General features: G+C 43.8%; 1 protein-coding gene across 4 annotated transcripts; it reads left to right on the top strand.

Moving 5' to 3' along the window:
- Positions 1 to 34,342: 34,342 nt before the first annotated feature.
- ELF3 (E74 like ETS transcription factor 3) lies at positions 34,343 to 50,974 on the top strand. 4 transcript variants are annotated; one of them, XM_086923120.1, is made up of 9 exons: positions 34,343 to 34,530; positions 40,610 to 40,750; positions 41,030 to 41,260; positions 41,982 to 42,065; positions 42,748 to 42,873; positions 43,405 to 43,494; positions 46,347 to 46,460; positions 48,018 to 48,213; positions 49,746 to 50,974. In XM_086923120.1, exons 2-9 carry the CDS (start codon positions 40,618 to 40,620, stop codon positions 49,858 to 49,860), a joined length of 1,089 nt encoding a protein of 362 aa, XP_086779246.1. In that variant the 5' UTR covers positions 34,343 to 34,530; positions 40,610 to 40,617; the 3' UTR covers positions 49,861 to 50,974. The 4 variants fall into 4 exon arrangements, with proteins under 4 accessions (XP_086779246.1, XP_086779245.1, XP_086779244.1 ...); XM_086923119.1 differs by having other exon boundaries at positions 34,362 to 34,530; positions 41,033 to 41,260; positions 41,970 to 42,065; XM_086923118.1 differs by having other exon boundaries at positions 34,371 to 34,530; positions 41,970 to 42,065.
- The last annotated feature ends 21,115 nt before the right edge of the window (positions 50,975 to 72,089 follow it).

Here is a 72,089-nt window from a genome sequence, read left to right on the forward strand (position 1 = left end):
CACGCCCCCAGGACAGCGAGATAACTTCTCCCGGCACCCGCTTCGCGGGTGCCACTCGCAACTCGTCAGTGTTTCCTGAAGACTCTTTGCTGCTACAGGAGTAGCCTACAACCCCTTCAAGTGCTGCTGAATCGTGGGGAAGCCCTAGGAGACCTTGTGGCCGCAGAGGAGGGTGAGGCGCTGGCCCCGGGACTGCGAGGACCAGCATACAACACCTACAGCTGGTCCTCTTCCCGCGTGAGCCGCGCCCCCTCCCAGTGCCACGCCCCCAGGACAGCGAGATAACTTCTCCCGGCACCCGCTTCGCGGGTGCCACTCGCAACTCGTCAGTGTTTCCTGAAGACTCTTTGCTGCTACAGGAGTAGCCTACAACCCCTTCAAGTGCTGCTGAATCGTGGGGAAGCCCTAGGAGACCTTGTGGCCGCAGAGGAGGGTGAGGCGCCGGCCCCGGGACTGCGAGGACCAGCATACAACACCTACAGCTGGTCCTCTTCCCGCGTGAGCCGCGCCCCCTCCCAGTGCCACGCCCCCAGGACAGCGAGATAACTTCTCCCGGCACCCGCTTCGCGGGTGCCACTCGCAACTCGTCAGTGTTTCCTGAAGACTCTTTGCTGCTACAGGAGTAGCCTACAACCCCTTCAAGTGCTGCTGAATCGTGGGGAAGCCCTAGGAGACCTTGTGGCCGCAGAGGAGGGTGAGGCGCCGGCCCCGGGACTGCGAGGACCAGCATACAACACCTACAGCTGGTCCTCTTCCCGCGTGAGCCGCGCCCCCTCCCAGTGCCACGCCCCTACAATCAAGCACAACATAAAAGCGACTCCAGCAACGCGCATCGCGGGACGCGCGCGGGGCATAATCCGGGGCGAAGACCAGGCAAAGAGCGGGCCGTTTGAGGCCGTTCGAGGCCCGGCGAGCCCGGGAGATCGGCCAGAGCCCTATCTACTGCAAGGTATTCCATCTACCCTTTTTCACAATCGCCATTTAACCCATATTACCACAAATCACGAAAACTACCATCTATTACTTCATCATCTCATAGTATTATAAGATGGTAGCCACAAGAGGCTCTAAACAAAAAAACCCCGCTCCAGGGAGTGCCAGGAAGTTACTGGGACCCATGGATGACTTCCTGGCAAAAGCAAATTCACTCATTGACCAAAGTATCACCCTTATGGAAAAAAGAGTTTCACTGGACTTAGAATTTGCCAAGCGATCTTCCCTGGGTAATCTCACAGAAGCCAAAACTCCCGCCCCGACTGCAAGCAAAAAAGCGCTAGGTATCGCGCAAGAAGGCAGACGCAGCCTTCCAAACAACGTAAACCTATCTGTTTCTGACCTTGCAGACTCCCCGTTAGCCTCAGAATTGGAAAAAACCCCAGAGCTACCACCTCAATCCCCCACCCAGACATCCCCCCTGGAAGACATACAAGCAAGAGGAAGGAGAGAAGGAGCAATTAGCAAAAACAAGTTCCCCCAAAATAATCTTATACTAGCCAACACTGCTCCTCCCCCGAATATCCCTCAGATTCCTTTAACCTCGCCACTAATTCCCCTACAACCACAGCAAGCACTTGCGACGGTAATAGTCCATCAAGACCAACAGGAAGGATCCATACCTATTCTGTTGGATTCGCCATCGCAACCACACATAAAGGCTCCGGAAAACCCGGATAACTCCATACTATTAGAGAAGATGACAGAAATCTTTAAACAACTACTACGACCGGTAGAATTAAAGCTAACTAAGCTAGAGACACAGATTTCGAAGCTCATTCCGTCTCCACAACACTCTCAGGGGCCCCCCCCAAAGAAGAAAGGGAACGCAAATTCTTCTCATAACGCTCCCTCTAATTCTTTGGGCAGCATCACAAAACCTTCTATCCCCCACACAACCACTTTGCAGACAGTACCACCCACTGTTCCTCCCCCCCACTCCAAGACCTCCAGCCACCCTGACCCAAAGCACACCAAACCCTACCACTGCAGGTCCGACTACATCAAAACAAACCAAAACGCAACCACCCACAACCACTCGACCACAACCAGCCCCCAGAAAAACTGCTCCCACTAAAACCCCGGTACACAACTCCTCTTCTCAACCACCCCAAAAAAATCCCCCAAAAGAGCCTGGAGAAGCCAGACTCCATACGGAGCTTCCTCCTGAGGCCGCTCCCTATGTAGCAGTCATGATTGGAGTAATCGAACTACCTCCAAATACGGCGGAACCGCCGTGGTCCTTAAAAAACAAAGTTCACCATTGGCTGCAGACTAATCGCCCCATGCCGCCAAACTGCCATGGTAGGATCTCCTCACTCTATAGGACTCCGTGGGTGGGGAAAGGTAGCAAACAATACCCAGGGGACTGCATCATTATCACCTTCGAGGACCCTTGGGTGGTAGACTATATCACCTCTTGGGAACACCCAAATCCAAAGGGAAGTATAAGAATTAAACCCCTCTCATTCTTCTACCCCTCCATCCAAACCTTAAATAGCAATTTCTTCGAGGACCCTGCTTTCCCCTGGGTCGAGCCATCCCAGCGCCAGCTAAGCTTCCCTGATAATAGACAATATGGCACATCTCGCTTTAGGGAACAGGAAAACCCTTGGCAATCAGTCAACCAACGCCAGCAGGGAGAAAATCACGGAGAATGGGGATACCAACAACAGAGGAGGATCCGTAGAGCTCCACCTAGATGGGACCCCTGGTACAACATCCCAACAACAAACAGATACAGTCCCCTAGAAATGGTGGATTGACCATCAAGGGATTTAGAACAAACTACCCCAAACTCGACACACTCCTCCTCCCAAAGTAACAACCCCGTCATAACATCACCAGCCTCTGCCCCGAAAGAGAACCCACATATAATACCTTTACTATTCTGGAATGTGGCGGGTCTCCGAACCAAGATCAACGATCCTGTGGCAGTAAACTTCCTAGAGCAAGGCAAAATAATCTGCCTCCAAGAAACCTGGGCAACCTCAGAGTTACATTTACTAGGGTACAAAACCTACTTCTCACCCGCTATTCAAAGCCCAATAGGAAGACCCAAAGGAGGTTTAACAACTTATATTGCAAACACTCTTTCCCATCTAAAAGTGTCAATCCTCTTCACCGACCCCAACTACCAGATACTTTCCCTCTCCTTTGCAAATGAAGATACCATCATCCTCACTAATTTCTACAACAACTTAGCTGAAAACGACTTCCTTATCTTCATCGATAACATGCAGGAGAGACTAAGATCCCCCCAACATGGGGAGACCAATTCCAAAATGACCCACTTCATCTGGGGAGGGGATTTTAACACACACCCGTGTCCAATGGCAGACACCAAAATTTGTGGTTTCGTGGACGATAATGACGCCCCACTAGCTCACTTCATCCATAATAAATCCGGCAACGCCCTGAATAACACTCTCTCAGAGTTTGACTTATTTATTTCCAACTCTCCGAAGGCTGAGAAAAACCAGTTTAACCCAACCTATGTAGCTAGAGGCCACCAGACAACAGTGGACTACATCCTGCTGTCCCATAGCCTTGCCGCAAAAGTCACAGACCATCAAGTAATATACAATCTACTAAGTGACCACTATGCATTAAAGACCGAACTTCACCTATCGGAACATAGATCCAAGGCCACGGACATTGCAGCTGCCCTTACCCAAAATAAACTACAACTGCACAAACAAAAGGGCTATTCTATAAAATGGGAAAAGATCGACCCACAAAAACTCACAAAACAATTAGTCAAACAGGCATACTCGCACATTATTAACTGCCTGGACCCAGCTTTAAACCACTCTGAGGTCCTGTCGAACTTTGCAGAAATATTGAAATTAGCCAAGAGACTACTTACGGGGAAAACAACCAACAACCACACGGATAGGAAAGGTTGGTTCAACCACAACTGCACGAGAGCTCTAACTGATCTAAAAACCGCCCTTCATAAAAAACCAAGGGACGCAGGCCACATCCAACTTCTGAGAAGGAAATATAAGCTGGAACGTAAACTAAAATTACAGCAAATGAAAGAGAAACTCTGGAACGACCTAGATAAGAGCTCCCTATCAAAAAATAGTAAGGACTTCTGGAGAAAGATCAGATCCCCTTTCCTCTCGGACAACAACTCTCCTAAGATAGAGGTGGCAATAGATGAGGGAACTTGGATAGCTCATTTTGAACAAATTTTCAAAAACCAAGTAATTACAGATCATCCACCTCACCACCACAACGAAGTACAATACCCAATCCCAATCTCTTTTGACATCACAGAAATTCTGGTGGCTCTGGATAAAAGCAAAACCGGAAAGGCCCCGGGTCCGGACGGCGTGCCTGTGGGCCTTTTTAAGTTCAACCAGGAGCTTTGGGCACCTATCTTAACAAGAGTATGTATAGCAGCAACTAGTGAGGGCATCTTGGACTCCTGGACCAGATCAATCATGGTCCCCATCTTTAAGAAAGGGGACCGACAGGACCCAAAATGCTATCGTCCCATATCCCTTCTGGACTCCCTTGGCAAAGTGGTGGGAAGGGTCATTCTGGAGAGACTGCAACTGTGGAGTGAGGAAAAGTCCATTATCTCGGATTTACAATTTGGCTTTAGAGAAGGTCTTGGAACAGTTGAGCAGGCACTTAATCTCAGCCTCATAATGGCCAAATACATGCACGCAAAGAAATCGACGGTATACATGGTCTATGTAGACCTGTCTGCCGCTTTCGACTGCGTTGCACATTCCAAATTATGGACAGTTTTAAAAGAGATGAACGTGGACCCCTCATTGCTGGACCTTCTAAGAGAGCTGTATTCCGGGGCCTCAGCTAGAGTACGGTTCGGAAAGAACGGCGAGTTGACGGCATCATTTGGGGTGGAGCGAGGAGTTAGGCAGGGCTGCGTCCTGGCCCCCTTTCTCTTCTCGCTCTACACAAACGGCTTGGAGGAGGCGATGCTAAGAGGGGCCCAGGACCTCCCAAAAATGAAACAGAGATTGATTCCAGCGCTCCTCTACGCGGATGACGCCGTCATCCTGGCCCGAACCCCACGCGAACTTCAGTACTCTCTAAATAGATACACCACCTTCATGAACTCCCTGGACCTAAAGGTTAACGTAAAAAAAACTTTTGTCATGACCACGGGGAGGGGGAAGAAAGGAAAAAAAAACATCTTCCTCGATAGTCAACCTTTGGAGACCACCACACAATACCCATACCTTGGGATTGTGATTGACGAAAACCTAACATGGAAACCAGCAGTCGAGGCGAGATGTCACAATTTTAAGCGTGCAATAGCAGCCCTGCAGACCTTTTCTCGGAAACTGGGAAGGAGGCGCCCAGTAGAACTCCTAAGAATCTACAATGCCAAGTGCCAGGCGATAGCTCTTTATGGAGCAGGGATCTGGGGTCACACAGACGTTGGAGCCCTCCAAATAATCGAAAATCGATTTATAAGATTTCTTCTTGCCACCCCAAAAGGCTCATCAAATTACGCCTCCCACATGGAATTGGGAATTCCTTACTTGCAGGATCTCCTTAAAATTCAGCCACTACTCTTGTGGAGGCGTATTTGGACGTCTGAAGCTAACACACTATCACAGTCGATAGTGGCCGACACAATGTCACTCGACTACGCCTACAGAATTAAGTGGCTTAGCTACATCAGAAACTTTTTCACCGACCTTGGCCTTAAAAAACACTACCTCCATCCAGAATCACTGGTAGCTCTCCCAAAAAAGGAACTCAAGGAACTTGCACTACGGCACTTGGAAACACTAAGACTGTCATCCGAGTCAGCAAAACCCTCAGTGGTTCACGCAAACACAGTCCAGCAAACGTTTGGCATTCAACCGTATCTTACTCTCGACACCAAAATATACGAGAGGATGTTACTCACCAGGCTCAGACTGAACCTCTTTCACAGACTGGTCGCCTTTCCGTTAAACAAAGCCTGGGACCCTAACCTGCCTCCATGCCCTTGTGACGCGAAATCTACCCAATCCAATATTCACGTCATTCTATTCTGTAAATTTTATCATCCCCACAGAAAACATTGGATACTTCCGCTGTGCAGGCGATGGGGCCTCAGACAATGTCGTCCAGCCTTTCTAAGACACCAAACCTTAGAGTCGGAAGAAGTCTGTTACCTGGTTTTAAACTTTTTAAAATGCATTTTGAATCACAGAAAAAACCTTTAGCAAACTGCCCTAAGGAAAAAGTAAAAGAAAACGATTTAATGATCAAAGACTCTCTGAAACAAAATCACCTTTTTTCCTTTTGCTTAACTGCACAAACGTTTTTTATGAAACGGTCTTCTTTTTAATCTATGTATGTATGAATTCCTTATGTTACTTGCTTCTTTTATGGTTTCTCTGTGTGATTAACCGAATAAAGAATTATTATTATTATTAAAAAAAAACTATGTCCAAATTTCACTTTGGAATTAAAAGTACTTCCAACGTTTAAAACTACCTTTTTATCACTTATAAGTCACCCCTAAGGCCTGTCCTAGTTGCCCCAAATGTAGGGTGCATAGTTATATAAAGCAGGGGCAAAATAAAATATGGTTTATATGCCCTGGCAAGGAAAAACCACCAAGGTCGTTATTCCCTATTGTAGTGCTGCTAGCCCCATAGGCTAATATGGGGAAGGCTTTATTCAAATGTATAAAGCCTATCCTTGCTTTGGAGCTAGCTTGCAATATCATTCAAAGTATCAGATTAATTGTCACTTGAAATCCAACAGCTTGCTATGTTGGATTTAATGTAACTAATATAGGAAGGTAGTTTTAGAACTTACTATCTTCAAGTTACCTAAAGCACCCTCTTCTGGTTGGCCATCCTTTGACAGTCTGAGCCAAGCTGCTCCTGAGTAGATGTGACGAGGCCTGGGGATGAAATAATACAGCTATTTGGTGGGAGGAGATTTGCTTCCTGAAGAAGCCAGGGAAAGGAAGGGGTCTGGGGAGATAAACTGAACTTCAAAGGCAGGAGAACCTATGTCATATGACCCAGGCCTGTCCCCACTTCCTTGATTAATAGCCAGATGGGAGCCCCCTAATTAAATTAGGAGAGGTGCAGGAAGGGGGGTATAGACAGCAATTTTTAATCGAATCTTTAAAAATTCATATCTCTGGTTGCCTACCTTTGATTTTTGTCATTGGAGTGTCTTTTACTTATTGACTGTTTTGGTGATATTGAATGCTTTACACCTACCTGTCTCCTAAGATAAGCATGACTGCTCATTTGCCAAGCTTCCAAAAGTTGAGCAAGAATTCATTTATTGAGACTTGACTGGACCTATTAGTGATTGTGGTACTATTGCTAGCTGAGGGTGAATACCCTACCTACTAATAATCCACTTTCTCATAGGGGGCATATGTGCTTGTGGCTTTCCATGTAGGAAGACTCTAGTGGCAGCTTGCTGGATTCTTTAAAATCTTCACACAGTTGACAAAGATGAGCCTTGATACAGACCATTAGCATAATTCAGTGCTTGATAGGACAAGAGACATGGTAGTTTGGACCTTGCGGGGGAATCCTAGGTACAGGAAGATGCGTCACAGTGTTTTCCTTGTGAGAAAGCTTGATATGGCTACCATATCCACTTGTGCATTCACTGACAGCTTGACGTACATAATAGTTCTGAGGTTTCTCACCTCCCTAGATATTTTTGGTGGTGGTCCTATATCGTCAGGCTTTGTGCTGAGAGGGCCATAGTTTTCCAGTTGCCACAGGTGAGTATTTCGGTTTTGGAGGCATTCAATTTGAGAGGGCTCCATATCATCCATCAGTCAACGGCCTAAGCCAACTGAAGATTTTTGATGTTCCAATGTCCTTTGGACTTTCCAATTTCAGACGTATCTGCTTGCATATACATAGTTATAGCAGGTGAAGTTAAAATCATTGATCAGATCTGGTAACGATTTCATGTAGATGTTGAAAAGCATGGGTGAGATGACTAAGCCATGAGAGGTTCCTGGTTTAGTGGTGTATAGTTTAGAACAGAATGGAGGAGTATGGATAATATTTATAAGCCTGGGTGGAGTTTGCGGAGTTCTGCCACTGGTAACTCCGTGAAGTTCAATAAAAACTCTGCAATGCTACCTGGAGCTCGCAAGTGGAGGAGTGCGTTTGATAAATGCTGTTCATGTTGATTTTCAGTGCCAGGTGCTTGTCTGCACTGTGCAATCATCGCAAATGGCACCATGCACAGCGCAAGCGGGCGCTGCTTCCTTTCTGCGACTAGAGTAGATTTTTACTCGAGCAGCAGCTTTCTCAAAGTGAACGGACAGCTTTTCAATGCGAGCATATGCGACCACTCGCAATAAGAAATCTGACTGACTGCGTTGAAACTTCACTAGGAGATTGATTTTCCACGCTTGCCAACATGATGTTGACGATTGTGAACAAGAAAAAATCTGGCCGGGAGGTGGATTTTCTTCGCTGGTCAACTTGACGTTGACGAACGCAAGCGAGGGAAAAAACTCCGCTCCGCGGAACTCCATTAGCTCTGTGTAACACAGAGTGCAGTAATTTATGCAAACTTTGTGAGCGGAGTCTACCGCCCACACTTAAATATTTGTTCTTTTGTGTAGCTATATTCTAGGATGTTGTATAACTGCCAGAGCTGCCGACTTTGGATGTGGTTAACCAAGTCTGGGTCTCGGCATCTGCTCAACATCCACTGATTCTGGACAAATCATGTAATATCCATGTCCCAACAAAAACACCTCTGTCCTTGTGTAATGTAACTGGTGCTCATGTAAAGCGCTCCAATATCTTCGTGTTGAGTTTGCACTATTTAAAACTGCAAAAAGAAACAACAAAATGGTTCATTCAGTGAGAGAGTTCTGAAATAGACTCCATCTCTTCTTGCCACAGTTAACAAGAGCAGACCAGAATAGACCACAGATGTTTTTAGTTGAGACTTTGTAGGGGGGTGTGAGGATTCTTCTTCACCAACTACTATGACTTAATGGGTTTTGTCTGCAGCAAATTTGGAGGAATTAATTAATTGGCTGCCATTAGTGTGCAAAATCTTCATGAAGTCAGAAGACAAGTCTATGTGCGATTAAGAGAGCATACCCTTTTTCCTATCCTGAAATGAGTACACACTGCCTATCAGCAGGGGATGTAGCACACGGGGGATGATTGTTTTCAATCAACCAATGCTAGCCTAGGGACAACTCAGAATTATTGAGAAAACTTAAAGATAGAAAGACTTGCAAATTCTTGAAAGTACTACTGTATGAGAAAACAAATTCAACAATGTGAAATATAAGTACAGAGTAGATATTTTCATTTTGTCATACATCTGTGAATTTGTGGAGAAAACACGAGGACCAATTATATTCAGGGCCCTTTTAGTTCAGCAGTAAAAATGTTAGACGGAACATCTCAGTGGATAGGAAAGTCAACACATCTGTGACCTTCTCAAACATCTATTCAGGTTAGGCTTTGTGAATGTTCCTCCATGCTCAATGTTTTGGAGCTACAAGAATAAGGGTCAGGGGTGTGCTATTTGAATTGCATGCTTTGTATCTGGAGCATAGTACAATAATTCACCAAGCACTCAAAGCAGAAAGTCCATTAAAGAGTTCGTAAGGTAAGTAAAATGCTTCTCAAATTCTTTTCTTTATTCGGTCATCAAATTCAATGGAATCCTTGAACAGCAATACAGCCAACACGTGTTTCGTCTAGTCTTTGTAAGACAGTTAGACTTCTTCAGGGCTGCAAGTAATTACAATAGCCTATGTTGTAAGTTTGTAACATCAGCACTTATAACATAGCATAACCAACTCAAATAAGCATGGCTAAAAAATATATATAATTCCTAAAGTAACCGAACCGTGTAGCATAGGAAAGGCGTAAACATTAAAGGAAGTCCCAAATGCCAAGTGTGAAATAATGAATCACCACAGCGTGACAGAATATTTTGCCAAGTCGGCAGTCCAAAGTATGAAGCCCACCAAGGGTTAAAAAATCAATATGAAACGTAATACAACGTACCAATAAATGCACGACCCAATAATCACCAATCTTCCACACTGATTCGACTTTATCTGTCTAAGAAAACATAATACCCAATTCACAAGCCATTCTCTGGGGATACATGGTGATTGCAAACTTTAAACAGTTAATAAAGCAACTCACCAATTATGATATGTAATTCTCATGTAGCACGTCTTAATACCATCAAAGTAACCATCAATTTCAATAACGTAGTAGCCACTGCAAGTAAACATGACAAAATATAATACAGCCACTATCTAATACCTTGAACTTAGTCACAACTCATTAGTTTGTATAGTCTCCTTACCTACCTACATGTAGCTTGACTCAGTCCAATAATAAATTTCCCACGAAGTATTTCTTTTTTCTCAGTATTAGTGCCTGCCAAGTATAACAAAGTGTAAAATTCAGACATCTCAGTAATAATATTACTCAAAGTAATTTAAAGCCCCATTATTATCATACATACGACGTTACCTGCATGGAGAGTCCTCCAGTTCTATGATTCTTCCGTAATTCCGCGTGCTACGCGGGCGCCATCTTGTAATGGCTATATATATTCGCCAAACGTGAGCGCCATGTTGGAACAGTGTCCGCGTAGTAAGAACCTAGTAACGGTCAATAAAGTCTTCTCTAAAATAGTTTAACCATATATCTTGTATTTGTGTATTTAAATATTAACCCGAAAACGTAAATTCTTATTTACGGGTAAATATTCGGGATAAATCCTAAGCACCTGTAAGGTTCACATCGGGTGTAGCAATAACAACACCATCTCGCGCTAACTCGATAAATAAGTATCACAATTGTTCGTTCACAAATTTGTACCTAAAATTACGAAAGAACGAAATATCCAAACACACAACAACAGTACTTATCTCCAAACAGGAACGCAATTGCGAGCGCCATTTTGTAACGGCTAGAGGTAATACTACTAGCCAAGGCTGACATAAGTATCCCAACTAACATTATAATTATACATTCTCTACACGAAGGTAGGATAACAGTCCCAATTATCTAAGCAATATATAATCCAACATGTTAAGTGAAGTCTCATTTCTAATGTATATTCCAAATTTATACAGCTCCCAAATTAGATTACATAAACACCATTTACCCCGTTGGATGGCTTGCTAAACGGTAAAGTTCCGCATATAAAACCAAGATCAGGGCAGGTAGCCAAGAGGAAACAATGAAGGGAGAAGAGAGGAATATAAAAGTCAGTAAGCAGACTCAGTTAAAGCATATTATACATAAACAAATCACAGATCATATAGTTACATTTTTGCAAAGAAACAGCATTCACGGCAAGAAGAAACTGAACAATCTTATCTGTCATCTCCTAGGAAGTATTCAAATTCATGATCTACGTTCATCCCTAGCTCTACGGCTTTTAGTTTCATAAGCCACATCACTTCTCTGCGTCGCAGAGCTAACTGTCTATTTCCACCCCTAGGTTCTCTCTTCACATGATCAATCCCATGGTAAGTGAACTCATGCTTTTCTTTATCCTGGTAATTTCTGACCATATGTGAGGCTATAGGATAACGTGTATCCCCTGTCTTGAGAGCTCTAAAATGCTCCACTATCCTTTCTCTCAATTTCCTGATAGTGCTCCCTACATAAATCTGCCCGCATGAGCAGGCTATAACGTAAACTACGAAAGTAGTATCACAATTAATGAAACAGTTAATACAGTACTCTCCAGTGTCATTATAATTGAAACTCTTAACTTTCGGTCTAGCCCATCTGCAAGAACTACATCTCCCACATTTGTAAAAGCCAATTGATGTAGCAGTTAGCCAATCAGGTTCCGTTTTGCTCATAGGGTAACTTGGGCTAATACAGTTAGACAGTGTACGTCCTTTCCTAAATGTCAATTCAGGTTTCTTTCCAATAAATGATGCAATGTCTTGATCCATGTTCAACAAGTGCCAGTGTCTATTCATGATACTATACAATTTAGCACTATCAGTACTGTAATTGGCAATCATTCTAATTCGTGTCTCTTTACTTGCATTATCATCAACTTTCTTACTGAGTGTATTGGCTCTCTTGAGTTTCCTTGCCCTTGATACCGCATCCTCAATAGTTTTTCTCTTATAACCACGTTTAATAAACCTTGTAGACAGATCTGCGAGATTAGCTTCAAATTCTATGTCCCTTGAGCAGTTACGTCTTGCCCTCACCATCTCACCATAGGGGATAGCTTTTATTTGGCTATAAGGATGACAACTAGCAGCATGTAAGACTGAATTACAGCTAGTAGGTTTTCGATACATTTGTGTACACAGTTTCCCATCCTCAATAAAAAGTTCAATATCTAGGAACATGATACTACGAGTATCATAATGAGTAGTAAATTCCAAGTTAAACATATTATCATTCAGATAATCAAAGAAACCCTTCAATTCATCAATTGTGCCTGTCCAGATAAGCAGGCAATCGTCAATGTAACGCCCCCAATAGTGGATGTGTTGCATCCATTTGGTGCCTGCTGGGCCCCAGATCCGCTCCGCCTCGAACCACCCCATAAAGAGGTTCGCAAAAGACGGAGCGAACCTGGAACCCATCGCAGTCCCAAGTCGTTGTCTGAACCATGTGTCATCAAATAAAAATACGTGGTTCTCTAGAACCATTTTCGTCATTTTAAGAATCATCTGATTATGGTCATAAAACTCAGCCGCTCTGTTACTGAGGAAGAAATCCAGTGCATGGATTCCTAACTCATGGTCTATGTTCGTGTAAAGTGATACGACGTCTAGCGTCACTAGTATCATCCTCTCATCCCATGTCAAATCACACATTAAGTTCAAAACATGCTTAGTATCTTCGATAAACGAAGGAAGGTTCCTAACATATGTCTGTAGAAAGGTATCGACATATTGTGAGAGGCGCTCTGTTGACCCTCCGATCCCCGAAATAATGGGTCTACCTGGTGGTTGTGTTCTAGATTTATGAATCTTAGGAAGAGTATACATACATGGTGCTTTGGGTGCCACAACTTTTAAATAGAGATACTCGTCATAATCCAACAATGTCAATTCGTACCATTCCTTCAGTTGATCATTAATAACCTTAGTCAGAGCCAGAATTGGATTGCCATGTAATTTCTCATAATATTTGACATTATTGAGTTGAGAGTAAACCTCTTTTTTGTAATCTAGTGTATTAAGTACCACCACATTGCCACCTTTGTCGGCTTTCCGTATTGTAAGTTCTGAATTGTTCATGAGCTCCTTAAGGGCCACCCTTTCACCAGGAGTAAGATTATCCCTGTATCTCATGAGCCTAGCAGAGCCTCCTGTATCAATAATTTTGTCAATCTCCATATTAACTGCTTTAAAGAAAGCATCAATAGTGCTACTGGGTGAAGTTTTAGGTGTCCATTTGGATTTTACTTTTAAACCACTACCCTCACTAAGAAATCTATCCACTTCAAATTCATCAAGTAACTTATAAACAGTAACCGGGTCATCCTCATTTTCTGTTAGCGAAAGTAGTAGTTGAGTCTCTTTCAATTCTTGAATGGTAATATTACTCAATGGTTTAATTCTTGCAGGTTTATCTTTTTCTGGTACATTGGCAAAAAATTTCTTTAGTTTGAGTTTCCGCACAAATCTAAATAAATTGATTTTAGTACCATACCAATCATTCACAGTCGTTGGACAAAAACCCATCCCTTTACCAAGTAGACTTTTCATATCATCAGACAATTCAAATGACGACAGGTTCACAACTTCAATATCATCAATATCAACATCATCACTTGTCGTTAAGGTTTCCAAGATCTTAGTCTCATCCCTGTTCTTCCTCTATGATCTCCTCCCGCCTCTACCACCTCTCCTGGTTTTAGTGCATTTAATTCCCGATTCCTTTCTATATCTCTGTTCCCACGGCACAATCTGCGCACTTCTACTAAAAAATTATCCTCTGATGTAGAAAGGGTTGAGGTATCAGGAATATCTTCATTATCACTGCTGGAGATATTACTAGTGCCAGCATCACTATCATTTGCGGGTGCGGTGTTACTCTTATTCTTATTGGTAGGTGTCTTAGTCATGAGATAGTCAAATTTTCTTGCAAAGGTATAGATACGGCCAGAGCGATAATCACGCTCGTCACGCTTAAGCTTTCTAGCTTTCCTTTGCTTGATCTCTGCCTGTAATACATTTAATTTCTCATCCAGAGTCAAGTAGTTTTTAATGGTGGACTCTGGAAGGTTCAACTCCTTAATCTCATCTTCAATCTTCTGTATCTCAACCAATAGCTTAGCTATTTTCCTGTCAGCATTCTCAATTAAAATGTTAATAAGGTTCCTAGAGCTATTGTTGAGTTCTTTTTCCCAGGTTGCATAAAGATCCGGTTCAAGGTCTTCATACGTAGGTATAATCTGGGATCTTAATCCACGGGGAATTCTATTAAGTTTTAGATACTGTCTAAGAATTGCCGCATCCCACCACTTATTCAATTCTGTACGTTTAAGCAATTCAAGTTTCACAAATTTGGCTCTCAGGCCTTCCTTTTTAGTCTCCTTTACTGGTCCCATGGCAGCACCTATAGATCCGCCTGCCACTAAATTTTCAAATAGCTGCTCTGCTTCTTTATCACGGTTCATTCTAACTTATGCGGCTGCTCCCAAACTAACAAAACTACACAAAGGGAAAGGGGTGACAGTTAAATGGAGTGCACAGCGTGTGTAAGCAAATTAATTCAAAGTGTAGCAAGGTGCTCAAAGTGAACAAGGGTCTGTCACCAAGACTCTTATAGGTGCCAAATACTGGCTGATCATAGTACAATAATTCACCAAGCACCCAAAGCAGAAAGTCCATTAAAGAGTTCGTAAGGTAAGTAAAATTCTTCTCAAATTCTTTTCTTTATTCGGTCATCAAATTCAATGGAATCCTTGAACAGCAATACAGCCAACACGTGTTTCGTCTAGTCTTTGTAAGACAGTTAGACTTCTTCAGGGCTGCAAGTAATTACAATAGCCTATGTTGTAAGTTTGTAACATCAGCACTTATAACATAGCATAACCAACTCAAATAAGCATGGCTAAAAAATATATATAATTCCTAAAGTAACCGAACCGTGTAGCATAGGAAAGGCGTAAACATTAAAGGAAGTCCCAAATGCCAAGTGTGAAATAATGAATCACCACAGCGTGACAGAATATTTTGCCAAGTCGGCAGTCCAAAGTATGAAGCCCACCAAGGGTTAAAAAATCAATATGAAACGTAATACAACGTACCAATAAATGCACGACCCAATAATCACCAATCTTCCACACTGATTCGACTTTATGTGTCTAAGAAAACATAATACCCAATTCACAAGCCATTCTCTGGGGATACATGGTGATTGCAAACTTTAAACAGTTAATAAAGCAACTCACCAATTATGATATGTAATTCTCATGTAGCACGTCTTAATACCATCAAAGTAACCATCAATTTCAATAACGTAGTAGCCACTGCAAGTAAACATGACAAAATATAATACAGCCACTATCTAATACCTTGAACTTAGTCACAACTCATTAGTTTGTATATTCTCCTTACCTACCTACATGTAGCTTGACTCAGTCCAATAATAAATTTCCCACGAAGTATTTCTTTTTTCTCAGTATTAGTGCCTGCCAAGTATAACAAAGTGTAAAATTCAGACATCTCAGTAATAATATTACTCAAAGTAATTTAAAGCCCCATTATTATCATACATACGACGTTACCTGCATGGAGAGTCCTCCAGTTCTATGATTCTTCCGTAATTCCGCGTGCTACGCGGGCGCCATCTTGTAATGGCTATATATATTCGCCAAACGTGAGCGCCATGTTGGAACAGTGTCCGCGTAGTAAGAACCTAGTAACGGTCAATAAAGTCTTCTCTAAAATAGTTTAACCATATATCTTGTATTTGTGTATTTAAATATTAACCCGAAAACGTAAATTCTTATTTACGGGTAAATATTCGTGATAAATCCTAAGCACCTGTAAGGTTCACATCGGGTGTAGCAATAACAACACCATCTCGCGCTAACTCGATAAATAAGTATCACCATTGTTCGTTCACAAATTTGTAACTAAAATTACGAAAGAACGAAATATCCAAACACACAACAACAGTACTTATCTCCAAACAGGAACGCAATTGCGAGCGCCATTTTGTAACGGCTAGAGGTAATACTACTAGCCAAGGCTGACATAAGTATCCCAACTAACATTATAATTATACATTCTCTACACGAAGGTAGGATAACAGTCCCAATTATCTAAGCAATATATAATCCAACATGTTAAGTGAAGTCTCATTTCTAATGTATATTCCAAATTTATACAGCTCCCAAATTAGATTACATAAACACCATTTACCCCGTTGGATGGCTTGCTAAACGGTAAAGTTCCGCATATAAAACCAAGATCAGGGCAGGTAGCCAAGAGGAAACAATGAAGGGAGAAGAGAGGAATATAAAAGTCAGTAAGCAGACTCAGTTAAAGCATATTATACATAAACAAATCACAGATCATATAGTTACATTTTTGCAAAGAAACAGCATTCACGGCAAGAAAAAACTGAACAATCTTATCTGTCATCTCCTAGGAAGTATTCAAATTCATGATCTACGTTCATCCCTAGCTCTACGGCTTTTAGTTTCATAAGCCACATCACTTCTCTGCGTCGCAGAGCTAACTGTCTATTTCCACCCCTAGGTTCTCTCTTCACATGATCAATCCCATGGTAAGTGAACTCATGCTTTTCTTTATCCTGGTAATTTCTGACCATATGTGAGGCTATAGGATAACGTGTATCCCCTGTCTTGAGAGCTCTAAAATGCTCCACTATCCTTTCTCTCAATTTCCTGATAGTGCTCCCTACATAAATCTGCCCGCATGAGCAGGCTATAACGTAAACTACGAAAGTAGTATCACAATTAATGAAACAGTTAATACAGTACTCTCCAGTGCCATTATAATTGAATCTCTTAACTTTCGGTCTAGCCCATCTGCAAGAACTACATCTCCCACATTTGTAAAAGCCAATTGATGTAGCAGTTAGCCAATCAGGTTCCGTTTTGCTCATAGGGTAACTTGGGCTAATACAGTTAGACAGTGTACGTCCTTTCCTAAATGTCAATTCAGGTTTCTTTCCAATAAATGATGCAATGTCTTGATCCATGTTCAACAAGTGCCAGTGTCTATTCATGATACTATACAATTTAGCACTATCATTACTGTAATTGGCAATCATTCTAATTCGTGTCTCTTTACTTGCATTATCATCAACTTTCTTACTGAGTGTATTGGCTCTCTTGAGTTTCCTTGCCCTTGATACCGCATCCTCAATAGTTTTTCTCTTATAACCACGTTTAATAAACCTTGTAGACAGATCTGCGAGATTAGCTTCAAATTCTATGTCCCTTGAGCAGTTACGTCTTGCCCTCACCATCTCACCATAGGGGATAGCTTTTATTTGGCTATAAGGATGACAACTAGCAGCATGTAAGACTGAATTACAGCTAGTAGGTTTTCGATACATTTGTGTACACAGTTTCCCATCCTCAATAAAAAGTTCAATATCTAGGAACATGATACTACGAGTATCATAATGAGTAGTAAATTCCAAGTTAAACATATTATTATTCAGATAATCAAAGAAACCCTTCAATTCATCAATTGTGCCTGTCCAGATAAGCAGGCAATCGTCAATTTCATTATTTCACACTTGGCATTTGGGACTTCCTTCCTTTAATGTTTACGCCTTTCCTATGCTACACGGTTCGGTTACTTTAGGAATTATATATATTTTTTAGCCATGCTTATTTGAGTTGGTTATGCTATGTTATAAGTGCTGATGTTACAAACTTACAACATAGGCTATTGTAATTACTTGCAGCCCTGAAGAAGTCTAACTGTCTTACAAAGACTAGACGAAACACGTGTTGGCTGTATTGCTGTTCAAGGATTCCATTGAATTTGATGACCGAATAAAGAAAAGAATTTGAGAAGAATTTTACTTACCTTACAAACTCTTTAATGGACTTTCTGCTTTGAGTGCTTGGTGAATTATTGTACTATGATCAGCCAGTATTTGGCACCTATAAGAGTCTTGGTGACAGACCCTTGTTCACTTTGAGCACCTTGCTACACTTTGAATTAATTTGCTTACACACGCTGTGCGCTCCATTTAACTGTCACCCCTTTCCCTTTGTGTTGTATCTGGAGCAGTTGGAGAGGCATTGAAGTGCCAGTTGTGACCTGGGGACATTCTCAGGTTCACTATGCTTGAATTGCATCGGTCATTTTCTTTAGCGGCACTAATAGTAATAGTAATTGTTATTGTTATTGTATTCATATAGCACTTACTACCCCTGAGGAAGCATTGACACACTTTACAGCTAGTAGCATGATACTCCAGGACCCTAGGTTAGTGGTTTATTTATTTATAGTTTTTATAGCGCACCTGAATCACCCCCGAAGGGGTATCTCCGCTCTGAGGACTGCACTAGCCAGATAGACAGACCTTAAGGAAAAAGGGCAGTTTTAAGAAGTTTTCTAAAACACATATAGTCAGGGCACTGTCAATTGGAACCTGGTTCCAATAGTAGAAAGCGAGGTAGGAGAAAGACTTCCCACCTAACCTTGTTTTCCTCACCCGAGGGACCACAAGGAGAGCCGTATCTCCCTGAGTAGCCTGATAGGGACATAAGGCTTGAGTTTCCTAGCAATGTACGAAAGACCCTTATTATGCAAGGCTCTATAAACAATGCAGCAAACTTTATATTTTGACCGCTTTACTGATGGGGAACCAATGTAGACGTTGGAGGAAGGGGAGAGAAGGAGTTCTTGGCAGAGCATTCATAATGAGACATGCCACAGTGTTTTGGACCACCTGAAATCTGCTTAATGAAGACTCATTAGCAGATATCAGGAGAGCATTGCAGTAATCCAATCGGCTCATAACCATGGTCTGAACAAGGGTTTTGCAAGTAGAGTTCGGAAGAAGCTGGAAGACTCGATGAAGCAAACCCAACACATGAAAGCAACCGCTGGCAGTGTAGGCAGTGTGCTCCTTTAATGACAACGCGCGATCGAGGCGGATGCCCAGGTTTTTAACCAAAACCTTCGGGCAGGAGGAGAACAAAGGGCTGCTGGCCACCAATCAGGTGACCACAGCATAGGAGCCTCACCAAAGAGCATAATCTCCGTCTTCTCAGCATTATGTTGGAGAAAATTACTTTTCATCCAATTTGCAGTAGCTGTCATACCCGCCAAGAAAGAGGACTGAGCCAGTAAGGAAGATTTATTGAACGAAAAGAGGAGCTGGGTGTCATCAGCGTAAGAAATTGGTGTGAAGCCACAGGATCTAAGAAGATTGGCCAAGGGAGCAATGTAGATATTAAATAATGTAGGGCTCAAACACAAGCCCTGAGTAACTCCCTTGCTCAGTTCCAGAGACTTTGACCAGAAAGGGCCCAAATTGACAATCTGGGAACGGGAAGACCGAAAACTAGTCATCCATTGAAGCGCGAAGCCCCTAAGTCCAATATCCTCTAATCTGCTGGTAAATCAAGAGGAAGGGCATCCATTTCCTGGCTCCCAGAAACTGAAATAACGTTTTGGGGGTATTCTCCGCCTCCGCAAGCTGGGCAGCAATGAAAGCTTTCCAAACACCCTTTATGTTTTTATGGCAGCTGGAAAAGGCACTCCTAAAATTGTCTTTATCCCTTGTTGCCTGGGATCTATACCACCATTTCTCCAGATTTCTACATAGCCGCTTTTCAGGGCAGAGCTCCTGGGAGAACCAGGCAGTCTGGAAACGCTTGGCTGAATTGGTCGAGAGTTTAAGGGGCGCAATTAAATCAATGGCATTTTTCACTGAGGAATTGTACAGTGCTATGCCCTCTTCTAAGGTGGGAGATTCAGTTTCCCAGGGTGCTGAAAAAGCGGCCTGGAAAGCCTCAGAGGAAATCTTGTGCAATTGTCTATGGCACTTAGGAGAGGATAAGGGGGGGAGCAGTCATGACCTTCGGACCTGGAATGGTAAATTCAATAGAAGCATGATCAGACCATATCTGAGGGAGCATTAGCGAAATTAATATCAAGAGTATGTTCCACAGAGTGTGTTGGGTCATCGTTACGTTGAGAAATCTGTCAAAGGGCCAGGGGGATTATACACCAAGGCACCTTTCTAACAGAGTTGTGGATGAAAATCAATATCGAAAACTAATATTTCAATATTAGAGTTGCAATATTGCTCAAGTATAGTGACAGAGATATTGGCTCTATAAATAATAGCAATCCCACCTCCTACTTTAGTTTGTCTATCCATTCTTGTAAGCCTGTAGCCAACAGGCAAGGCAAGGGGTATGACGGGAGTCGAATGCTGCTTGAGACAGGTCTCAGTCAAAAAACCTACATCGGGGTTGATGGAGGTAAGAAGATCCCATAACTTCATAGCGTGCTTAGGGAGGGATCTAACATTACTCAAAACACCTTTCCAGCCTAGATTGGTAAAGTTAGACAGCCTCCTGGGAACTGAGAGAGCTGAATGAACATCCTTGGTGCTGTGAGAGTGAGATGTGGAGGAACAACATCCAGGAGTTCTAGGTGTAAGGGAATGACTCATGATCTTACATTGGAACTGGCAGAATCTACAGGAGAAAGGACCTTCTGGCGCTAACCCAGTGCAAGATGTGTCCCAAACGAGATGTTCACAGTGGTTAATCTAGTGGTTATTGCTGGTTATTGCCATTACTTGCTCTCTCACAAAAAAAATGCAAACTTTTTCTGCAGTTAGGTGTGCTAGTTAGGTGTGATCGTTAATGGGGGCTATGTAATTTCAGGGGAATGGATAGTGAGATAGATAGTCTGGCAGATATTAGGTATTGTTAGATTACAGGGATAGGGTTTAAAGAGGAGAGATTATGATCTATGAAATGAGGTACCATTCAATTGGAGAATTGCAATAAGAATGATTGAGGCAGGCAAGAGAATGAGAGGAGGCGATACTCAGAAATAGAAGGTATGCAGAGGATGGAAGGTAGGAATAGGGTCACTCTGAAGAAGGCACACCAAGGTAAATTTTACATTCAGGGTTTTAGGAGTATAGTAGGAGAAGACTTCCTGAGATAGCAAGCAATCCAAGAATTTAAGCTATAGAAAGAAACAACAGTATATGTAGTGCTCCATATTCGGGGCAGACAGCTTAAACATGTGATTCTGAGTGTACACATAATGTAAGCATTAACAGCCCTAGCCTGCTGTTTGCTAAGCCTAGGGCAGCTCTTTTAAACATAGTCTGGAGTATCCCAACCTTGGTACAGGGTCTGTCCACTGCACAAGGGGAATTGAGCAGAAAAAAGAAAAGAAGAGATCATCTTGTCACCTGGTTACCCATTCTGACCACTTCATTCCTGCCTTCCAATTGTGGGGCAAATGATTGCAGTGCCTACCCCACTGCTGATAATTTCCTCCAGTTGGATGAGTGGAAGCGCTCTTCCTATGACCAAGGGGCCATCCTCTTCTGATCCCCCCGAGTTTTGCCACACCCTTGGAGACTGGTTGTTACATAAAGACTTCGGGAGCCAAGCACAGATAAGTACAGGGATTATTTAGTGAAGTACAAGGTAATAAATAAGGATACCACATGCAACCTGTCATCATGCAGACACCCAACAAAGACTGAGCAACCGATGCAGGCCAGTAGTGCGGGCCATAAAGCAGTAATTTAAAAAAAAACATAGCAACCAGAATGTATTTACTTTTGATAAGTGAGCTCACTCTGTAAAGCAGGAGCTGGCTTACTCATTATAAGCTCTTAAAGGTACCACTCATGTCATACATTACTGCAATGTCTTATGGTACAATACCTCCCCCTTTTTGAAAAAACAAAGCTAAATAATTCATATGAAATTAAAAAACTAAAATATCTCAAATAAGCATAACAATGCAAAATGTATATCTTACATCTATTCTATTTTTTATTAAGACATATAGGGGTCGATTACAATGCCATGCAGAAAGGCTCCTAACAGCATTTGATTTGTCAGAATCCGATTCGTAACCCGTCTTTGCGAACGACTCGGACACGTTTCCCAACGACCGAATACGATGGCTGGAAAGCATTCAAACTGTCCAACTCAGTTTCGAAAGTCACTGGGAGTAACCAAGTCGTTCAAAGCCGAATCGTGGCGGTCTAAGGGCCACATTTCCAGCCGAGCGATTGGATGTCTATTTCGGACAGACTCTCCGATTCGGTTGTGCCGACACACATAGGCTGTTGGGTCTGAACTAAAGGGCCCATAGCAGGCCCCCTTCACCCTTGGCCCTGCGAATCAGGCCCGTGGGGGTACCCATGGGTCCCCCTTTCCCTGTGTATATACACTGTGGCAGGCACCATAGGGTGCCTGACACAGGGTGCAAGGTTTTCTCCAACCACCCCTTTTTTCAATGGGAGCCTGTGTTCTTGTGCGGAACACAGCCTCTCATTGTAGTCAATGGGGTCTGACCGAACGGTGTTTGGACACACTCTAATTGGTCTGTTGGACTCTCCGAACCTGAGTTGTTCGGAAAGCATTCCGAAACCGATTCGTTTGGACTGCTTTCCGGATAAAATCGTAATTGAGCACATAGTGTCCTTAAATTTAGAAGGCATAGTAGTATTCCATACAGCTTTGGTGTTATGGGACATAAAGCAGTCTTTAAATTGTTCAGGAACAATGCCTGTATGTTAGAACCGGCTGTCTCTAGTTGGCAGAGGTATGCACTTCTGACAAATAGGGACACACCTTTTCTCGTCAGGGCAAGGGGATCACACCCTTTGATAACCCCTGCTCACCCCCTTGGTAGCTTGGCAGAGCAGACAGGCTTATCTCAGAGGCTGTGTGTTAGGCATTTATGACCACATACAGTAATAAAGTGAATACACTACAAATGGACACGACACAGTAGTATTATAAAAATAAGTATTTTTATATAAGGGTTAGCACAAGACCAAATAACGACAAAAATGTACACAATCTTAATAAGTACTCTGGGAAGGGAAAAATAGTTCAAAGGTAGTTTCTTCTTTAGCACAAAGTCTTTCGTATCAAAGCAAATCTTCTTCTTGGAAACACAGTTCTTAGCAACAGGGTAACCCACACGGGAGCTACACGACGTCGAGGCAAAGTTAATCCAAAGGTTCGGCGTCAACCGTGAGGAGCGCTACGTCGAGCCCGGAGTTACACGGACCCCCAACAACACAGTACCTTGGAAAATGAAGCACACGATGATCAGCGGCGTCGAGCAATCCGGCGTCGCGTCTTCGGTGTCGATCAGGCCTCAGCAGGCGTCGTCGTCGATGATGCTGTTGTAAGGAGTGAGCAGCGCTCACGGTGTCGAGAGGGCACGAGGGCGATGCGATCAGCAGCGGTGCAGACACGAGGTCCCTTGGAGCTGGAGCCGAACTCACTACTCACTGGCGTTGCTGCTGGCGTCGATCGGGCCCGGCGGCCGGCGTCGAGGAAGCGGGACACTGGAGCCGTTACTCACTATGTCGAGCTGGATTCGGCGACGTCCGTCGGCGTCGAGGTTGCTGGCTCTTTCAGAGGTGCTGGATTCACAGGTTCCAGCAAATAGCACTTTAAGCAGATGAAGTCCTTTAGCCCTGTGACTCCAGCAGGAGACTGGCACTCTTCCAGTCCTTGGAAATTTTCTTAGCAAGCGTGAGAGTACACACACAGTTCCTCTCTCCTGGTTCCTTGGCAAAAATAAAGAAGCACTGCAGGTTTCCCCCCAGCAAACAGCACACTGGCAGAAGGGGTAGGCAAGTCCTTAGATCAGCAGGCCTCTTGTCCTTGGTTACAGGGTTCCTTGTCAGAAGTGATCTGATTTCTTGATGCAGGGGTCCTTCTCTTATACCCCTTTTCGGCTTTGATCCCTTTGTCCATGCAGGGGAATTTCCCAACATCCTGGGTCTGTTGTGGGTGGAGCCAGGCAGAAGCACCTGGCCTATTCATTGCGCAGGGCTGGGTCCTCAGACGCCCAGCAGGAGGTGGAGCCAGCATTGTCACTGGCAGGAGCAGAGCTATTGGCCTCTTGGCAGGAGGTGGGACTAGGATCGTCCATGGCAGGCACAGAGCCATCAGCCGCTTGGCAGGAGGTGGAGCCAGCATTGTATCAGGCAGGGCAGGCTATCAGCAACTACTCTCCCCCTACTCTCAACGCAAATGTCCCACTCATTCCACACTGACTCATCCAGACCTGTGGAGCCACCCAGCTCCTGTCACACATACGCAAGACCAGCAGAAACCAGATATGGTTGGACAAGAAAATAGACACTTTCTAAAAGTGCTATTTTCAAACCCAGAGTCCAAAAACCATCCACACAACCGGATGCGTAATTAAACCCCGAGCTCAGGGATACCAAACTCGACATTGCACCATGCTCCCCGAGCCAGCTAGGATCATAGCATTAATAATCCCGGCGGCCCATTCTAACTAATGGAGAGCAGGCTACCTCGCAATAGTGAAGAACGAAGATGGCTGTAATTCACTATTAGGACATGCCAACTTAGTCAGGCGTGTCCTACCTTATACTTACAATGCACCCTGCCCGTGGGCCTACCGTAGGGGTGACTAACATGAAGTCAAGGGAAGGTTTGAGGGGCTGGCAAGTAGGTATACTTGCGCAGCCTGCGTGACAGCACTAGGCTGCACGTGGGTCTCGCAATGACCGACCGTAGACATTCTTTTACGAGGCCGCTCCTGTGGGTGGCACAACACGTGCTGCAAGCCCACGAGTGGCATTTGTATTTACAAGCCCCGGCACTCCTGGTGCACTAGACTAGAGACTGACAGTAAACCAAATAAGCCAAACATGGATACAATAGATACATCAATTTAACATAGGGAGCACTTGCGCTGTGGAACTGATCAGCAGTGGCACAGCGCCCAAAGCATATACCAGCAAAACATCGAAAAACAGTGGAGGCAAACAGAAAAAATGGAGGAGAGACTCAAGCCAATGATGTCAGGTCTAACACTGTACCATATTGCCTTTGAGTAAGTAAAAAATTAGTTGCATTATCAATCTGAGAGGACTCTTGACTGTCGGTTGAATGTTTTGCCACCAAGTGCTTGGAGCCGAGGATTTGTTGACATCATAGCCTCGCAAAGCTTGAATTTTGACTGCCTACACTTGGGTAATCTTGATTAGATCTCTATTACTCCACCAGCCTTTGGCCTTTATAAGTACTGAGCCTTTAGACACTCTTTCAACCCAAATTGGTTGTAAACATTTCGATAAACCCTTCTTGACCTTAGCGCAATTTCTGATCTAAAGCCAATCTCCTGCTTTCATTGTTAATTCTTTGACATGGTGTGTTTTGTCAAAACGTTCTTTAACCTGACAACCATCAAAAAACTGCCAAAACTCTTAGAAAATAAGAATAACATGGTTAGTCAACAGTTTGTAAACAACGTGGACACTTTTTTCAAGACAAGGTTAAAAGAATCCACGACTCATATCTAGCCAGTACTAACACCACTCAGCCAGTGGACGATGATGTCTTAGTAACCCATTTTCCTTCGGGTTGTAAACCCACTGGAGATTCTCCTGTTGATTTTGCACTTAGATAATGCTATCACCCACAATACTATCATTACCTCTGATTTTGTTGCTACTAAAAATCCCTCAGCAAAGGATTCTTCCATCTTGCTTACCTTCGTCTCTTCTCTAACCACTGATAAAACCTTAGGACTGTTAAAGACTATTGAATCTGCTGCACCCAATGCCCCTTGTCCCCCGGAATGAGTGCAGTGAGTACCTGAACTTGCTGCCACATTTCTAACTGACATCTTTAATAAGATGTTCTGTATTGGCTCCTTTCCAACAAAATGGAAGAAATCATCCATTTTACCGTTGATTAAAAAGCTCAATCTGGAATCAACAGATTCAAACAACTACCTGCTGATTTCACAGCTCCAGTTCCCTGCAAAGATTGTTGAAAAAGCCATTAATCTAGAACTCACCTCTTATATTATTAAGAACAACCTCCTGGATGTGACCCAGTTTGGCTTTAGAAGCCACCACAGTACAGAACTAGCCCTTATTACGGCCTCTAAGGAAATCAGACAGATCTTTGACACAGGAGGTAATGCAGCTCTGATTTTACTAGACCTCTCAGCGGCCTTTGACACGGTCAACCATACTCTGCTTCTTGAGTGTCAAGCTTCTTTAGGTATCAGGTGCAAAGTATTCTCCCTCCTTAAATCTTTTCTGTCTGGACAACAGCAGACAGTGGCATTAGAGGGGTTTAGGACAACCCCTTTCTCTCTGCTGTGTGGTGTCCCACAGGGCTCTGCTTTAAGCCCCACTTTATTTAATCTTTACATGAGTTCACTGGTGGCCTTGGTTAAATATCTTGGCTTTGAGCTGGTGTCCTATGCAGACAACACACTAATTGTGGGGTTGGTAGCCAACTCATCTAAAACTGAGGTCCTACTGTTCGTAAGGAGGTTTTCTTTTTTGTCCCCGAGTGGGTGGCCTCAGAAGCTTGGCACCCTCCCTATTCCCGTCACTAATGTAAAAAACCTTGGAGTCCTTTTTGATAGTGAACTGTTTTTCGAGGACCAGATCTATCCCATTACCTCTGCCTCTTTTTTAACCATGAAATTGCTCATGAAGTGTTAAAAATGGGGGTCTCTGGTTGGCAGGTTGTACCCTGTCCAAGTAGGGACCCTTCCTTCTAGTCAGGGTAAGGGGGATTACACTTCATAAATAACCCCTGCTCACCCCCTTGGTAGCTTGGCATGAGCAGTCAGGCTTATCTCAGAGGCAATGTGTAAAACATTTGCACATAACACACAATAATACAATGAAAACACCACAAGAGGACACCACACCAATTTTAGAAAAATAGCTAAAATATGTCTATGTAAAACAAGACCAAAATGATAAAAATCCAGCATACAATTATCAAGACATGAATAGTGCAAAAATAAAATGTAAATGAAGCTCTTTGAGGTTGATTACTCTGTTTGGGGCTATCACAGCATCGATAACAAACAAATACAATGGTTCAGGCCGGAAGTGGCATCGTAGACCAGCTACGGTGTCGGGAAGACCTGCAAAACAGTACCTTTAGAAATGCAGGGTGTCGGGGACATCGCAATGAGCTCTGAGGAGCAGGCGTCAGCAGGTGTTGGTTCTGAACATCGGTGCAGGAGTTGTCGGGCCCTTAAATTCACATGCATGCAGGTCAAACTCTATGAGGTTGAAGTCAAGAGCATTGCTGTCAAGGCTGTGGTGTAAAGTGGAACGGTGCAGCGTGCAGTGCCCTCGGTTCGTGGTGCAGGCAGCGGCTCAGTGACGGTCATTCAGCAGCAATGGTGAGACCAGGGCTGCGGTGTGAACTGGGGAGGTACTCATCATGGTGCTGGCAGGTTACAGTGCAAGCAGCATCGTCCTTGTTGCTGCAGGGCTGTTATTGGTAGACCCAAGGCTGGGGTGCGAGATGGGGCAATGCAGTGTGTGGGGCCCACAGGTTGCGGTGCAAGCAGCACCATTGGTTGACAATCTGGAGTAGATGGTGCTGGTGTCGGTGGGCCAAGACTGTGGTGTGGGTCGGGAGGCATCGTGTAACTTGCGAGCAGTACCCCCAAGCCACAGTGCAGGTAGCGACATTGATGTCAACTTACAGCATCACTGTCGGTGAGACCAGGGTGGCAATGTGAAGTGAGGCTGTGCAGAGTGTGGTGCCTACAGGTCGCGGTACAAGCAGATGCCCCGGTGGCTGTGGCAGAAGGCAGCGGCGGTGAGACCACGATTGCGGTGCAAAGTGCGCAGTGCCTTCCATGGTGCCTTCAGGTCACAGAACCGGCAGCGGTGTCGTTGATGGCATCAGTATCTATTTTAAACAACAAGGGGACCCCAATTGGTATCAGCGAGGGACCTCGGGGAGCTTAATCATATAAACACAACAGTGGTCCCTGGCAGGGAGATGAATGAATGAAAATGAATATAGACTCAGTCAGTTCTATATTAATGAAGACATACCCAGCCGGGCAGAGGTCTTCAAAGTATATATTTCAATCAAAATATACAAAACAAAATAACACCTTCAGCAAATCACGTGCATGGGGCACAAGCCGGTACCCAACCACGACCATACACAGACAAAAACATACACAAAGGGCTTACAAGGCAAAAATCAACAGTCTCTGTAAAGTTCCAATTTTTGGACAGAGAATTACTTATGGGTACCATTACATAGTTTTCTATTCAGAGTTCCACAAGTATATGGTACACAGTAGGTCGACGACGTTTCGGACCCCCTTGCTAAATAATGGGGTCCATCATCAGGACAAAGCAACGGTTGCCTTTTTGGTTATTAGCCTCTTTAGCCAGGACAGCAGTATGCAGGCTCATATAAGAGCGCGCAAGCGGTTGATTAAATCAGGAACAGTTGAATAATTTAGTCCAGGATATTTCAGTATTTCAATTAGAATTTAAAATTCTAATTGTAAACTAGTTTGCACAAATGACTTGCGATAGTTCAGTGTGTTAAAGCATCTGCTGCAGAAATGTGTAAATACATGAATGATGGATGGATGCAGGGTGGGTGCATTAATGATTGTTCGGTGGATGGGTGGGTGGATGGGTGAATGGATGGATGCATGCATGATGGGTGGATGGATGCATGAATGATGGATGCAGGATGGATGGGTGGGTGGGTGGGTGGATGCATGAATGAATGATGTATGGATGCAGGATGGGTGGGTGGATGGATGGGTGGATGCATGCATGATGGGTGGATGCATGATGGATGGATGGTTGGATGGATGGATGGATGCATGAATGATGTATGAATGGATGCATGGATGCATGCAAGATGGGTGGATGCATGATGGATGGATGGATGGGTGGATGGGTGGGTGCATGAATGAATGATGTATGGATGCAGGATGGGTGGGTGGATGCATGCATGATGGGTGGATGCATGATGGATGGATGGTTGGATGGATGGATGGATGCATGAATGATGTATGGATGGATGCATGGATGCATGCATGATGGGTGGATGCATGATGGATGGATGGGTGCATGAATGAATGATGTATGGATGCGGGATGGTTGGGTGGATGGATGGGTGGATGCATGCATGATGGGTGGATGCATGATGGATGGATGGGTGGATGGATGGATGGATGCATGAATGATGTATGGATGGATGCATGGATGCATGCATGATGGGTGGATGCATGATGGATGGATGGATGGGTGGATAGATGGATGGGTGTGTGCATGAATGAATGATGTATGGATGCAGGATAGGTGGGTGGATGGATGGGTGGATGCATGAATGATGTATGGATGGATACATGCATGATGGGTGGATGCATGATGGATGGATGGGTGGATGGATGGATGGGTGCATGAATGAATGATGTATGGATGCAGGATGGTTGGGTGGATGGATGGATGGGTGGATGCATGAATTATGTATGGATGGATGCATGCATGATGGGTGGATGCATGATGGATGGATGGGTGGATGAATGAATGATGTATGGATGCAGGGTGGGTGGGTGGATAGATGGGTGGATGCATGAATGATGTATGGATGTATGGATGGATGGATGGATGCATGGATGCATGCATGATGGGTGGATGCATGATGGGTGGATGGGTGGGTGCAAGAATGATGGATGGATGGGTGGGTGAATGGATGGATGCATGAATGATGTATGGATGGATGATTGCATGATGGGTGGATGCATGATGGATGGATGGGTGGATGGATGGAAGGGTGGGTGCATGAATGAATGATGTATGGATGCAGGATGGGTGGGTGGATGGATGGGTGGATGCATGAATGATGTATGGATGGATGCATGCATGATGGATTAATGCATGATGGATAGATGGGTGGGTGGATGGATGGATGGGTGGGTGCATGAACGATGTATGGATGCAGGATGGTTGGGTGAATGGATGTGTGGATGCATGAATGATGTATGGATGCATGCATGATGGGCGGATGCATGATGGATGGATGGGTGGATGCATGAATGAATGATGTATGCAGGGTGGGTGGGTGGATGGATGGGTGGATGCATGAATAATGTATGGATGGATGCAAGGTGGTTCGGGCTCGCTCGCTGCGCTCGATCGCTGCGGTCTAATATACAAATTAGTTTACGGCCCACCACTTTCAAATGTCACCAGCCGCCCCTGCTTGCCAGGTTGAGATAGCAGTCGAAGACTGCATGCGCAGACACTGCAGTGGCAGGTCTGAGACACATTTGAAAGGCTACTGGTGTGGGTGGAACAATCAGTGCTGCAAGCCCACTAGTAGCATTTGATTTACAGGCCCTAGGCAACATGGTGCACTTTACTAGGGACTTACCAGTTAATCAAATATGCCAATCATGGATAATATATCATAATCACAATTTACCCAGGGAGCACATGTACTTTGACACTGATCAGCAGTGACAAAGTGCCCAAAGCATCCAAGCCAGCAAAAATTAAATCCAGTGCACAGTCAAAAATGCAGGAGGAAGAGGCAAATTGTCAGGGGAAACCATGCCAAGGATGCCAGGTCTAACAGGTAGATTAAGTAATTCATGCAGAATCACAGGATGTAGATGAGAAGACTCCCAGACTCAAACCTGATTTCCTTGCTCCAATGTCAGCAGCTCTTGCCGTAAAGCCACATCCTCAAACGAGAGAGAACACACATGGACTACTTATCACAAACATGCACAGGTGCCACTAACACAGCAAAATGCAATTCCTACATTATTGTGTGAAGCTCACATACATAGCATTTACACAAAACACACATGCACAGACGTCACAAACACACACTCACTGCTTATCACACACATATCCCCACATTTCCAGAAGCACACATGTGTCACATACATACCCCACCCCCACAAAAACATAGATACATGCACACACACACAAAGAAACGTGCACTAATATTTATTCTGGAGAAGCCATTGAAGAGAATTCCAGACCCGCTGAAGGTCAATTTGTTGGAGGCGTGGGACTTTGAGTATTATTTAAAAAATCATTGAAGCTTGAGCTACACTACGCAACTTGCTAATTAGCAGTCTACATTTGTTGTCAGAGTACCCCCCAAACACCCCTGTATGTTTTTGTTTTGTATGCTGCACAGCAGCATGAGCTGCTGTGCAAGGCTTAAAGGGAAAAAGCGATATGACAGGGTCAATGCTGGCTGCATCATAGCGTTCTTTTTTTCTTCAAGCCAAGTTGCACAGCAGCTCAAAAACATTGACAAGGCCAATATATTTTGCATAGACTAAACCTATTGGCTTTGCCAAAGCATGTTCAATATATACCCACTTCAACAGGATAAAATCCACCTTAAAAGTCGGGTGGGGAAGCTCAAGCGCTGCAGTGCAATCGTTGAGTGGGGAAAAAGCCTTTAATCTCCCTTAGAATCTCATGTTGAGAAGAAAAGATGCAGGGATTGTTAAATGTTATGGTAACTTGTTGTTTAGTTCTCACCCATTACCAAGCAAACATTTGCCAAGAGAAAATGGAGGGCGTTTTCTCAGTCATCTTTCTATTTCTGTAGTCTGCCCAGGCACATGTAATATGAAGTAATAACAAATACATCTGCGATCACACTTCTCCAAATAAAGTAATTCATGATCGCAGAGCAGCCTGCTCACGTGATCGTCTTGATGCGCCTTTCTTTGTTTCCAAAATGCAGCGATCATGGAGCGGACCGCTCACATGGCCATGCTGATGGCCCGTTCCCACTGCCAGAAAGGAGCGATGTGAAACTGCCCCCAGTGCTCTCCTAAGTTTGGCACGCTCCTCGCAACGGCCCCGTTCTGATGTGCAGCACTCCCCCTTGCAGTCAGAACAATACAGCTTTCGTTAGAAAAAGGACCATATAATCAATACTCACCAAAAACTAAGATATTTTCAAATGTGCACTCATTACTAGCCATGTCTATCAATGAAATAAGGTGATAACTTGCGAATTATAATAAATAGTCATAATTGAGACCAATACATTAAATGGAAAGGTTTGATTCCTAACAAAAAATACAATACAGTTTTTACAGTACAATACGGTAAAGGCATTGCTGTAGTTTAACTACAAAGCATGCATATACTTATCTGTAAGGAGCAGCTAATAAAAGAGGAAGATGAATGTGTGCTCTGCACATATATACTGTTTGAACATTCAAAAATGGATTTAGTGCTTTATGATGTATTTGTTATGTTCTTTAAAGGGCTGCATGTTCGAGCAGCAATAAAATGGTATTGCATAATGGTAGCCTCCCGTCTTGTAATGAAATCAGAAATGTCATGTTATATTTAGCTTCCAAAAACCAAACTATCGCTTCTGGAGAGGTACACTGGGACTCAGGAGTGAATTAAATGTAGCATATGTATGCCACCGAGAAGGAAGGAAGAACTATAAACAAAATCTGACTGTTGTTTGTTGAAAGGAACATAGGGCCAGATGTAGGAGCCCTAATACCGGTCGGTAACAGCCGAATTTGGCCGTTACCGACCGGTATTAGGGTTTTCAGATGTAGGGGGCCTATATTTTACCGATTCTGTAAATTTACCGAATTGGTAAATTTACAGAATCGGTAGAATACCGAATCAGTATATTTACCGATTTGGTAAATCCACATGTAGGTGGCACTCCTAAGAGTGCCACAGGCCCTTAAGAATCGGTATTTTACCACACAATCCTATTTTGTGGTAAAATACCGAATTCAGGTGTGCATGCACACCTGTGCATGCACACTTGTGCAATGTGACACACAGACATGCCCTTAGGGCATGTCTGTGTGCCACATGGCACACAAGTCCGGAATTGGGGTGCTAGAGGGTGTCAAAGTGACACCCCCTGCACCCTTGCAGGATTCGGTATTTACCGATTCGGTAAATACCGAATCGGTATTGCCCATTGATTCCTATGGGCTTCATGCCCATAGGAATCAATGGGCAATACCGATTCGGTATTTACCGATTCGGTAAATACCGAATCCTACCGATTCGGTAATTCTTAAATTTGAATTACCTACATCTCCCCCCTTCCTATTTACCGACTCTTAAATACCGAATCGGTAACATTCCGTATTTAAGAGTCGGTAAATAGGAATTACCTAAATCTGGCCCATATTTCCTAAGACTCAAACATGTCTGGGGTACAAGTGGAAGTTCTGCGTCACATTTGCAATAACTGACATTGTCACACGTCTGCCTGCCTTTCACAGTCACGGGACTCTGCCAGTCTCGAACCCTGCTCAAGCCACACTACTCTAGCCAGACTGCTGGCCGTAGAGTGAACAAAGCAAACACAAGGAGATGATGTACGGAAAGCTGAAACTTTTCAGACACTCACCCCCAGTCACATATCTGGGTTGAATCCATCATGATTCTTAGCTCACTTTGCCACCCCAGTTCAGACACAGCTATATGCAAATCAGTCTGACCCTATGCCTCATGGGAACAGTCCTGCCTTAGAGTGGCATCTGCTGTATGTGAGATCTCCAGGGAATCTGAAGGTGACCACCACAGCCGCACCCGAGCACTTCACAGGTCTTTAAAAGACCATCTGCATATTAATGAGGTATTGATGTTGTTTCACCTCTTCTAGTTGCCCCTGCAGCTCCATTCTGACTTTGCTTAAAGATTCAGCCACACCCGAAATGGTTTCCTAGCCCCCCCCCCCCCCCCCGCCATCCCTCCCCCCCCCCCCGAAATGTGGCTCTAGTTGGCTACCACTATGTGATCTGCCTGTCTAGATTTCTCTACATGGCTTGAAACGAGACTGGCCCTCTACATCACAAGTCTCGAACCGGTACACGGTCGCCGAGAGACATCCAGATTGCTTGGCAGACCAGGGAGTGATCCTGTCTCAAATCGACTTATCTTTCTGAAACACCTCTCCAGAGACTATGGCATGTGGCAGCCTCCTCTCCAGCCTGTAGAGATACTTCTCTTGCGAACTTCTCTTTTTTTCTCTAGGCAAGATCACCTCTGGGGAAGGGCAAGCGATAGACGGCCTGGGAGCTGGGATGACGTACAGCCAGGGCGAGGAGAAGCGGCAAGACAGGTAGGCGTGCAGTGTGTACTCTCATACCTGGAGCAGGGAGGGCCTAGCAATCATTAAACCTGCCGGGCCGCTGTTTCCCGGCAGAGGTGGGCGGGCCTCGGGCCAAGTGTCACTTTATGCAAATCACGGCAGGGCTTGGGCAGGCGAGGCCGATGCTGGAATTCCCCATGCCTGGGCGGGATCGGGCCCAGATCAGGTGACCCCCTTGCACACCTTGGTACTAAGGTATAAATGAGCGGGAGGGAGTGGCGCACAAATCACAATTCTGCATCTTCAGCCGAACACGGGGACTTTGGATCGGGCTAGTCCTGTCCGACTGCATGTAGCCTTCGCAAACGGGCACTTCCAAGTGACTGCAGCAGCCCTCCGCCGTGGATTTATATATTGTTTTTCCAGCACTCCGGATCTGAACAGGTACGACAGTTTTAAGACCTTTGTCATGCGTGGGTGGCTAAGATATTTATTTAGCGCACCCTGCGAATGGACTGAAAGTGCTCCAAAATTTGCGATGGTAAATGCAGGCTAGTAACTGTGTGATGTGCCCAGGATCAAGGAGATTCGTGAGTCATGGTCGCCGGGATTAAAAACTATGGTGCCAAGGTTCTACATTCTGCAATTGGCTTCTACGCCATGAACCTGTTTTGTACGACATATGTACCAGCTGTTGAGCCGGATGTGATCATAAGATGCTCTTTAAGCTTGCCACCTGCAAGCTGCAGGGAGGTCCGCCCTGGACGGATCTATTTGAGGCACCAGGGTTTTTGGATTGGTAGGGAGCAGAGAGCTTAAAGAAAGATTCAACTTGTCTTTCATGTGTGGATTGATTTCAGCTGCCCCACACAGACATACATACACACAGACATACACACACACAGAAGAGCTGGGGCTCAGCGCGCGACGTGACTGGTGCGTACGGACGGACGTGGGCACCACCTTCAAGCGATGGGCAAACACCATGAGCCACCTGCGGCTCCTGGACAGAGAGTGTGAGGTGCCTGAGTTGGGCGAGAAGGACAAAGTGGATAGCTTGGGGCTCACGTGTAGATTGCGAGGAGAATGAGGGACATAGATAAACACGCAGTGGAGCTTGGTGTGCTCTGTCTGAGGAGCTTCGAGCTCATGATGAGGGGAGCTGAGCCGACGAGCAGTCGAGGGGACACCAGAGCACCAACGAACCAACCGAGGGGTTCTGCACAGGGTTAGCGTGTATCGCATAGGGTTTGTGGTGATTGCGGGCTCGTGGACAGTGCAAAGAGCTGAGTTTCTTTTACGACAGTGGCGTGACTATACTAGCTCCCGCGGTGCGGGGAACGGGGGAGCTGCACGGGGCCCTCTCTGTGCGGACCCTGGCCTGAAAACGCCTGACGTCAATGTATTACGATAATGTGAGGTGGGCAGTGCCAGGAGTTTAGGGTCGGCACAGAAAGGTGATCTCACTTTTTAGGACACTGTAGCGTGCAGTTTTCCACGCCCACCAAGGTTTATGTGCTCTCGGAACCAGGTTCTTTGGTTACGTGTTTTTGAAGCAGTGTATAAAGTGCTATTCAATATAGGGGCTCGGGTGTAAATTTGACATGAAACATCAACTCTGAAGAGTAACCGAATTATAGCTCACACGTAAGCGCCAATTACAAACCTGATAATGACAAAGTACTGCACAGACCAACTCCTACTAAAACAAATTCCTCCTCAGTATATCTAAATAAATATATTCTGATGTTTGTGCTATAAGCCCCTGTACTCTCGCACAACACAGTTCACCCTAATTTGCGCCATTTTGGGGGCGACTAGAGGCCCCGAGTGTCTTTGTGTACGCCCAACACTTCCGCAAGGGAAGGGGGTTGAGGGCATGAAGTGCTAATCTGTTTAGTGCGTCATTCTTTTGCAGTAAACAGGCCTAATTGTGCTTCAGGGCGCTGTACAGGCATAAACAACTACCCGGGAGAGACAGTGTGAAGTGTCCATCACAAAAGTGTAATGCCCGTGAGGCGTGCAAAACAGTGGCGACGAGGATCAAAGTGGGGTGTTGTTGGCTCTCGCCTTGGCTAGTATTGTCCATTAAACAATGATAGGAGGTGAGCTTTTCAATTCTTTCCTAAAGGGGATTGATTATGTCTGAGACGAGGCTGAGAATGACTCCTGTAGGTAATCATACATTTCGTGGCGATGGACAATAGAGATACCGCTTTTAAAATGTAGGTATTCCAGATGGAAGGTGTCTCTGCCTAAATTAACCCCGCTAAAAGGACAGTCATTTTGGGTAAAATCAAATGGTCAGACTTCAGGTAAGCAGATTGCCGCGGTCACCATGCTGCCAGTCTTAAAGTTACACTTGTCTTCCAGCAGGGGCCGTGGTGGACCGGGAGCTAAAAGTTGCCTTGGAAAATTTGTTTATACCCGCCCTGAGAATAGCCGAGTGAGTGTGTGCCGAGAGAGTCCGACCGTCTCCTGGATGATAATGTTTGGCAAATCGCATGCACGTTTACAAGAACAATGTGTGCTTCCTGTTCTTGCCTTGCAGGATAGCTGATTAGCCATTTCCCCCATAAAAGTAACCACCTGGTCCTAAACCTGTGGGAATTTCCGTTTGCTCATGTGATTGGCAAATCCCCTCTTGAGCAGAGGGCAAATCAAAAGGCACAGACGCGGTTAGCATCTAACCATCCGTTTGCCAATTATGATTTTAACAGTTGATAAGCACTGATCGAAGCACATTCGATTGTTACTTTCATTGGTGAAACATGTGGTACCTGAAGATCACAAAATGTAAATCTGTTTTCCATCCTTCCGAGGTTCATAACATAAGTTCTTGAGCTGAGTGACAGTAACACCTGCGATGCAAAGTGCTATGAAGGGTAGCAGGCGCTAAATGAAATTGTCCATTTTTTGTGCTTCTGTCGCTGTTCATTTATAAACCTTTTGTGCTGAATATACTTACAATGAAGACTGGGCCGGCGACGTTGAGACCAAAGGGAACATTTTGTTTGACTAACTCGGGATGCCAGGGGGTGGCGGTGCGTTTGAATGAAGGACGAATCTATTTAAAAGGGCGCCAAAGACAGTTGAGTGCGAGCTTCTGTTGACGTTTGGAATTCTCCATCATAGATTGATCTTGAAGTAGCCTTCTCCAGAGTCCAGCGACAGCAATGGATCGGTCTGGAGAGGGGCCAAGACAGCAGGCACTCTAGTTTTTTATTTGAAAGAGAAGCCACCATCAAACTTTGTTTCTCAAGACCAGGGTGCTTCTGACTCGGTGAGCCCGCCTGGTGCAGATCAAGTAAGTCTTTGAGTAAGGGCGGATATTGAACCAAAAGTGTGTCCAAGGCATGCGTGGAGAGGCCTAGCGGAGAGCATGCCAAAATATTTTCACTGGCACCTACCTGTATAGTGACTATGTCTGTTCTATTGACCTTATTTTGGCATAACAGTTTGGCTTAGGTGTTCTCACTTCCTGGTGCTTGGTTCAGGCTTTCACACCCTTCAGCTGCTTGGAAAAGGCTTCATTACTTTAGTTGCTTAGTGTAGTCGTCCTTAAGGTAGCATCTTGGTTTGTGCTTTCTCAAGGTAGCTTCTTGGTTTGTGCTTTCTCATGTTAGCTTTTGGGTTTGGGCTTTCTCATGCTAATGTCTGGGCTTGGGCTTTCCCATTATTGATTGCTTGATTTAAATTTGGTTTAAAATGAGGAATCTGGATGTCACACATTCCTAATTTAATACCCGTGGTGCTCGTGGACAGCACCCTGGGTACCATGCTCTACATCTTGCTTCTGAGTGGCTCTGTCGATACATGACTGGGTTTCAGATAACTGACTGTACTTTTTGCTGGTCAGCAGCCATAGGGAATACACATCTTTTTCCCTAGACTAGTAGTGCTCGTTTAAATAACATCTCACCGCATGCACCACCTGTTCACTTGGGTCTTAGTAGCCTCAATGGAGCTCTCCGGAGCTGACTGGTTGTGGAGTTTGAACTTCTGAGTCCCTTTCTCTCTCTCTCTGTGGTGGGCCCATCTACCACAACCGAACCTTTCCAAGGCACAACTAGTTTGTTTAAATGGATTCTTGCAGGAGGTAATTTCCCTTGACCAATTTCAGAGGTTCCTCCTTTGCTGTGGGAATCAGGCAAATTCTCACTGTTCACGCCTGTACCTGCAGATGATTATATTTAGTTTAGGAGACCTGGCTTTGCCAGTTCAAATTTTGGTCTCAGGTATTATAATAATACCTGGTAGGATCCGAATGTTTACATTATTTCTCCCAGTATACAAAGAACTTTGTAGTTGATGTTATAACCAGGGGGCTTCTTAATTGCAAGGGGAAAACTAATCATACTACAGTTCTGCTGGAAATATTGCCAGATTTTGAGTCTCTTTCTTTCTATCTTGGTATTTAGTGCTGGGTTTGCATATGTTGCATTGATAATCTTACAGATGTGGCCCTGTCAGATTTCTTTGCTTCTTGTTATGGGACTAGAGCCCCAGCTCACATTCTCTAACATTTATTACAAAGCAAACTCATTGAACAACGTACTTCCCAACAGATCTCATTGTGCCCTTGCTTTAGGACATTATTGGAATACGTCATGATTGTGATCGCGAGCTGGTGTTCCCATGTGCACGGTTGATACTTTGTTGAGTTCTGTGTCTTACCGTTTGGCCAGATTCACAGAAAATATATGAAAAGTGCCGGCGGAGATCTCAGTCTGCACTTCATTTTCCTACTTTTTCCTTTTCACCAACATTCCAAAGAGTATGCCTTGAAAGCTGTACCTGGTGCAGGGTTTAAGACGAACACCTGGTAGGGTCAAGTGGTTTTTTACGCTTTATTTCATTCTTGCAGTGTGAAGTTCTCCAGGGTCGAGATGGGAGAATAGAATTGTCTGTTTAAATGCACTTTTTTTTGTGATTTTTTTTCTCAGCAGGCAAAATATTTTTCCCTGTAGAGAAAGCCTTTCTCCCGCACCCCCACCAAATGGGAGAGGTTGTGGTGGGCATTTGACCCATTTTCCTTCTCGCGCTGGAAGTACATTTATGACCATTTTGAGGGTGGAAACAGGAGGGAGAGGAGTTTGGGAGTGACCACCAATGGGCTTGTTGGTGGGCATTCAAAAATTTCCAAAGCAAACCACTCCTTCAAATTCCTATTTCCCACCCATTGATTAGGATTTTGGGCTGTGGAGATCTATGCAGTTGTAGTGGAGCGCCCCACCCCTTTAATGGGTTTACGCCTGCCAGGATTCCATTTGTGAATTTCAGGCAGGTGTAAAAGCGTTTAACAACATTTTTTCATGATCGAACCTGCCTTTATGAATAGGCTCCCATGTTCTCAACCCATCTCAAATGTCACCCTTGTTCTACAGCCCTACCACTCCGACTGCTGAGGTGCCAGAGCAGAGATTAACTGGATTTACCAAACTATGCACTTGGAAATGACTATTTATGTGACCCTATCATAACTTGCAGAAAGGAATATGGAAAGGTATTGGCAACTGCCATGTTTCCCAGTAATGGGATTCAAGTGAGATGGAGATGAGGGGTGAAGGGATACCCGTACAAAATATAATGCAGTCCAAAAAATAACTAACCTATTTTCTGCTTCATATATAAAAATATAACTGTTTTCTGTGACTCTCTCCCCATCCATCCCTCAAAGGTCCATATATATATATTTTTTAAAAGTGTGCTGTCATCCTCTCTTACACCTCCCTCTGGCCTGCTCGCCCCTTCCTCATAACGAAAGTGATACACTGCACTCTGAGATTCCCCTCCACCTCCCCAGGTACATTGCTCCTCGCTCTCTTTCTGTGTGGCGTTTATGAGAAACGCAACTGCAGACCCTATGCACTAATTTTCTAGGATATTGTACGCATTGGGTAGTAGACATGCAGGCATCCAAGAGGTCGGGGGAGATACATGAGACGGCAAGACAACTCCTGGCATTCCTCCACTGGCATCTAGCAGAGCACTGTAAGACAATGGTGGGGACCCTCAGTTACATATTTCGCTCGTGTGACGTCACAGGTATGAGCAATCAGAAACACACTGGTGTCAATAGCAGAATTGGATGAGAGCCACACACACACCACTGATGACTGATGAACGAAAAACAAATTGCGAGGAGGAACTCTTTGGCGAGGCCTTGAAGTCAGCTGTAGGAGAGTTCAGATATTTTATCCATGCCTATAGGGATTTAGAGAAACAAACATTGTTGCTTATGTTAAGTCCACTGTTACAGTAGATATCAGCTGAGTTTAACGTCAAGACATTATGTTTTTATCAACCTGTAAAAATATTGAATCTCGACTATGTATTTACCTTAATTATATTGTTGTAGTCAATTTATGGGATTACATGTTTTTGTTGGTCGATATAGAAACCGATCTACATTACGCTTTTCGTTCAATATATAATTAGAGAGCTAGTGACAATCTGGAATGAAGATGCAGCATTGGTCATTTATTTCACATACTGACTTGTGGCCTTTTCTCTCTGATAGGTGCTTCAATGTCCACCACATGTGAGATGAGCCATATCCTAAACAACTATGCAAACACTTTGTACATGCCGGAGCAGGCGACCTACGAGGCAGAGAACGTCCTCTCATTGTCCATCGCAGATCTACCCTTTGAACTGACAGGTAGGTGCCGGATGGCAGGATGTAGCCGTGTTTAGTGCACATAAATGAAAAGCAACTGTACTACCCGATTTGCATGCACCCTTCCGTGGCTTCTGTAATCTGGTCTCAACCAGTGCTTGGTTTGAAGTACAGCATCCACTCCCTGTTCAGTAAAAAAAACTCTCTGTAAAGAGTTCTACTGCTTCTTGTCTTTATGCCTGAACTATTCCAAATACTCAATACAAAAAGTATGAATAAGGCAAGAGAACTATTATACTAATCAGAGCTTCGTTGCCCCAGTAGACAAGTCCAGTTGGTCGACTGAGCTACCGATGCTCTGGACCAGGCAGCACGTGCTGGAATGGATCGGTTATCACGTGGAGAAGAGCGAGTGGGACGCCAGCACCATTGACTTCACCTGTTGCAACATGGATGGGAACCTGCTGTGCCAGCTGAGCCGCGAGTACTTTCTCACACTCTTCGGAGGTCTTGGAGAAAAGCTCTACAGCCACCTTTGGGAGCTCAACAGCTGTGAGTATTTTATTTCAAGTGATCCTGAAGGCATGTGGGAGGAAAGTTGGTGATATTCAATCTGGCTGCTGAAGCGGGTGTTTCAAGCAATATCTGCTTGTTAACTAAAGTTAAGGGCCTGAGCGGGTGGTGGGAAAATTTGTAAAGGCATTGAACTGTCATCAGTAATCCACCTTTGAACATAGACTTTGCGTAGTTCTACCTTGTGTAGTGGTCATGCCTTGCTCATGAAGTTAACTTCTATTGGCGCCTACAGAGCAAGACTTATGTTCCCCAAGTGGAGATTTCCGCTTTAGTTGACATGTGCACTAGAATGTGCATGTCTATTACCCTTTGTGATGGGAAGCCTGGAGCTTAGAACAACTGTAGGCTCGTATATATATATATATGCATGTAGTATTTGTATAAGGTTAGTCTGTAATTGAGGGTCTTCATAGTTGAAATCCTACTATGCGTAAGATTAGTCTTCACATCCACTGCAATGCTATGTTTTATTTTATGGCTCATATGGACAGCCACAGAAGCTCTTACCAATGCTGCCGAATGGTTAGGGTCTCATCTTTGCTCATGGAAAGCTTTGTATATATTATATAAGTAATTTTCCGAGCAATACCTGTCTCCTTGATACCACTTCTGAGCACCTGTTTGCAAGCTGGATGTTACATTAATGGAAGTTGGGATGTGTAACTATATTTGTGTTCATTGTCAGCTTTCCTTTCAGATTGGAAGCAGCTGTCTGACATCTTCCCTGAGGAATTACAATTTGATAATCCACAAGACACCTACAGCCAAAGCAGCAGTTCAGGTGAGTGCACCGGTTGAAGTTCAGCAGAGCGTTCACCGTTGTCAATGGAGTGATGGGAGCTGGGGAGTTGTGTTACTGTTTGTTGCATGAGACAAATATCCTATGGTTGCTTAATGCCTGTGGTTTTACATAGGGACATCGGAACTCCACCTGGCTCAAGGCTGCGCCCAACCTTTTTGAATGGGCAGCTGAAGTTGTCCCTCTAAAAGAAGGACATATTTAAGTGTGTATTTTGCTATGTCCAAAGTATGTTCAAACAGGCTAGATTCTTGTCAGATTTTCGGGATAACCATTGACTGCATAAAGGAGCCCAATGGAATTCATTGTTTGTACATTTATGTTATGTGGATGATCACAAGTTTTCTCATGGATACAGCCCAATTGGTCCCTTGTTGGACATTTACCTCACACAGACTGCTCATTGTGCATGTTAAATATTTGCACCAGCACTTCAAATCTTTTGAGTGTGCAAATTAACTTGCTCCTGCGAAGGTATTTAAGTGTATCACAGCTGCATACTTACCTATAAGATAATGATATCCTGCACAGTAAATCTGTTTCTATTGCGCTGTGTAGTTCTATAGTGCAGTTCTAAGTCAAGAACTTTGTTTTTGTTCTACCAGGTTGTTTTATTGGAATTTATTTCTTATAATTTCCATGTTTTTTCTCTTTTTATTTGCAGATGGGGAACTTTCATACATTGAGTCATCCACCAATGGCTCCACATTTTGGGATATGCATCTGCCATCTGCGTTAGAAAATGAGTACCTTCAGACATATTCCCCTAGCTCTGACGGCTCCAGCTCAAGTAAGTGCCCCTTCCTTTATGCTTGCTTTCAAAGTGCTACTCTCTAGGCCTGTCATTTCATTTATCTTCATATACTACTCTGCAGTTTGTGTAGTTCTTGGTGCTGCTTAATACGTTGTTTATACAACTTAAAGTAATCTTGACTTGACTCTTGACAGCAGAAAACTTCAAGAATGGATACATAGCTTTATATTGTGGTATCACATGCAAGGCTTAGTGGAACCAGCTAAGATTTACATTTTCTATCGTATGCTTAATTAAAAATGTGGGTCTGACACGTAAAACAGTTTTACAATAGCAACATGTTGGTTGAACATCTTGTTTGCTTTTGCAGTTCTTCTGGAAAGTTATGTTGATGAAAGTAGAAAGCTGTAAAAGGTCAAAAGAAAATGTGATATTTCAACGTGTGAGTTTATTAGACAGAACTGTGAGTTCTAGAGCAGGAGTCGCCATTTCAATGTCTTGTAACATTTGACGTTCACTGCTGAAGAAGATAGAAAGTTGAGCCTATGGCTGTTTTTGTCTTTACAGGTGCAGCAATCAATAGTCCCCATTCTGATGGCTCTGGTGGGAGTGAATCAGATCTAGAACGTGCTGACTCCAAATCTGACCTTTCCGTAGGTGAGTGGCTTTCAATATCTGCACAAGGTAACACCAGGAATCCTCAATGTTCCATCTAAGTAAAGCAGTGCCAGAAATATCAAATCAATAATTGCAGAGAGGACATACACCAGTATGAATCTATAATCAAGTCAGGGAAAGAAAGGCCAAATAAGATGGAGCTCATTTTCTCCACATGTGGTAAAGGGACATAGCCAGACAGGTAACAGCCTACAACATGCTGCATACATAGACCATATATGTATTGTGTGCTTGAATATAGCTAGAGATGGTCCTGACATAATTTGACATCCCCAGTTGTTCCAACCTCAAACCTTCTGGAGGAAAGTTTGGTCCCAGAACATCAGTTACTGATTCATCAATGTCCTCAGAGATAATATATTCATATAAAACATACCCTTTTGCATCTCATTTTGCACTTGTCAGCAGTGTGCATTAAACACAATGACACCAGTCTCGCCAATAAAACATAACTATTGATTTGCAGACTTTTGGGTCCTGAGAAGAAAACATTACAGTTGTCCAGTTATTTGGGTGAGAGAAAGTCACGGGATCGGAAGTACTCGCTCTCTAATGTGTGATAGGGAGCAAGTGTGCTTCAAAAACACCAAGGGCTTAATTTACAGATGGATGGTTATGCAAAAATCCTTAAATTTCGGAAAGAAAAAATCTGGAGGAGAACCCACGGAAAGAATATCTTTCACCATACAGTTATTATAATGAAGGAAATTCAGCAACTAAATGATCGCCTGGATGTGGCATTTCTCCCATACATTTGAGGATTTTATATTACCGCCCAACTGTAAATGAGTGCCAAATCCAACTGCGGCATAGGCTCCACAATAAAGCACTGTTCTGCATGTATCCATTATCTCCCCAGATTGTCATACAGGAAGAGGCGCCCCATTGATACCCGGCTTGAATGACACTATAAAGCAATACTAGTAACATTGTAATTGATCATTTGAAATGTTTAGCAATGTTGTCTATTGGAGGAACCTATTAAGGATGTCGAAAAGAATTCCCTTGTAACAGTGCACATACTCTTCAGCAGCCTTAAGACTAGGCCTACGCGGAAATTTAATTACGCCGGTACAATGGGAGTAATTTCAGTAATTCGGCAAAACTCTTTGATGGGGAATTACTAATAATTACGCAATGACTCCTCCTCATGTAATTAAGAGTAATTTTGGGGGGAAAAGTACAGCGAGGGCACATTTAGTGAACACGAGCGGGAGTTCGCTGTTTGTGCTCTGCTGCATCCATCACTATTTCTTAGTGCAAATTGCATCTTCGCTTCCATTTTGTATGCAAGGGTGCATTTTGCTTTAAGAAAATAGCACTAAATGTCATTAGTAAGATGGGGGAAAATCTTACCCCAAGAGTACATTTAGAGAGCGTGAGCAGCCACTCACGCTCACTATTTGTGTTCTTTTCCATTTAGCGCAATTTCTTAGCGCAAACGGCATCCTTGCATCCATTTTGTACTCAAGGGGAATTTTTTTGCGTGCTTCAAGCATTATCTTGCGTAATTTAGAGGTAATTCTGCATGATTACGCTACACTGAATTTCAAGAGTTACACCCACCTCTACTCATGACCACCTAAAAATAACCCATGTGTAATGAATTCATTTTATCACTGGATTTTTAGCTTTACATTTAATCGATTTAGATGTGTAAATTAAATAAATATATTCTATATACAATACAAACATTCATTAGTATAAATAAACAATGAATCTAAAACACTTTTTGGCACATTTGAATTCCATTGAAGACCCTCTTTAAAATGATGCAGGTAAAGTTGACTGAAAGATACCTTCTTGGTCTGGTCAAAGTAGGGTCATTCTAGTGAAATTCTGCTATAATAGAGGAAATAGGCACAGGATTGAGTTTGAATCTATTGATTGCCCCTGACATTTATAGAGATCTAATGATTACAAAATGGTCTTATTCAGATTACTTGTAAAACAGTTGTAGGGCACAATACCTAAAATGAAAAGCTTACAAAGATATATATTGAAGCAAAATATTGAAAGAACCTAAAACACGACAGCAATGAGTATAACTATAAAGCAAAAAATGTGATTTCAGAATAAATACAATATGAAGAAACAAATGATGCAATCGTGAGACTAAATTTCTCCTTTAACCAGATCCTAAAACTAATGGTAATCTTGAACCTAAAACCCAATGTAGCTTTGAGTATAACCCTAACAGTAACAGTGTGGCTTATCTCAGCCCTAATGCTAATTCTAAACATAACACTAAACCATAATACCAGAAGCATAACACTAACCATGAGCCTTGAACATAAGGATAAAGCCAAATATAAGCTCTGCGCTCAAGCCTAATGCTAACCTTAATCCCAAACTTAAATGTAGCCCTGATTTAAGCCTAATGCTTACCATAAAACTGACACAAGTTTTGTTCCCTGACCCTAAGACTAAAGCCAAAACGCTGGCCTAAACCTCACAATAATTCTAAACCTTGCTTAAATTGTTAGTCATTTTGTTCAGAAAGACTGCATGTTTTCGAATTAACGTATATGAAAATGCAAGTAGTTCATTAAAAAAAGTTTTTGTGTTTGTAATTTAGGTGTTTTTTTCCTATCCTTTAGGATTGCCTATATCGTCAAACACATTGAGCACTGTATGTTTCATGCGGTAAAAAAATAAAAATAGTCTTCAGTAGTGTTAATTTCAAAAAGATAGTTTCACAAATAAAGATACACCCCTCAACTCTCTATTGCATCTTTATGAAATGTTGACTGTTAGTGGTGTTTATTTTAATTTCCAAGATGGAAAGTTTTATTTTAACATATCATCCCTTTCCTTTCCTCTTTGAATAGATATGTCAAATTTTGATGAAAGTATCTTGAAGCAACAGAAACGCAAGAGGGGAAGGCCAAGGAAGATAAGCAAGGATAACCGGGACTGCCTGGAGAGCAAGAAAAGCAAGCACTGTAAGTGATGCCTCTGGTGTCTGGTGCTTCTGCCAACTGCTGGGGTTCACGTGGGAATGTATGAGGATGAAGCTTGAGGCAGTAAATCGAAGCCTATATTGCGTTATTGGAGGGCCCCATGTCATCACCCATGAAAGCCTTTAATCTGTTTTTTTTTGCAAACCATCGACCACTGTCTGCTTGAGTCACAAAGCCATAGATCCACCAAAGTTCAGACAAGTTGTGCAAATGTCAACATTTGTAAATTCAAATAAATGTTTGCAATCGAAAACCTGACTGTACATTCAAAAATTGATTTACTCACCAATAACCCTACACCTGTATGATGTGATCTTGTGTGGGAGCTAATATGAGCCCGGAAAGACAGGTGATGCTCCTTGTTGAGAATCCCTCGCAAAGTAGATGAATTGAACACCCACAAACCTTGAAGTGTGTCAGTGCTCCCAAAGTTTTGAAAATACCCCATGAGATTTATGCTTGTGATGGACAAGAGTGAATCTGTATCAAGGGTGAGAAAGGGGCAGGAACACCCCTGATGGGACAAAGGTATTTGCACGAGGGGAAAAAATCCCGGCAGAGAAAATCAAAGAAGCATGTTCCTATACACTTGGCAGTAAAGTTCCACCCATCCTCGTATGCACATGTATATTTATTACTGGTTCATGGGCCTCATGTCATAAGCATTTACCACAATTGTTTGGACTGCAGTGAACAAATGCTGCAACTGCTCGGCAGCATTTCGTTTTTAAGTAAAACAAAGCGGCCGATGAACTGGGGGTTATCTAGGAGAATAGGAACCTCGGAGCAGGGTTTTATTGGTCGCTGAGTCCCATGACATCTAGGTAAACCCAGGTCTCTACACCAGCTTTGAAACATAGGGCGCTTTTATTCCGTCGTGACATACGACAGATACATTCTGCTGAAAGAGGAAGAAAGGTCCTCCTCTGTATGTACCAGTTCTTCCAAAACACTGTCAATAAACGCATGGAGCCTTGTCTAGTTGCCTCCGATTCACAGCATCTCATTTTTTTGTTTCTAAGTCAAGGCTCTCTTATTAGTAAGGTTATAGCACACATTTCTCCTCCCAAAACGTTTCACTGCTGTGCGAAGTCTGGAGTAGGATGCTACATAGTTCGTTCTCGTCCACTTTGAAAACATGACATTTTGAGTCAGTCCCCGGAATTCAGCCCTGTAACCCGCAGGGTTGGCCTCCTCTGCAGGCTCCTCATCTCAATGAGGTATCATCCTGGGTTCGAACTTTGACTGCCTAACATATCATATGAGCATGCCTTACTCTTTCCTGTACTGCTGCTATCACTAATCCCACGGCAAGTTCCACTTTAATATCACGGTGAGAGCGTAGGAGTGTTGGATTAGATACAGCTTTAATCAAACTGGCATTGTGATGCAGAAATGTGTCCCATACAGCCTTCTAGAAGTAATCCTATGGGATTTCTGCCCATGATGCTATAGTGAGGTGTTGGTTTTTAAATTTGAGTGACACCTTTATGCCTTTTGTATGAGTCTTAACATGCACATCTTCTCTTCGTCTTGCAGCAGCCAGAGGGTCTCATCTTTGGGAATTTATACGGGACATTCTCATTCACCCCGAACTGAACGAGGGGCTGATGAAGTGGGAGGACCGCAGTGAGGGCATCTTCAAATTTCTGAGGTCCGAGGCAGTTGCTCAACTCTGGGGGCAGAAGAAGAAGAACACCAGCATGACCTACGAGAAACTAAGCCGGGCCATGAGGTAAGATCACAAAACCATACATGGGTTCTCCCGCCTCCCTTCCTCTTGGTTTGTAGACAGAGGACTTTAAATAAAATAAACCTGCTGTTTGTCAATGGGACTGGTTTATATCACCTACATATAGCTTCCTACCCTATATTTGATTGCAAATATTGTCTACGTATTAGTTTCTCCCAACCAATACCTCTGTATTGTCCTTCAGAGTTTAATTTGTGAGGGATACTTTATGCCAATGCCATCAAATTGAAATAGGAAGACAAGTCGTGCCCTAAAATGTCAAGTCATTCGCCAACATTTTATTTCTGTGAGTTTTGTCTTTTTATGGGGCTGCCAAGTTGCACGCTGGGTAAATGACACATCAAGCATGTATAATCAGGCAGCTTGTAAAATTGTAGCGGCAAAGTGTGGAAGAGCTCATAAATGCATCCAGTGTCAATTATAGACGAGAGCACATATTCTCTGTCATTTCTTTAACCCATTGTCTGCCCTTACAAGTAGTCCTTATATTATACACCATGAAGTAACTTCTGGGGTCGTTTCGGACCCTGGCAATAGGGCAAACTATACCTGTACATGGTATTTGCGACACTTTTTCCACTACTTTTGTCATAAAAGATAATTTAGGGCAAAATATTATACCGACCTTTGCATTTGGGCCCAAACTCGTCTGTTATAAATTATTGAGGCCCACACGAGTTGACACAGCATAAAATTACCAAAGTACTAATTATGTAATTAAATGGAGACTTACTTTAAGACTTGGCTCATGATAATCCCTTAGGAAAGCTTCCTCTGTTCATTAAAAATAACAGAAAATACCTTTCTCTTACCTTCTGTGCTTTGAAGCTTGCGTTTGGTGTCCACCTTGTGAGTAAACATAACAATCCTATTGGTGGTGCACGAGTGAGGAACCTTTCAGGTTATTTTTTCTGTTAAAAAAAATTCTTCCTTTGCCAAACTCCCCAGTAATTTGATAGTATATAACACTGGACCTTTTCCCTCCTGTGGGAAATCTGATGTAGCGTTCTTTGGATTAGAAGAATCATGGTGGGTGCAAATTTGCCAAGATATTCAGGCAAAGTCTGCCAGATCTTAATTCCAGAGTTCCAAAGAGTCCATTTATTTATTAAAAAAAAGTAGAATGGTCACTTTTCGCTATCAATGGAGTGCCTTCCAATAAACAGTTTAGATAGCACAGACAGTTTAGCTTTTATGTTCATATTTCTCCATTGGAATCTTAAAATTGTTTGGCAAAACCATTTTCGCTCCATCTTTTCTATTCTCTGTGGTCACCAGGGCAGTTGGAATATTGAATGCCACCTAAACTTGCCACTATGACTGAGATTGTCTGTAAATAGCCAGTGCACTCATATACATCCTCAAATACACCACGCATGGAGGAGGGGATTACCTGAATACTGGTCTTTGGAGCAAGGCGTGGTTTATGAAGTGCTACTAGAATACCACCACAGACCAAACAAATTAGTAATTAAAACCACCCTTCTAATGCACTTCTTTTCTGACACTTATAGGTATTACTACAAGCGGGAAATCCTGGAACGAGTCGACGGAAGAAGGCTGGTGTACAAGTTCGGCAAGAACTCGAGTGGCTGGAAAGAGGAGGAGACACTGCTGAACCAAAGCTGAGTGTGCACCACTCAGGGCGCGGGAGTACGCGCGCCACATGGACTCAGCTGACTAGACTCAGCACACTCATGAAACGGAAACAGGGCATACTCTGCACTAAACGAAAGCGGGTCTTTCAGTGCAGTGACTGTGCCAGTATAAAAGACTTAACAAGGAGCTGCATTGTCTTCCTCCTGTATAGTGTTTTTCAGACTCCCCGCCTTTTCTTAAGGGCAGCATTGTGTGCGCCACTTATTGAGGCGCTTTTAAACTTGAGCTGATATTTTGGCTTATGTAGGTTGTTGTAAACCATTATTATTTTTATTGTTAATATTGTAAATAGCTTTGTAAATAGACCTGGTCAGTAGCAATGTATGTGGCACATGAGATGAGGCTGGGCATTAACATCCCATGGAGAAAGCAACCACTGGCAGGCCGACCAAACTAGGGACTTCCATGACTGAGCTAACGATGTGTGAGAGGACAATATGTACGTTTGCCTTATCAAGGCATATATGTTTTGTACTTTCTCCTCCCAAGACTTATGGAGTGCACCACAAGTTCTAAAATCCTCATTTGGTGTAAATTTTTGGTAGAAATGGGGCTCATTGACATGCTTGAGGTGAAGACTATGGACCCCTTTCTTTCAACAAATCCATCCCTTGTGTTCAGTGTGTCAGTGGCCATTAGAATGTAGCACGGCCAAAGGACATGAAGTGTGTTGAGGAGTTTTATTTTGAAATTACAGATCATGACATGGAACATCACTGGAGTCACCCGCTCTGAAAAAGAGTAGGCGTATTGTAAATAGTTTATTTTTGTTAAAATATATCATTGTTTGCTTATGATTTATTATTATGTGAAGGCACTTATCATTTCCTAAGAGAATCTACCTATTTTCGGATTATGTATATACGTTTATGTAAAGAAAATATTTGTAAGCAGCTGGGCTGGCATAATTAATTTGTTTAATGTATTTGTGTTAATTATTTTTTTAAATACAGGACAGACTATGCATCTAAAGACTTGTGATAACATGGTAATATGTTAATGAAGTTCGAAGACACAATGTACAGCCTTTCCTCTGTAGTCAAATGAAGAATTTGCAAATAAATATGAAAAGACAACAGAAAAACAGATGTTGATTGTCCTTTCTGTGGGATGTGGGTCGGGAGGGTTTTCTTCATGAACATATATATATATATATATATATATTACCTACTGGCGGTCGCCAGTAGGTATATATAGTTAGGATTTTTTCTCTATGGAACTTTTGAAAATTCTATGTCTAATAACTTTGGCGTTTGTGGACGGAATCGGCTGAAATTTTCAGGAAAATGGCACATTTTGTTTCCGGGCAGCCCCTGAAAATTTGGGGGGGTTCCGTCAAGGGGGGGCCGAGAAAAAAGGGGGGTCCCAAAACGCGTTTTTCCCATTCATTTTTCCATAGGGCGTTTGGCCTCACTTTTAGCTCGAACGGCTGAATGGATTTGCACGAAACTTGGCAAAATTGTAGGGAATGTTAGCCCGATGTGCCTTTGCTGGGTCTCAATATATGTGCTCCAGTGGATTTTGAGAAATTAACGTTTAAAAAAACAGATATATCTGTGACAGCGTCCCGGATAGCGCACTGGTTCGCGTACTTTTCGCGTAACGGAGCTTTGCGAAATGAAGCTGATTGGCTCTCCGGTGTCTGTCAACATTCTAAACAGCCCGGAGCGGCCGCCATCTTGTCTCTCAGTAGGATAGAGAGACAAGAGGAGGCCAAAACGAAGGGGGAAATGAAGGAAAGGGGGCAAGGTAGACCCCTTCTGACCCCCTAGGATTGATGAGGGGGATATTAAAGTGCCCCTCGGGGCCCAAAAAAAAAAAATTACGATTTTTTGTCGTAGAGGCCCAAATCGGTACGTGAACCGGGCAGCTAACCGGGCAGCTAACCGGCAGCGTAACGGGAGTCTGAGGAGAAGCTGATTGGCTGTCAACTTTGTAAACAGTCCGGAGCGGCCGCCATCTTGTCTCTCAGTAGGATCGAGAGACAAGAGGTGGTGAAAAACGAAGGGGGAAATGAAGGAAAGGGGCAAGGTAGACCCCTTCTGACCCCCTAGGATTGATGAGGGGGATATTAAAGTGCCCCGCGGGGCAAAAGGAAAAAAAAAAGTTGCGATTTTTCACGGTAGAGGCGATTCCCGGTACGCCAACCGGGCAGCTAACCGGTAGCGTAACGGGAGTCCGACATCTTGTGTTTTTGGAGCGTCCGGTTTGCGTACCGGGTAGCGTTCCGGTAAGCGTAACAAGGGGAAAACCAAGAGAAACAGTAAAATAAAATTTAAAGGAATAGATTTCCACCAAACTTGGCAAAATTGTAGGGACTGTTTGTTTGATGTGCCTTTGCAAGGCCTCAAGATATGTGCACGTGTGGATTTTGTCTAATTAAGGTTAAAAAAATATATATATATCTGTAAGCGTGCTCTGGCACACTTACGTTACGGGTTTTGTTTGCACTGCAGAGACGATACGTCACGTTTATGTGACGCGTCATGAGGCGTCTCACGTGGCTACGTGATACGTCACGTAATAAAGAATATATTTTACAGCTATAGATATTAGCTTTTAAAAAACCAATGAAATTCACTGAAAAAACCATAGGTTATAGACCATATATAGTTAGGAATTTGCATTTACAAAACCTTGAAAATTCACTGAAAAAACCATTGGTTATAGACCATATATAGTTAGGGATTAGCATTTTCAAAACTTAAATTTACTCGCACAAAACCATAGAAATTCGCATATAAAGTTAGTTGCAATAACTATATATCGCGCATCCGCAATCCACTGCTGATGATGTCACATATTACATCATTCATGACATGGTCAGTGACATCACTGATGACATCACTGATGAAATCTCAAATGACATCACTGATGACATCTCAAATGACATCACTGATGACATCACTGATGACATCTCAAATGACATCACTGATGAAATCACTGATAACATCTCATTTGACATTACTGATCACATCACTGATGATATCATTCATGTGATAATACAATGAACCTCTTCAGACTCTAATATAACCTTAGATACAATCAGTGTAAACAGACACTCACAGACTGTCACTCATCCATGGAGTTACTCACACACCTAGTCAGTCATGCAAAGAATCAATCACACCTCCATTTCCTCAACTATACAGTTATACACACCTTACTTAATCAAACATATACTAACACATATTTACTCTCTTATACAATCACTGATACAAGTTCACAATGATCCATACAGCCACTCACACATTCACTGGCTCTTATGCACAGTTATTTATATATGTCAACTCTTACATGTACTGTGTTTTACATATGTACTTACTTTGACATGTAGCACTAAGAAATCCAATCACACAACAATACACTCATGCAGACAGTCAACCGCCCATACAGCTGTTTCCACATGCACTTTTGAACCCATACATCTAGTGAATCAACTGCTCACACATCTATGCACAGAGTCACACACCTCCCAGCCACCCCCACACACACACTCACTCTCCCATACAAATACTTGGGCAACCAATCAATAACCCATATAGTTACTCATATAGCTACTGATCAACACATGCAGCAGTTTACAGAACTACAGATATAATGATGCACAAATTAAGACAGTTTAGTCACTAACCCATGCACTCAGTGAGACACATTTAATCATTCTCTCATACAGTCAGTCATGCACCTACTAAATCCTTCATCCAGACACTTATACATCCACTCATTCTTCAATATGTAAGACATATTTTAACTTTACAGATTCATACGGTCACTGGATGTTGTCATCAGTGTTGTCATTTGAGATGTCATCAGTGTTGTCATTTGAGATGTCATCAGTGATGTCATTTGAGATGTCATCAGTGATGTCATCAGTGATGTCATCAGTGATGTCACTGACCATGTCATGAATGATGTAATATGTGACATCATCAGCAGTGGATTGCGGGTGCGCGATATATAGTTATTGCAACTAACTATATATGCGAATTTCTATGGTTTTGTGCGAGTAAATTAAGGTTTTGAAAATGCTAATCCCTAACTATATATGGTCTATAACCAATGGTTTTTTCAGTGAATATATATATATATATATAAATATAGCGAGAGAACGATATTTATACATACATATATATATATTCTTCACCAAATGCCCCGTAGCATTCCCAAAAGCACACACCAGCGTTCCGCCCAATGGCATCAAAGTTATGCCCTTTTTCAATGCTCCGCATTGCATTCATTCCGCCGACGCGTTTCAGGGCCTCCATGCCCCTTCATCATGGGCTGCAAGAACATCACTGGAGAAACGCGCATTCATTTGCATTTCCGGTTTTGAATGCAATGCGGAGCATTGAAACTGGGCATAACCTTGATGCCATTGGGCGGAACGCTGGTGTGTGCTTTTGGGAATGCTACGGGGCATGTGGTGAAGAACATATATATATATATAGTCAAGTAATGGATTACATTTAGAGGATATATATATATAGGAGATTTCCTAATGAAAACTATGGACCTAGTATGGGCAGATGACTTGTTTTTAATTACACTTAACATAGAGTCACTCTATACTAGTATTGATCATAGCATGGAATTACGAGCAGTTAAACATTTCCTGGATGTTAGACCGTGTGAATTTCATGAACACAATAAGGTTGTCTTAGATCTTATTTCGTGGTGCCTGAACAAAAATGTCTTCCTTTTTGGTAAAGATATATTTAAGCAACTGAGAGGAGTCACAATGGGAGCCTGTTTCTCCCTCAGCAATGCGTGTCTTCATGTTGGCTGGTGGGAGGAACAAGGGGCATATTACCAACAAGTAGCAATATTTATCGCTAAATAGGCTTAGCAACGATTTTTTTTATCGCTGCCTATCGCTGGATATGTTAGCGGAGAAAACATTCTATTAGCAACGTGTTTCTCCATTGTGCTAAAATATCCAGTGATAGCGGCGAAATGCGTGAATATCGCTGAGAGTACAGCGATATTCACGCATTAGCGATGAAATGCTCTTAGCCATGTTATTCACCTCCCATTTGATAACATGGCTAAGAACTGGTCTGGGCAGGTGTTAGTATTTGGAGATATTCGCACTTAGAGCGAATATTTCCAATGCTACGCCTGCCTTTCTAATAGGCGATAGCAACGTTAGCGACTGCTTTCAGTCCCTAACTGCTTGGGTACGCCCACTTTGCATGTCATTAGCAATAAACATGCAAAGCGGGCCCCAAATTGCTCGCTAAAAGCGACAGTTAGCGACAGCTTGCTAATAGGCCGATAGAATTATCGCCGCTTAGCGGCCGAAAACGTCCGCTAAATCGGCTATAATTGCCTATCGCCCCCCTTGGTAATATGCCCCCAAGTTCTTAGAAAGATGCATCGTGAAATGTTTGATCAACATTTTCTATGCTATCTCAGATACATTGATGATATTTTCATACTGTGGAAGGGTGAAAACGAAGCCCATCAGTTTATTGAAATGATTAACAGTAACTCAATGAATCTAATTTTTACATCTCACATTGATAAAACCAAAATTGCATTTCTTGATTTTAGAATCTATATTAGGGACAGTGAATTCGGAACAACTTTATTCAGAAAGCCTACATCAGGTAATGTAATGATCCGCGCCAGTAGTGCTCACCCCAAGCACCTCATAGCGAGCACACCCTATGGGGAAATCTTAAGGCTGAAACACATTTGTAGTGTAGAATCTGACTTCACCGAGTGCCTGCATGACATGATGAACAGACTGAAAGCTAGAGGATACAGTGACAACATTCTAAATGAAGCCATGAGAAAGGCTAGCATAAGGCCTAGAAACAGTCTCTTTAAGGGTGGTAACAATGCCCTAAATAATCCTGGCTTTGATTTGGTACCTCTGCACAATAAAAATGACACTCCTAGATTAATCACCACCTACAGTAATGAGGAAAGGAAAATTAGAGCCATAATCAAAAAGAACCGGCCCATTGTCTTGACTGATGGTGTGTTGCGCAATAGAATAGTAGATATTCCTTTGATCACGTTTAGGAGAGCGAAATCGATGGGCTCCATTCTTGATATGAATTGTCCTGAGATAAGAAAAACAACCAATTGGTTAAGGCCAGCCCAGGGCTTCAGGAAATGCTCGTCTTGCAGGGCTTGCAAATTTGGTTGCAAAAAGACCCACTAATTGACTCCTTTCAGTGACACACCAATTGCCATCACTGGTAGCTACGACTGCAGAACTGATTATGCAGTCTATGTTCTGACATGCATCTGTGGTCTTAACTACATCGGTAGTACCAAGCTACAGGTGCATAACAGAATCTTACAACACCTACGAGCTATCTTACACAGTGATCCTGCATACCCAGTAGCGAGGCACTTTAAAAGAATACATGGCAATGATGTTAACTGTCTCACCTATTATGTCATCAATGCCATCCCCAAACCACGGCGGGGGGGAAATAGGGAGCGCCATTTGAGACAGTTAGTGACTAAAATCATCTTGGAATTTGATAGCATGTGGCCCAATGGGTTGAACAACCCTGAGGATATGCATAATTTTCTCTAAAACACCAACAGTAATGGGTATGACATTAACAGACATAACAGCTGGCCGAGTCTTTGAAACACTCCCATATATTTGTAACATTCTAGGTATTCTGATTTATAACATTTGTAAGATGATGGTAGATGTTTTTGGGCCATGAAGTAATGGTTCTTTTTAATTATCCTACCTGATACATCAAATAATTACTAGTGATATATTTTAGTATAATGATTTTTAGTGATATATTTATATGATTTTAACGATATTTGCTATCAATAGGTTTTCACTGTTATTAATACATATGACATTTGTATTAATTATACTTAGCACTTTTGTAGAACTTTTGCACTTCACACATTTTGCACTTTTTGGCACTATTTTGCACGTCATAAACTTTTTCTGCTAAGCATTTATGCACTTTATTTCTGTGTCCCATAACACAATAGCAAATTGATTTCAGTAATAAGTCACAAGTCACAAGTTACGAAATCGGGATTTATCCTGTGCAGCACAATACTTAATATATATTGTTCTAAGGACTTTGATCCATGACAAACTTTGTTATCTGTACCATAATATATTTGTGTGAGATAGATGTGTATTTCGGTCCTTATACAAGAATATTACCTTGCATGAAAGGTAGCTGTTAATATTAAGGGCTGTGTACCAGTACAAATCTGGTGTTAACTAAAAAAGTTGTTACGTATTTATATGAAAAGAACTGTGACCTTACATGTATGTATTTATTTATTTATTTATTTATGTATTTATTTATATATTTGAAATGTTTTGTGAACACACTAATGAGAGCAATATGTGATGTTATGTTGTGTTTACATGTATAATATTTCAATCTGAAGTCTGTCTTCTCTGTTGATGGTCATGTGACATGGAGCCTTGGAGGTGGGTGTGCACTAAGCAAACACTTAAAACCATCATGGCGAGGTTGCTCGGCATGTGAACAAGGGCTTTTGGAGCCCGAAACACGACATTGTTCGTAGGAACAAGGTTTAAATAAAAACATCTTGCCTGACACTGCGGGGTCTGTGTCTCCTTCATCGCCGCCTGGAGGTTGCGGGAGTTCGAGTCTTTTGGATATATATGTGATCAAGTCACCTGCGTGGGATGAAACGCGTCATGGCTGCGCTGCATCGCGAAAATAACACCAATAAATCTTGCAGCAATTGAGCCCTGTGGTCTGCGCTCTTTCTTTTGCAGAAGAAGCAAAGCGTGGGGAGAGTTTCCTGATATATGTATATATATATCTAGATATATATTCGCAGAACTCCGTTTCTTTTGTTCTGTATTCTGTATTCAGAGAAACGAAAACGGACCCAGGCAGGTAGTTTCCAAAGTTTTTATTTAGCGTGCAACATAATCACCGCCATGACACGTTTCGGGCCCTGTGGGCCCTTGAACACATAACGTTGTAATGGCAAGCTCCACCCATATATATATAATCGTATTCAACGGCTACAGGATGCCAGCGGCTATCCATTGCAGCGCCTTGTCCGTGTATGCAGACGTTAACTATTCTTACCGAGATTCGCCATCTGTAAACTAAGGGGGTCATTATGATTGCGGATTTTCCGCATCCTCGGGGCCGGCGGAAGCCACCGCCGGCCCCGAGGATGCGGAAAATCCGCAGCGGACTGACCAAAGACCCACCGCCAGATTAGGATGGCTGGTGGGTCCTGGTTTCCGTCCGCAGCTTTTCCACCACGGTCGGATTACAACCGCGGCGGAAAAGCTCTAATATGGTGACGGTGTCTGGAAGACACCGTCCACCATATTAGGATGGCCAGTAAAGTATGCTTTTCCGCGGCGGGTTTTCCGCCGTGGAAAAGCATACGGAACTTCACTGCGGGGGCCCGTTGCGGGCCCCCTAGGTGAAGGGGGGGGGTGAGGGGTGCACATGGGGGGGTACCTATGGTACCCCCCTGCAGTTGCATGCAGAAAGCGGCAGGCACCGCGCGGTGCCTGCCTCTTTCTGCATGCAAATGCAATGCGTGCATTTTAACATTGCCGCGGGTGCAGCTTGAAGCTGCACCCGCAGCAATGTTAAAAATAGAGGATGTGACCGCAACCCTTGCGGTAACATCCTAATTGCACAGGAGGGAACTCCGCATGCCATGCGGAGGTTCCCTCCTGCTCTGGGATCGCGGACGGACGCAAGTCCGTCCGCGATCCTAATCGACCCCTAAATACGAAGGTGAAAACATCGGCCACCCTTTCTCAGCGTCGGGGTTTGCTCATATGCAGCATCACACTTCCTTTTAATGACACTCGCCGAGCGTAATTCACATATACTAGTGAAATTGACGCGTGAAGATCCTTATCTATATCCACGATGAACTGGGTCTTCTAAATAAGAACACAGTTTGGTGCGTCTGCCTGCACTGAATAGAATAATTACTCCTAAATTTCCGAAGTTTTTTATGAAATAGAGACTGTGATTTTATTGACTTTGGATACTATATACTGCACGGAATTACCTGAGGCTTGTATTAATCAGTAAAAGAGAAATTTCCTTCATCATTGGAATAACACTGATTACGAAATCTAAGGGAATATGAGTGTGCAATAGCCATTTTTTGGAAATTCTATTAACAGAAATTGTGCTCCTGAAGAAGGCGTCCTTGAAACGCCGAAACGTGCGTCGTTAAGCATTGTGTGCCACTTTATGGTCTTTTTTAATATATGATTAATTTTTTGTCAATATTGTATAATTTGTCTATTCCTGTTTTATGCTGAATTTGATGTAATATTGTTATTGATGTATATTTTGTTTTAATATGAACATGTATTAAATGAAATAAGTTTTTTTTTATTTAAGTGTATTTGTGGTTCCTTTATGCATTTACCCTTCCCTTCTGCTTGTTATGATTATGCTATGATACACACACAGGCCTTTGCATCCTTGACTTTCACTAGCTCTATCCCCGTGCAGTTCCTGTGACCACAAGCTTCTTTCTCCTCATCTGCTGCTCTGATCAGTGCCTGTCCTTTTATACACACAAGAGGCATGTGAACTCGCATAGAAGCCCCCCCGTTTGCCCCCCCAAACTAGCGGTGGTGCAAAATTGCAAACAAATCCGTGATTTCGCAGATTTTTTTGTGATTTCTCGCGAATTTGCGAACCAAAATTCACCCATACTTACTAGAGACGAAGTACTGCACGTGTACGGAAATCTGTACAATTACGAGAACGAGCTGCATGCTGATTGGATGTCAACTGTCTGTCAACACTCCAAACCAGGAAGTGTTGACAGCCATCTTGTGCCTCGGTAGAACCGAGTCACAAGAAAACAGTACAACAAAGTTGAAAAAAAAAGGAAAGGGGGAAGTGTAAAAACATGCTGACCTTCTAGGGCTGTTCAGGGGGTCCCACATGGATCTTTAGGCCCCCATTTAAATAAAAAAAAAAAGAAATCACAGGATACGCGTATAGGTAAAAAAAAGCTAGAAGCCAGTTTATTCTTAATTAGCCTCCGGGGGGGCCAAATCTCGGGGGGAATTTTTATCCATAAAGGGGGGCTTGAAGCCCGCCGCAGCCCTGGGGACCACCACCCACTCGGGGTTTAAAAAAAAAGTATGTTTTCAGCTCCCCCTCCCCCCTGTACACGCCCCAGGGACCGCCACCTTACTGGGGCTGCAAAATGTAAAATGACCTTTCAGCCCTGGGACCTGCACCCCGGGGCTTTTGAATGTTGGGAGGCGGGCCGCATGTCCCCCCTCCTGGAGCCTTTGATGGCCCTGGGGACCACCACCTCCCAGGGTCGGCTCCTGCAGTGTCCCGGGGTGCCTAACCCCTGGACACTGCTGTTTGCTATGGTAGGGCGGGAGTGTTGCTGTTCCCACTTTACCACAGCAAACCGCTTTCCTATTTGAAAGGGAGAGCAAGTTAATCTACTCTCTCTTTCAAGTAGGAAAGCAGATTGGTTTTCGACAGAGAGAGCAGCATGCAATCTGCTCTCTCTGACAAAGCAATGCCGGCTCTCGAAGGACGCGGGGAGGATCGTGGGGGCATTGGGCTAATAAAAAACGGTTCTATTTGAGAACTAACTTTACTGCTGAAAAAAAAAACAATATTTCTATGATAGTATGTGAAACTTTCCGGTTTTTTTTGTGCACCAGTTGTACTCTCTATGCATGAGCAGTCTCGTTTCCAAGCCCAAGTTTCTTTCTTTTTCTTTAAGTTCGCCAAGCAAAGCTGTCCTCATGTTAGGTACTAAATTTGCCGCTTTCTTTTCCTGGGTCGTGTGTGTCATCCGCTGCTATACTTTTGTAATATATTAATAATCAGATTACCGAGGCTCCAAACGTTGATTACATACTCCGTCCTCCGCTATTTTAGTAGTTTTCCTCCGTAATTTTTTTTATACCTTTTACTTTCATTTTACCCTCCGCCTATCTTGTCTGTGATCGATGAGATTTCCTGTGTTTGTCCTTGGCCTCGGATGTTATCAGACTTGGTCACACGTATACCTAAAAACTAATTTTAAGCACGTAAGCCACAGCCATTACAACGCGTGTCCGTCACCAGAGAGCCATTATCATGCTTATGCCTTTACCATGGGTGATAAATGTATATGGCTAACGACATACTCGTGCTCCTATCATTATCATCGCAGGTTCTTAACCCGCTCAGTGCTTCGGGCACCACTAACTCAGTGACCAAAGAGGTCACGCATGTAGTAGTGGGTCCCTTGTTCGGAGGCAACTCTAAAATAGCGTAGAACACGTACGCCATGCCCTTTTATGTCTCGCCTGTCGATGCGCATGCGCATCGAGCTTGCGAGACTATGGGGGCTTAAACACTCTTTAACCAACTTGCAAGGAATCGTGGCGATTCCTTGCAGTGCCCGTGAAATTTAAGCTCAATGCGCATGCGCATTGAGCTTAAAAGCGCGTGCACATGCCCCCAGCCGCCTGCCTTGCCCACTCTCTCTCTCACAGCCTCCCCCAGCTCCGCCCCCTCACTTCTTGGTTGCACGGCCGCTAGGCCGTGCCTCCCCTACTCTCCTCCCCCTCCTCCTCCTACTCTCCTCCCCCCTCCTCCTCCTACTCTCCTCCCCTGCCTGCCGTGTCGCACCTCTCCCCACTCCGCCCCCTCCCCTGCCCGCCGTGTTGTTCCCTCTCATTATGGTCATATCTCTCGCTCTCTCCCGTAGCACACTTGCCCCCCTCTCCCTCCCCCCTCCCTCACCCCCTGTCCTCCCACCCCCACTCCCCACCACATCCTTCGCCATTTTCTTGCCAGGCTTAGGAGTGAAGGACCGGGCCAGCCACAACAAAGTGGCACAGTAAAAATATACCTTTCTGCCAACTGGGAACACGCTGCCTGTGAATCATGTAGATGTATTTAAACTATTTAAAAAGATGATATGCCTGGGACGCGCAAAAAGGCCTTTTTTTTTTTTTTTTGTTATGTGAAGCTCTGCCTAAGCCAGGGCAAAGTATGTTTAATACCAGTAAGGCGCCCTCGTGGCAGTACTGACGTTGGCTTCCAGTGTGTGCCCTAAAAGATGCATTTCTCGATCCATGGCCCGTTCATCTTGGCACCGACACTATAATCTCCCAGAGTTAGAGACGCGAAGTACGCCATAAGCACCGGCCATACAAATAGGTTGCAGCAGCATTTCGCTTTTTTCTAAAATACATATATTTTTCTCGCCTTCTTTTTAGAGCTTGTGTTTGGCAGGTATTACGTTCTGCCGGAGGAAAGAGACGGCAAATATTTGTCATCCAGGGAAAAAGGAAAAAAAAACGTAATGGGTTTCTGTCGAAAATGGAAGCTGAGTTTTACAATCTTTCTTTATAGGCAGCGTTCTCCAGAGCTTGTCTCTCTCTTTGTCTCGCGCTCTCTCTCTCTCTTGAGTTCACGAGGCGCTGCTCGAACACTCCATTCTGCCAGTAATTCCCTGCTGTTTGCGGGTAGACGGTCTGGCTACAGTTTATTTATTTTCTGTTGCACAGCAGAATACAAAATTTACCCTTTCTCTTAGGTTATCACCTCAGAAATCAGACTGAAGGCGCGTGTGAGCGCTGTCAGTGTGCGCATATTCACCGAGGAGCACCCACTTCTAAGGCCTCATTGCGAGCACCCTTTGTTGGATGCCATAATGAACGCACATTGTAAAACCCATCAGGTGATAGCCATATATGGGGTGCAATGGTTACAGCACATTTTGCAGATAACATGTATTTTAATGCTCACTGCAAAAAAATCTTCATGTCCCGGTAAATATATTTTCCCATGTTATATACCTACATTGCTGCACGCATCACAATTGTGAGCTGTGTGGGCATCATAGTTCGTGATGTTTACCACTCCCAATAAACTCTAATCCCTGTGCTGTTGGCTGCTTCTGATGCTCTTTTCTTGCCTCATTAATCAGGGCCTTCTCTATGCAGCACAACTTTGCGCATATGGCAATTATGACATGTAAAAAAGCTTTCTCTGGAAGACTTTTTCCTCAATGGAGTTTTATGTTGGAATAGCTATTGAACGCAGATTTGAGCATCTATTTTTCCATCAAAACCTCTTTATCGTGGAAGTTTTTCACTCACGTTTGTTTTCTAAACTATTCAAAGTTCACTCCGTATTTTCCCTCAGGCGCACTCCTCCCACACCCCCGCTCCGCCCCCTCCCCTGCCTGCCGTGTCGCATTTCTTCAGTTCCCTCAGCCGCACTCCAGGCCCCTGCTGCTTTCACACCCTCTCCCCGCTCCGCCCCCTCCCCTGCCCGCCGTGTCGTATTTCTCCTCCCCCTCCCCTTCTCTGCCTTCCCTCCGTCTTGTCTCTTTTGGTCTTATTCTTGTTCTCTCTGGGTCTCTGATCCCTATATTTCCATCTCTTTTCTGCACAATGGTCATCCCTCTCCCTATCTTTTCTCTCACTTTCTCTCTCTCTCTCTCTCGCTCTCTCTCTCGATAGCTCCCTCACTCTCGATGCTAACTTCTCTATTTCTCTCTGTTGCTGTCTGCCCACCTCGCTCCCTTTCTACCCATCTATTTTGTCCCTATTTAATTTTATATTTTTTCCTCACTTTGTAGCTGCCATTTCATCTCGCTCTACCTCCCCTTATATCTCCCGCTTTCTGTCCCTTCATGTTCCCTCTCATTATGGTCATATCTCTCGCTCTCTCCCGTAGCACACTTGCCCCCCTCTGCCTCCCCCCTCCCTCACCCCCTGTCCTCCCACCCCCACTCCCCACCACGTCCTTCGCCATTTTCTTGCCAGGCTTAGGAGTGAAGGACCGGGCCAGCCACAACAAAGCTGGCACAGTAAAAATATACCTTTCTGCCAACTGGGAACACGCTGCCTGTGAATCATGTAGATGTATTGAAACTATTTAAAAAAATGATATGCCTGGGACGCGCAAAAAGGCCTTTTATTTTTTTGTCATGTGAAGCTCTGCCTAAGCCAGGGCAAAGTATGTTTAATACCAGTAACAAATGCTATAGGTGTCACATTCGCAAAAGTTATAACTATTAGCATTGTAAATGACAAAGCTATCAATTTAGCTATTTTAAAAACCAACACATAAATAAAATAATTGTCATTTACAAGACCAATAGCTCCAACTTTTCTAATGCGAGACCTATTGCATTTCCAATGCTTGTTTATACATAGGGTCACGTGTGTAGTGTGGGTGTATACCAGCCATGAGAGATTGTGTGTCAAACTGACAACTAGACCTGCAACTAAGAAATCACTATAATGGAAATCTGGGCATTGTACTGTTGTGTTTTCCTGGTAGCGTAAGCACAGTAGTCAGTACTAACGTATTCAGTCTCGATTAATTTACCACCTCCCCAGGGGCTTTTAAATGTTGGGAGAGGGGTCAATAATTGTGTTGACTTTTCTTCTTTACCGTGCAGTACTATATTGTTTTATAAAATGTATTTCTTTAAACTATCTTTACTCTTACGACGTACGGCCGATATTTCCGTAATTGATTTTAAAAGTAATATACACTTTTTTAAAGTTTAAAAAAACTATTTTCATGATTATCCCAGATAATGTCTTCCTTAATATGTACATTAAATACATAAATATATGTTTTTGAACAATTAGAATCTTTCACACCGTATGTGTATGGGGCGCCGTATATGACGTCACGCGGGATATATATATATATATATATATATATATATATATATATATATATATATATATATATATATATATTTTTTTTTTTAAACGCAGGGTACCCGTTTTGGGCGAAAAAGAAAAAAAAAACGGAAAGCCCGCTTTAGTGTTAATCAGCCTCCGGGAGGGGGGGGAAATCCCTGGGGCAATTTGTTTTTCATAATGGGGGGCCTAGAGGGTCTCCCCTGCGCAGGGATCGCTACCCCCTGATCTTTAACTATATGTATGCGGGGGGGTCATGGCCCCCGGAGTTCCAGGGACCGCCTCCTCCTCCACTCGAGCCCCCCCGGGGCCTCTTTTTATTAAAAAAAAATGTGCAAAGGGGTTGTAAATGTGGTACTTTGGTTTTGTTTCTGTCTTGTAGAGGATCCAGGGTAAATATAACATTTTTTTGTACAGCCACTCCATTTCTGCCTGTTACCATAGTAACAGTTCATGGATCACTTGCGTGAGTACAGAGGTTAGAAGTTCATCACAAAATGTTGCTAATTGAAATAGTTACTGTGCTGGAGATTTATATTAATTTTTTTTCATAGGAACCGTAAGTCGTAGAAGAAGTCAGTGGAAAAGTTGTTAGGGATTCCTTCCTGTTCGGGGAATATTTGGGTAATGTTCTCCAAGCGGGACTTTACGAAGTTTAATGTTCATTGGCTGTAAAGTATTAAAAGTAGAAGGTTTAGCAGTCATTCCTTGCTCGTCTGTGAAACAACATGGACATTTTATTGGCTAAAGTGTTCCGAACACAACTTTGCTCCTTATTGAGTGGGAACGGTTCACTGTTGTCAGGTTTTTTGTGATGCATTTTCCAAAGGACTATGGAGAAAGAAAGTAGTAGAGGGCAGGTTAGGAACACTATTAACTCTGTACAGTGCCCATAATGTGGTGGAGAGGAATTATCAGGGAAGCAATTTTTTTTTATGTTTTAAGGGCCATTTATATAATTGCCGTGTGGTGTATAAATCACGGCGTAAAAATCACAGTGTCTTGCGCTGTTTTCTTTTATCAAGTTTGTAGGTGACATACTTCTTAGTAGTACTATTTACTTATAATGTGGTGTTTACTTTCCTGATGGGGAGGTGTGGTTGCACAGCAAAAAATTCAGTTTAGGTTTGAAACAGTTTTTATTAAGCAAATACAAATAAACTTTATTCAGAAACTGTCGCTGTATATATGAAAGGGGTGACAATTAAAAATGGAATTTCATAAAATATCAGTTAAGCGTGGCTATATACTTCTTTTTTGTGCTACAGTTTGTAAAAGTGTTGCCCCACATTCTTGTTGATGTAAGAGGGCATCAGTTACTTTTAGGGAAAGTAAAATAGAAGTGCTACAACAAACACTCCCGCTCTACATTATCTCAGATGAAGAGAACAAGTAAAACAGTAAAATAGAAATGATTTCATATTACATAGAAATGCATGCATTATTATTTTTTCAAATTTGTATTCTGTACAATTCAGAAACGTGCTGTCGTAGTGTTTATAGGTCGCAGACTGTTCCGCTAATAAATCACATGCTCACCAAAGAATATATAGAATGTTACTCTTATAATATATAGTACAGGTCCTATATATTCTTTAAGGAGAAGGTGAATAGGAATCGCAAATAAGAATAGAAATTAGAAAATAACATTCAGAAATGTAGGGTTTATTAAATATTTAAAGTAACAAAGTATGCATGATAGCTATATTTTAATATGTATAAAAATATCTGACCGTGTACTTATAAATATTTGATAATTATATTACAGATGGCGCTGAAAAATCTCCCAATCCTCTTCTGTAGCAATAGGACAAACTAATATAATATAACGATTGATACCATTGTTACAGTAAAAAGAAAAGTAAAATAAAGTTATGTATTTAACAGAACATCCATAATGAAATACTGTCGAGCGGTAATTATTTATTGAACTTCTTTTCTCCGGGAGGTGAAAAAATGTGATCTTCGTGGCGACGGGTCATAAACTCCTCTGAGATCATGACAGTGAGAATAATAATATGTATATATTTTCACAGCATATGATCACAAGGGGAAAATAGACTGAAAGCCGCAAGCCGGTAACGTTGCTTACTTATCGTTACTGTTTGTGATGACAGATTGTGAATTCCGCTGACTGACTGAATTATTTTTAAGCGCTCTTATGCCGAGGGGTCTTGGCGCTGTGAGACGGAAGGGAAGTAGAGAGATGGTTATGGCATCGTGAAGAGCCAGGTCTTCAGCGCCCTTCTAAAACTAGCTCTGTTCTTTTCCGAGCGCAGCGTGATGGGCATACTGTTCCATAGCTTGGGGGCTAGATGGGAGAAAGATCTACCACCCCACCGGGCTCTCTTTATCCTGGGCATTTGGAGTAGGTCTTGACTACAGGATCTTAAGGTGCGCAGGCACATAGCGAGGGGAGAAGGTTGGTGAGCTCCTCAAATATGTTCCCATACAGCGATTTGTGAACCAGGCACAAGGCCTTGAATTGAATTCTGCGCCTAACTGGGAGCCAGTGGAGTTCCCGTATGGCTTTATGGGTGGGGTGAGTTTTGAGGAGGTTGAGTAGAACTCTTACTGCTGTGTTTTGGATGGACTGGAGCCTGGCAAGCTGTTTTTCACCTGCTCCCAAATAGAGAGCATTAGAATAGTCCACCCTGGACATGATTAGAGCTCCCACCACTGTTTTCCTAAGAGAAAACGGTATATAGGGTAGCATTTTCCTAAGTACCTTCATTGTGTATGGAACATGCTGAGGTAACCTGATTAATGTGTGCTGTGCAGGTGAGATCCTTATCAATTATAAAGCCTAGACTTCTGACCTTGTTGGCTGGGACAGGGCAGCTGCCAGCTTCCGGCGGCCACCATAGGTGACTCCAGATAGATGGTTTTAAGAAGTGATTGTTCATCCACTTCTTTACGTCAGACAGACAGTTCCTGAAACTAGCAGCTGTGGCTTCCACCGACTGGGAAAGTGACACCACTAATTGAGTGTCGTCAGCGTATGGCACTAAATGCAGGCCATGAGATTTTATTAATGAACCAAGGGGAGTGACGTACAGATTAAATAGGGGGGGTGATAGTGCCGACCCCTGAGGGACACCACATGGGAGATGGAACTCTGCTGAGCGGAGACCTCCCCAGTGGATTTGGTGTATGCGGGCCTCTAGGAAGGACTCGAGAAGAGCTAAGGCGGTATCAGTAAAACCCAGCGCCCTCAGTCTGTTAAGTAGGACCCCGTGGTTAACGGTGTCGAATGCCGCTGTAAGATCCAGTAGGATCAAAGCGGCTCTACCCCCATCGTCCATGGTCCTGCGGATGTCTTATGTCGGTACGATCAGAGCGGATGCGGTGGAGAGGCAGGCCCTAAAGCCGTGTTGAGTGAAATCTAAAAGATGGTTGTGATCTTGGTGTTTAGTGAGCTCCTGGTTCATAGCTCTCTCCAGCATTTTGGCCGGAAGAGGGTGACAGGATATTGGACGATAGTGCTTGGATTCCGTTGGGTCCAGTGTCTCCTTTTGAAGAATGGGCCTGATGCATGCTTTCTTCCAACTACCGGGGAAACAGCCGGAGCTTAGGACGGTCTTCAGGAGCGGGGTAAGGACCGGGCTGATTGTTTCTGGGACCTGATGCAGTATATAGGGGGGCCAGGGGTCCCAAGGTGATCCCGATTTGGTCTGCAGAAGCAGAGTGGCCACCTGAGAGTCACTTAATGGTGAGAATTGCGAGAGATTGGAAATGTGAGGTGCCAAATCTGTTATATGGGAATTTACCACTCTGGCATGTAAGGAGTGAAGGCTGTCAAAAACTGCATGGACCTTTTGCTAGAAAAATTGTGCTATGTTTTCCACAAAATCCTGGTCGGGTATGAAGACAGTGTCCCTGGGGCTTTTGGCTAGGTGTGCAACTGTCTTAAACAGTTCTTTGGGGGAATTTGAGGATTCTAGGATTTTTTTTAAGTAGAAAGCCGCCTTGGCTTGCTCTTATGGCTGAGATACCCGCCACCCCCTCTCAACACAATCCCCAAGGATGGGAAACCGGAAACAGTTCTGAACTTTTGGAAGACGGGAGGGAGTGACCCTCCCGGCCGTATTTATTAAAATATGAAACAAAATTAAAACATTAAAATAACAGTTTCATATTATGTACAATTTCATTACCACATTGCGATGTTTGGCTAACCTTAACATATTCTCTAATACAAAGGTTCTCCTAGCCGAACTAACATCCTACAAAACATTTAACTTGAAATTTTGAAATTGTACATCCTAACGTTTAAGGGCCAACGGCAAGGTCGTAACCGGTGTCAAGATCCCTAAACCAGAAATATCCCCCTCACTTGTGAGGGGCGACCGCACAGAGGTGTACCTCAAGTGCAACTACCAATTTCCCTTGACTTGACGGGGGCCCCAATAAACTCGACGCCACTTAAAGGTCGTCCGAGGACTCGTGTGAGGTATCTAGAAGGTAGCGTAGACCCCCCCCCAAACCCCACACAACTTACCACATCTACCGTCGCAGATGTCCTGGCCCCAGGAAATTCTCCAGGAGGGGGCTGTAGCCCCTCCTACCCAGGAAGGGGCCTTGACCGCCTTTCCTTTCCTTTCGGCGGCCCATCCTTAGAAGGGACCGCCTCCCCGTTGAGGGGCCAATGGCCACCTCCCTCGAGCGCTCCCATCCGTAATGGGTGACGCCCACTCATAGGGATCTTCCAATTAGTGCTCACCGATCATGACCTTACCGCCACAGGCCGGATAGTTGACCGGCTATCCGGACCCCCCACAACACTCCTACCTAAAGGTCATGTCTTAAAGTCTTTAGCCAAGCTATCAAGTCTCCTATGAGTAACTCGTTCCCCACCCGGGACAAATGAACACCATCCCCCAGATACATACTGTCACCAGTAATACAACCATGCGGAATAGAATGCAGTGTATTGGAACGGAACAATCTACTCACTTTGTTATTAATTTTCCTTACTGAATGATTCAGAGCAGAAACAGAAATAGCCCCCCGCCATACTTTTCGTGGGATCATATGGGACCATGCAATTGTGCACCCTGGAACTCTTCTCGCTAACCAACTTACAGTGGAAAGCATCGCCTCAAGAAGAAGTCGTCTACCAGTGGTGACCAAATCATTGCCCCCGAGATGTACTATGACTATAGACGGCGGTGACCTCGTCCGCCCTAGCAAACCCTCGAAAAATGATTGAAACTGGTCAATACAGAGTCCGCCCCTTCCGTAGAAGGACACACTGTACCCGTATTCCCCAGCCACGTGAATCATGTCACCTGCTTTGAATACGTCCGCGGCACGCCTCACGTATGAGTGGCCCACGACCCACACCTCCTTTTTCACAGCCGGTGATGTCTGACCGCTGGCCCGGTGATGGGTCGCCTGCATAGTCCGCCCCGCCTCGTAGGCTTGCGCAACTGAAACCAAACAAAAACAAGAAGCGTGAGTACATCATTACAGCTTCACAACATGTGCAACCGCACATACCTTTTATAACAATTGGAGGACCAACGCCCCACACGTTTAACTTGTTCGACATTCAGACCCCTGGCTGTAGCCTCTGTAGCAGCCCCTATCCGAAAGGAATGGGTCCCAAACTCGCCCGGGTTCAAGCCCGCAGCGGCAATCGACATCGCAAGCACCCGCTGAAACTGAAACCTCGTCAGTGGGGTGGCGTCAGCGTGTCTCAACAAGGTCCCCCCCCATGATGCCACCCTTTGTGCTAAATATTCTTCTACACAACCCACCGGGCACATGGAGGACCCGGGAATCCTTTGTATGATTATGCAATCACCCATCGCACCCTGATTGGTCTTGGACCTGACAAACGAGACAGTCATTGTCCCCCCTCTGACCTGAACGTGCTCTCGGCACAGTCCCCCCATCACATCCTGCTTGTTCCTTGCCACTAGTTCGCTTATCCGCATAGCCCCATGGAATGCCAGCGTAAAAGCGGCTCGGAATAACACTGTTTCATACTGGGATGAACACGTTGCAGGGAGTATGGATAATAACAGGGCCAACCTATCCAAACCTATCGGGCGCCTTTCATCTACTCTGCGACCCTCAAGGCGTTGCCACCCACGTAGCGCTTTTTGCACAACGAAAGACGCTGTCGGGTCCTGGATCCCATGAGCCCTAGCCACAAAGGAAATGGCGGCCCGATGCCTCTGGGCCGTAGCCACTGATTTGCCTGCCTGATGTAAAGACAGCAGGAATTTCACTACCAACTCCTCCTGGCCCCAAAGCTCCCCTCTAGCAGCCCCCAAAAAGGCCCAATAGGAACGGGACGCCCCTTCATATGCCTTCCTCGTCCTGGGTGCTAAACTCTCTCCCACGAGGTTACGAAGTTCGGGGCACCGAGAGACCAGAGAGCTTCGGGAAAGGGTGCCGCCACCGGGTCCGCTGTGGCTGTGGGCAGAAAACCCCAGGAGGCCTGCATACGAAAACGAGAAAGCGCATCAGCCGCCTGGTTCATCACACCCGGCACATGTCTTGCCTTAAATAGCACATTCAATTGCATACACAGTAATACAATTTCCTTGAGCAATCTCAGAATCCATTTGCATCGTGCTGCCTGGCTATTGATACACTCAACCACGGTCATGTTATCAGACCAGAATACCACAGAGTGATCTCTGAACCCCTCGGGCCAAGTTCTCAGGGCCACCAGAATGGGGAAAAGTTCCAGAAAAGCAATGTTACTTGTCAGTCCACTATCATGCCACCATGACGGCCATTTTTGTGCCGACCACTGAGTGCCGAATATGGCACCAAAACCGATGCTCCCTGCCGAATCCGTCCACAGCCCCAGCTCCTCAGAGGACACCGCCGGTTTGTTCCAGACAATTCGACCATTGAAATCCGCTAGAAATGCCAACCAAATGCGCATGTCCTGGCGAACCTCTGCCGAGAGCCTTGTGCGATGATGACCCTCCTTCAGGCCGACCATGGCTTGAGCGATCGAGCGGGAAAAGGGGCGGGCCATCGGTATTACTCGTAGGGCAAAATTCAACTGTCCCACCAATTGTTGTAATTGATGTAGCTTAACCTTAGACTCACTTATACACGTTTGCAGGCATGCCCTGAATCTTAACACTTTGTCTCCTGGTAAACGAAAACAACCTTCTTCAGAGTCAAGCTCGATCCCCAGAAACTCGAGGCAAGTCGAGGGACCCACAGTCTTACCTGGTGCCAATGGCACGCCAAACTGATTCATCAGGACACAAAATTCAGTCAAAGCCTGTCCACATTCCGGATCCCCGGCTGCCCCCAGAAACAAAAAGTCATCGAGGTAATGCATAACATGTTGAAACCCCGTCTTCCTTGTGAAGACCCATTGCAGGAAACAACTGAACTTTTCAAAATAGGCACAAGATATAGAGCACCCCATTGGCATACACCTATCCATGTAGTAGTGACCCTGAAACATGAAACCAAGGAGACGCTGATCGTCTGGATGTACCGGGAGCAACCGGAACGCTGACTCGATATCAGATTTTGCCAT

The sequence above is a fragment of the Lissotriton vulgaris genome, chromosome 5, assembly GCF_964263255.1.
Source record: "Lissotriton vulgaris chromosome 5, aLisVul1.2, whole genome shotgun sequence".
Taxonomy (NCBI): Eukaryota; Metazoa; Chordata; class Amphibia; order Caudata; family Salamandridae; genus Lissotriton; species Lissotriton vulgaris.

Coding starts and splice junctions, on each gene's coding strand:
- ELF3 (XM_086923118.1), top strand. CDS start 40,618: ATGTCCACCACATGTGAGATGAGCCATATCCTAAACAACTATGCAAAC. Junction 40,751..41,029: donor TCTACCCTTTGAACTGACAG/GTAGGTGCCGGA, acceptor TCGTTGCCCCAG/TAGACAAGTCCAGTTGGTCG. Junction 42,066..42,747: donor CAGCCAAAGCAGCAGTTCAG/GTGAGTGCACCG, acceptor TTTTATTTGCAG/ATGGGGAACTTTCATACATT.